This window comes from Sinocyclocheilus grahami, unplaced genomic scaffold (assembly GCF_001515645.1).
Source record: "Sinocyclocheilus grahami isolate Dianchi unplaced genomic scaffold, SAMN03320097.WGS_v1.1 scaffold18.1, whole genome shotgun sequence".
Classification (NCBI taxonomy): domain Eukaryota; kingdom Metazoa; phylum Chordata; class Actinopteri; order Cypriniformes; family Cyprinidae; genus Sinocyclocheilus; species Sinocyclocheilus grahami.
Window position 1 is genome coordinate 1,754,744 of NW_015505197.1, and position 64,208 is coordinate 1,818,951.

General features: G+C 36.7%; 3 protein-coding genes across 6 annotated transcripts in view; 2 read left to right on the forward strand and 1 right to left on the reverse strand.

Moving 5' to 3' along the window:
- Window positions 1-8,706: 8,706 nt before the first annotated feature.
- Window positions 8,707-30,571, reverse strand: LOC107553314 (tau-tubulin kinase 1-like). The gene is made up of 14 exons (XM_016235508.1): window positions 30,431-30,571; window positions 29,505-29,652; window positions 28,442-28,515; window positions 28,219-28,359; window positions 28,021-28,125; window positions 26,817-26,882; window positions 26,512-26,604; window positions 26,213-26,338; window positions 23,341-23,495; window positions 22,989-23,196; window positions 22,705-22,880; window positions 21,210-21,726; window positions 11,597-12,918; window positions 8,707-11,015 (listed from the first exon to the last, which is right to left on the reverse strand). Exons 1-14 carry the CDS (start codon window positions 30,536-30,538, stop codon window positions 10,580-10,582), a joined length of 3,675 nt encoding a protein of 1,224 aa, XP_016090994.1. The 5' UTR covers window positions 30,539-30,571; the 3' UTR covers window positions 8,707-10,579.
- Window positions 22,331-46,674, forward strand: LOC107553292 (nephrocystin-1-like). Of its 3 annotated transcripts, XM_016235484.1 has the most exons (17): window positions 22,331-22,342; window positions 23,734-23,741; window positions 38,877-38,957; window positions 39,165-39,173; window positions 39,397-39,430; window positions 39,542-39,626; window positions 39,835-39,932; window positions 40,730-40,858; window positions 41,491-41,565; window positions 41,911-42,021; window positions 42,604-42,686; window positions 42,784-42,860; window positions 43,881-43,983; window positions 44,455-44,567; window positions 44,763-44,836; window positions 45,255-45,299; window positions 45,416-46,674. In XM_016235484.1, the coding sequence occupies exons 3-17, from the start codon at window positions 38,908-38,910 to the stop codon at window positions 45,662-45,664; spliced, it is 1,335 nt and encodes a 444-aa protein (XP_016090970.1). In that variant the 5' UTR covers window positions 22,331-22,342; window positions 23,734-23,741; window positions 38,877-38,907; the 3' UTR covers window positions 45,665-46,674. The 3 variants fall into 3 exon arrangements, with proteins under 3 accessions (XP_016090970.1, XP_016090983.1, XP_016090977.1); XM_016235497.1 differs by lacking the exons at window positions 22,331-22,342; window positions 23,734-23,741 and adding an exon at window positions 38,377-38,499 and having other exon boundaries at window positions 38,680-39,174; XM_016235491.1 differs by lacking the exons at window positions 22,331-22,342; window positions 23,734-23,741; window positions 41,911-42,021 and adding an exon at window positions 38,377-38,499 and having other exon boundaries at window positions 38,680-38,957.
- A 14,237-nt stretch (window positions 46,675-60,911) lies between these two features.
- The window catches only part of LOC107553329 (myelin and lymphocyte protein-like), an 8,329-nt gene continuing 5,032 nt past the window's right edge, over window positions 60,912-64,208 (forward strand). The window contains exon 1 of one of the 2 annotated variants that reach the window (XM_016235537.1): window positions 60,912-61,016. In XM_016235537.1, coding sequence (XP_016091023.1) covers window positions 60,927-61,016 — 90 coding nt within the window. In that variant the 5' untranslated portion in view covers window positions 60,912-60,926. Of the gene's footprint in view, window positions 61,017-62,214; window positions 62,320-64,208 lie in introns of those variants that run through there. The other variant, XM_016235528.1, reaches the window with a different exon arrangement.

The following is a 64,208-nucleotide window of genomic DNA, read 5'->3' on the forward strand; positions in this document are numbered from 1 at the left end:
GTTGAACTGGATCATCGAAGGTCAGAAGCAAATAGAATGGGATTAAATACATAAAGGATATTTGTGTTGTTTAAAATTTAATTATTGCAGGTTTGCATCATATTCGGAGTTGCATTATTTTTATTCATTTTGAGGAATACTGAATCCGTGTTTTTTTTTTTGTGAGTGAGATGAATTAATGCATATTTATATTTATTTTAGAACTACAGTAACATCTGCTGATTTCTCTCAACATGGGGACAGGAGAGCTGTCAGTTAATAAATTGGGGGAAAAAAAGTAACTTGCGTTACTTATTTGAAAAAGTAACTCGGATATTCTCTTGTAAATTAAAAAGTAATGCGTTACTTTACTAGTTACTTGAAAAATGTAATCTGATTACGTAACTCGCGTTACTTGTAATGCGTTACCCCCAACACTGCTTACCTCCGGTGTTCCTCGTTGCTGTTCTCCGTCACGTTCGAGGATGACGTATTGATCTCCCCTGGACTCCTGGGGCCAGATGCGTAAACTTAGTCACCATGTTAAGACTGTGTCTTAAGAACTAGTTTGACCAACTAGCAGTTGCCAAGGGCAAATCAGTCTTACCTTTCCACTACAAATAAGACCAATCTACCTTTTCATAACTGAATTTAAAAAAGTTATTAAAGTCTTAAAGAAAAAAAATTAGATGACTAACTTTTTAAGACTAGTCTAAACAGTTTATGCAACCGGCCCCTGGGATTGAAAAGTGTCCATCGATGAAGACTTAAGAATCTAAAGCAGTAGGACATCTGGGGATTTCTCGCCTACTCTTTTTTTGAATAATGCGGTTTCTGACATACTAATCCGTTCACATACTCTTTTCCCCTACTATATAGCAAGGAAGTATGCCATTTCGGACGCAGCCAGTCTCTCTTCTTGACCCATACCCAAGGATCCCGTCAGCATCCAGAGAGCTGATATCACAATGATGAGATGGGATGGCGGCGATGAAGTTGTTTAACTGGAAGTGAAACGGCAACGTGACTCTCGGAATCACCAAAAGGGCGATTATACTGATCCGGTATTTCCCCAAACAGGTTCTCAAACTTCATCTTTGCTGATCAAATCTTCCGATGTGGCTCAAAAGAAGCAGTGAGGTCGATATGGACTTGAGTTTGTCCAATCATAAGTATACTTACACATTCACTGCTCTTATCATTAACCTCTCATATACTGACATGAAATACATATTCTTTTTCTCTTTCATCTCTTTTTCTCAAATACAAACACACACACAAATAAAGTATGTTGGCAATGTAATTTCACACACTTAAATCCACTGAAGAAAACAGTAGATATAATTCACAAATAGGCATGGACAGACACTTTGCACTGAAAGACTGTACATAAGTGTTTTCTTTTAGTAAATTAACATCTAACACCGAGAGTGTTGAAACCATAGTGGAGGCCTGACCTTCTGCAAGTCATTTGTATATCATATAACTTCCTGCTTAATAAATGACAGCAGTGTTGGACAGTACATAGTCAAACTGGGGACAAAGGCAGGTCTCTAAAGTACTTACAGTATATATATATATATATAAAATTGTATTTTGAACTAAAAGGCTGAATTATTACAATTTAAAATAACTGTCACATGATCCTTCAGAAATCATTGCAATACTTTTTTGATTTGTTGTTCTTGTATTATCAATGTTAAAAAACAGTTGCAGTAGCATGGTACCATTATTAGAAGATGATGCACCTGTATTTGAAAATCTGGAATATGAGGATGCAAAAAAAATCTAAATGCTGAGAAAAAAAATTGCCTTTAAAGTTGTCCAAATGAAGTTCTTAGCAATGCATATTACTAATCAAAACTTAAGGTTTGATATATTTATGATAGGAAATTTACAAAATATCTTCATGGAACATAACTTTTACTTAATATCCTAATGATTTTTGGCATAAAAGAAAAATCGATAATTTTGACCGATACATTGTTTTTTTTTTTTGCTATTGCTAAAAAATACACCCAAGTGACTTGAGACACAGTTTTGTGGTCCAGGGTCACAAACAGTCTGTCTGCTTACATTCAAGCCTTCTCTCTATAATTCGGTTTTTACCACAGAATCACTTGGTATAAAGTTTAGATAAGCAAAACTTGTTACAAAAACGTTTCTGAATGAGACGTCACATTCATTTTGTCAGAATGATATGGAGTATGATTTTAACTAATGTCACTGATTGGATAGCTGTGTTCAGTCTGTATAATAACTTACAGTATGACTCATCCAATCAAATAGAGTTAAGTCAGAGTTACTCATTTTATAATCATATTTGCTGTCAATAAAATAATTTGAAGAGAATGTGGGATATACTCTGTCGTCAATCATGGGAGCAGCCTTCCACAGCTCATTAACAGAGATCAGACTCAGGTAATGTGGAGCTGTCCAGGGTGCTGTCAAACAGAGCCCAGTTACTAAAGCTAGTGCTGTCCATGGTGCTGTGTGCAGGAATAAACACAAAGAGAGATTAATTATAGAGATGAACTAAATATGTATTAGGTTACATATGAGCAAAAAGACTGAATCTAGATTTCTTTAATCCTATGAAAGCAAGTAAATCAGTACACTAAGGCCTGGTTTCACAGACAGGGCTTAGACCAAGCCAGAATTAGGCCATAGTTCAATTAGGACATTTAAGTAATTTTTATGAACGTACTTAGAATAAAAAAAAAACATTACTGGTGTGCATCTTGAGATAAAACAAAGGCACTGATATATTTTAAGATCAGTCAGTGCAAGTTTCTTTCAGTTGAAACCGCTCACTTACATTTTAGTCTAGAATGGGTCGTTGCTTCCACATTCAGTAAATAGAGGCACTTTCTGTGAACATAAAATACTCAAATAGTATACACACAAATACCTACCACACAATGCCGGTGAAAAAATGTGAGTCTCCTCAGCTGTAGGGTTTTGAATAGGTCTAAGTAACTGTAACTGTGAACATGGTGATCCACATTTTAATTACAGTGGACAAAGCCTGTGATGGAAACAGGAAGAAAGGTGTTCTAAACCATTGCTGAAATTGAGTTCTTTGCAAATATTTAAATGGTGTAACGTGGCTGACGAGACGTGAGACACGTCGCGTTCCTCCTCTGCGTCACCCACAGTAAACAAAGAGCCAATAGACAACAAAGCATAATCCATCAGGTCCCTTAAACCACAGTTAAATTCCTCTCCAGGTAACCAAGATTTCGTGGGTTCATTGAGTCCAAAACGGAACAAGTCTTTAAACAATTTCATCATACAGTGGAACTTGATAAGATAGTACACAGAACCGGTGAACATACTCCTCAATAGAAAGGCCTCCTTGCCGAAGATGTAGTAGTTGGGTGACTGGGTCCATACCTGGCCAGAGTCCACTGGAAAAGCCGCTGGATCCTTGTTGGGCTGAGTATTCTGTAACGTGGCTGACGAGACGTGAGACATGTGGATCCATCTGCAGGCTTTATTAAAGAGACGTGGTAATCAGGCAGGGTCAAAACAATGGCAAACAGGTATATGGCGGGCAAAACACAAGAATAGTCCCAGAGCTAGCGTAGGTCACCGATCAGCAGACAGAATCACAAGGGCAAGATGAGAGGGAGAAATCCAGGAAACCAGGCAAAGATCAGATACCGCAGAAACAGGCAAGGCAAAACAAGGAAAACACGGAGACTCGGAAAGGGGTACAGGCTAAACAATACTCAGCAGAGAAATGTGGTTAGAGTGGGTGTTATATAGTGAGTGAGGTGATTAGAAACAGCTGTGTGCAATCAGGGCAGTGTGCAAATCGTGCAAAGAATGATGGGATATGTAGTCCGGGGTGCTATGCAACAGTTTGTGTTGTGTGAGAGTCAATGAAATGGAAAGGGTGACCTCTGGTGGTGAATAAACGGAAATCCATGGACTGAATTCGTGACAGATGGCAAACATAGATGGCAAATAAGATCCTGTTTACTTTTTTTTTACAGTTTGACTCTAGATGAAAAATCTGGTCTCTCGTTAAAAGTAGCATATTTTTGCAGAAATCTGTATGCTGTTTCTGCCTTTCCATTGGCTATTAGCCACCGCACAGATTCAGGAAACCACCTACAAATATATTAACCAATCGTTCTTTCTTCACAGAAGAAATATGTTTTAATGATTTTAAGCATTTTTAGTTATAACCAGCTCAGAAATTACAAACTTTTTATTACAAACTTGAAAGAAAATGGAGAATGAAGTGATGTTAATGACATCATTAAATGATTATGGTAAGATATATTTATATTAAAAGCTATTTTTAATAAAATTATACTCATTGTGTACAGTATAGAAGTAAAGTGTAAAATACAAAACATTAAATGCATATAGTTTAAAAAACAGAGAATTGATTATGTCATTCACAATGGGATTGACAGCTTGTTTAGAACAGAGCTAGAACAGAAATATATTATATAATCTGACGACGAAAGGTACAAAGGCTCTTGGAGGTCATTTACGACAAATTACATTATCTGGGAGAAGTGCTGAGGCTCATGGATGTACTGTCAGTACTACATGTGAGTTGTATTATTGTTGAATTTACTGACTGGTGTGTGAAAGGAACAAAAGAAAGAGAGAGAGAGAGAGAGAGAGAGAGAGAGAGAGAGAGAGAGAGAGAGAGAGAGAGAGAGATAGAGAGAGAGAGAGAGAGATCTTTCCAGCTGAGAAAAAACATGACATGACCTTATAAAAAGGCTCTGACTTTGAGAAAGATTCAGAACACTCATAGACAAACACATATTTTTTTCTTTAAAAACATGTTGTTCTCTTACCACCAAATGGCTGTAGCAAGAAGAAGAGGAGAAGTGACAGTAATAATCAGCATCCTCCAATCAGTGACCAGATAGGCAAAGCCGGCCAGCAGCATGTTGCCTAAACTCCAGGAAATACTGCCGAACACACCGATAAAAGTACGGTGTTTAGTGTCTACCACTCAATACCTGCAGAACAGATTAGATTTAAACAAACATAGGAAATGTTACAAAAACGTTTCACGAAACATTTACAAAATATTTTAAAAGTCTACAAACTCTTTCTACATGCTTTCCTATTTCCAGAAGAGAAAAGGTTAACACAATGTTCTTTAATAAAACATAATTTTAATACTTAATTTTATAAACCTGCAACCTTGTAATTCAGCTTTTCTCTTTTATTTATATAGCACTTTATACAATACAAATTGTTTCAAAGCAGCTTGCATACTTTATGAAATATGAGAACAATACAGATTGTTGCAAAGCATGCAAACTTCATGAAATTTGAGAATAATTCAAATTCAAGCTCTAAAACAAACAATATAGTGTCATTATAGACAGCATTCAGTGTTGATTCAGTTCAGTACGATAACTTTAAAGTTCTTCCATTATTTAATGAATTCAGTTAAAAGCAGCTCGACAAAATGCAACAGTGTCATCTTCCGGCTTAATTCAGTTTAAGTTTTGTTCTCATCCAATAGTGTCAGTGCAGTCAAATGACCATACTGCAATTTGCCATGTTAAGAGTGGACTCTTTTCATTTCGGACCTTAAAATGCTCAGACTGGATAAACAGCTCGATGTATTTGAGTCTTGGATAAAGGATAAAGGCCTTCAGAGAAGTTAGGCTTCAGAGAAGACTTACTTAGCACAACTGTTAATGATTCCCTTCAGTGCGAATCCGGTCAGGAAGCGGAAGGCAGCAAACATGATGTAGGTGCTTGAGAAAGGTGCTTGAGATGACACACAGGACACCAGCAACATGCTCCTACGACCATACCTGAACAACAACACACAGATGAGCACTGAGCACATCAATACTGCAGTGCATTCATGATATGTTTCACTGAACTCTGTTATACACTCAGAAAAAAGGCACAAAATGTCAAAAGCTGCTAATTTGTACACTTTTGGTACTGTTACGTCCATAGGGATGTATAAGTTTCTTTTTATTTATTTTATGATTTGACTAAGACTCCGTCCACACGAAGCGAGAGCTTTCCCTATCCGATCTTTTTTCCCCCTTGTCTCAAGAAATATCTGCATCCACACGAAACCGACACAAAACGATGTAGTATACATGCCAGACCAGTAGCCTATACACCTTTTTCTTCAACGCGGAAGTAAGCCTATGGGTGAGACTTCCGGTTCATTAGCCGCTATAGGTAAATAACGAGGAGAATAACAACGTGCAGTAAACGGTAAAACTGTTTGCACTACAAACCAGTGTGTTCATAATTAAGATAATACATTAAAATAATATGATAAGACACACCAACTTTCAATATCAAGCAGCAAAACAAACTGTTTTGTTCAGCTAGAAATAGCTGGACGGAGTGGACGCAGATGGGACCGGAAGCCAGACCCATAGAATTTACAAATGGCCGCGCCCATTTTTACGACAAGAAAAAGGTGGATATGGTGCTGTAATTCTGCCACAGAGATACACTAAAAACGGAGAAGAAGACTTGGACTATGCGCATAAACCTTGCGCGCGGTATACAAACAAACATGGAACAATACATTTATTAATCTGTGTTAATGTTAGTTAATAAGAAGACAATCGTTCAGTGTTTGTTCATGTTTTTGTTGCTGTTACGTGACGTAGCGGTGTCTGACTAGGGGTGAGACGTGGGCTGATGACGTCATCGTTGGCTTCGCTGTCCACAAGAAAACGGTGGTGTTTTCAGATGTATCCACTCTGGGACCCGGTTTAAAAAAATATCGGTTTCACTCTCCCAAAACGCCGGATCCGTGTGGACAAAACCAGTAGCCCCTCACTGCAGAACAAAGATCCAGGGGGCGTGGTTGGATCCAACCTCGCCCCTGGATCTTGTGTTCTGCAGTGAGGACCATCTTGACGAAACACCGATACCAGGGTCCCTCAAATTTTGCCCTGGAGGGCCAATGCGCTGCAGAGTTTAGCTCCAACCCTGATCAAACTCCACCTACCTGTGATTTTCTAATGAGCCTGAAAACACGGATTAGTATGCTCAGGTGTGTTTGATTAGGGTTAGAGCTAAACTCTGCAGGAAAGTGGATCTCGTGGGCCAGATTTGAGGATCCCTGGCCTATACTATACAAAATGTATGCGTATACAGCTAAACGCGTCTCTGTGTGGACGGGGCCTAACAATTGTGTTTCCTGTGTGTGTGTATACTGGGCTCCCCTCTCTTGCACCTCCTGCTCTTGCAGCAGCAGCAGCTTGACAGGCTCATGAGTGCCAACTGACTCCTGTCCAAGCTCGTTAGCTGGAGTACAAAGGAACCCACAGAACTGCAGTCCAGCGAGAGAGGCTGAGGTGTTCTGTGCGCACAACTACAGATTCGATTCGACGAAGGAGCGGCCGGTGGGCTTACAACAACCACATGTGACGACCCCGGGTTGGACTCCTCTTTGTCCACCGTAAGCCGATCCGGCGATCCACAGCGTGAAGTTGATGTATTTCCTCCACGACCAGCCCGGATCAGCTCCAGGCATGAGGAAGTGGATATCATCCTCTTTTGGAAGGCCAAACAAAGTAGTTTCGCTTTCACAACGAAACACACGGCAACAACAATACTTCAAAGAGAAACAAAGTTAAGCCTTCTTTCTTTGTGTGAACATTTGGGCGGCGTTATGCAAATCTTCCCACATCGTGACGTAGACGTGGGGGTGTGTTAGAACGAGCCGTTTTAGGTAGGCATGGACAAGTCTTAACTTTTATAAAGAATATCTCTTTGGATTTGAGACTTTAGTCATTGCAACTTCACAGATCTTCTTTATGCACCAAGAGTTTGTAACACTCCAAAGAGAAAGGAAAAATTTAAATCTCATCATATGACCCCTTTAAAATGACCTTTTGCAGTTAATGAGTGTTCTGACTGTTAAAAGAATTGGCCCAACTAATTTCTGCCCTTTATCCTGAAGCAGTATGACGGACACAAAGATCAAGTGTGATTTACATTGTGTTCTTAGCTTTGTTATTTTTGGCACCTGGCCCAAATTTAAAAAATACATGCAGTTTGTTGTATCCGTATCTACACATACAATACCGGGCAAATGTTTGCAGACTTTTTATATATATATATATATATATATATATATATATATATAAAGAGAAATAAAAAAGGATATATCTAATGTTACAAAAGATTTTTATTTCAAGTAAGTGCTGTTCTTTTTAAACTTTCTATTCATCTTCCACAAAAATATTAAGCAGCACAACTTTTTCAGCATTGATGGTTTCTTCAGCACCAAAAAATTATTTCTGAAGGATCATGAGAGATTGAACACAGGAGTAATGACGGCTGAAAATTCAGCTTTGCCATCACAGGAAAAAATTAAACATTTAAATATATTAAAATAAAGAACTGTTATTGTTTTTAGTGTTTCTGAAATAAATAGTCTTGGTAAGCATAAGAATGACTAAAATTAAAAAAAGAAAATTTTTTAAATCTCACCAACCCCAAACTTTTGAACTGCAGTACATTTCTAGAAGCTGCTATTGTATTCCCACAATTATTAATGACCTTTATGGTTGTATGGGTAACAGAAACATCCAGCTTTAACAAGTTATCCCTGAACTAGTCTGAAGGACACTAAGATCTAAGATGATGTTATTACATAGTGTTCAAGATTCTGTTATTGCCCCATTTTTATACAGATGATACTTAATTCCTTTCATTTTCACCACAGCCAGGACATGCAGATTCCCTATGCAGAACATCCACTGAGTTTTTCTGGCAAGAAAGACACAAACCATCATCCAAAACAGTGATGGAATTTGCATTTATTGAATGGCATCCTTGATCATTTTCAATAATGTTTAATTGTATAACTCAGAAAGGTTGCTCCGTAGTATAAGTTAGTTAATCAAGATTCATGAAGCATATTCATGCAAATTCTCTCTCAAAGCAACACACTGAAGAGAGATAACCAACCAGGAGGAGGTGTCCTTCCTTGAATCTTGTTGGTATTAAGAGCAGAGAGTCTTTGGGGTTCTCCGCAGATGGAACATTCTGGAAAATACCACAGAAAGTATTTTCCTGTGATTTCATCCAAACAACAGCATGCAATGGTTCTGCACTGGACATGGTCCAAATGAAGCACTCCCTTTAAGTTAAATCACAAATAACACTGGCTAGTGTGCACTAAGGACATTTTTCTTTTCCGTTGATTTGACAATCTTCATGGATGTTCGGGTTTTAATCCAAGCACAGGACAGAAAAAAACACCACCAATGACTAGAGCAGGCATGAAGAAACTCTATTTGATAGCACCTTAATCATCTGAAGTCCACATCAGATTACCAGCTTTTGAACACATGCTGTGGATACTCCGTAATAGCAGTACTGCATAAAAATAACATCCTAGAGTTCACTTACAAGCCGCAGACATGCTGCTTTAACACACATTATTGGTTCCTGCTGCTTCATTCTCCTTGGTGTGTCAGATTTTTGAGAAGCTTTCATGTTCTCTTCGACCTTCATTCAGCTTCCTCAAGCATTCTTTGAACTGTAAAGTTTGCATACAGATCAGAATGGTGTATTTTCAGCCTGAGACTGAGACAAATGCAATTAAGTTAATCCTATTTTATCCATTACTCTTTTTTGTAGACTACGTTGTTTTTTGGGACAAAAATATAAATTTGTTTTTCAAAAGTACTGCTTACATTATCTACAGTTATGCAAAAGACAATAAACCGAAGCGGACAAGCATTTCCAAATTTCCTGGGATCCGGTTACAAATAAATTTAGCAGATGAGTGTCACGGATGGATTAACCCAATCAGAGACAGTAGGTGGGGCCAAGATGATTGTATGATTGACATCAAACTGTAGCAGCAACGTTAGTCATTTTAGTTCTGTGTAGAGATTACATTTAGGTATTTAGAACCACAGAGTTTTGGAGCAAATGACTATTATTATTATTTTTTGAGATAAATACCAATTTTAGCACACACAAATTGACAGCAGAAATTGATAGAAAAAGTCTGTCCCAAACGCCAGCTAGTTGAGTAATCAGTACATTTGGGACTTTTGAAACCTATTCGGTTTTTGTAAGTTTCGATAAAGCTATTTTTTCCCAATTCTGATATTGTGATGTTGGTCCAAAATGTGTTTTGGAAGTGATATTCAATTCAAATAAATAGCATGTAGTGTAATGTATTTAAAAGCTTTAAAGTTGCAGTAGAATCCGATTCTAATGTGTACAATGAGATTGGTTGTATTATTGAACAAGATAGTGGCATTTGTGCCGTGAACAGGAGGGTAGAGTCTGTGGAAGCTTTGTTGTGATGGCAGCAATTATTTCCTTTGCAGGTTTAAGGCATATGAGGTGTGTTCATCTGTCCAACACACTTCATTAATGACAACTCTCTGTGTGTGTGTAAATGTCACGAGTTTCTCCTCATTAGAGGTATTTCGTAGCTGCTGCAGTCACTTGGCTGATAACGAACACGTTCATCCAGATTGTTTGGTTGAGTTTGTTGTGTTTAATGAGAAGTACAGTCCAACACTGATGATTCAGAGAGTGATTGTGATGATGATGATGATGCTGAGGATGAAGATCACCTGCAGGAATGAAGTCTTAATTATCTTGTTTTAGTCTTTGATTCCATTGAATCTTTCTTTGCCGTTTGCGATGAGGCTGATGGGAGAGTTTTGATCTTTTTGGGGGTGGAATCCTGAGGTTTGGATTTGGACTGCGACGGGCAAGGAGGTTTGGGCTTTCGTTGCATTTCATTGGCTGCAGGCTGTCGGCGAATGCGTTGAGGCGAAGGGCTGTCAGTGCGAGAGGTGGCGTTGCTCCGAGGAGAGGTGCTGATGCTCCGGGTGGAATTAAGAGCTGAGGTACGAGCAATGGTACATGTGGTGGTCCGACTTCCCTGTGAGTGGGATGGGCCTGAAGATGGAGGACGGGGTGGAAGTGTTTTAGAGGGACGGAGCTGAGGTTTAGGTGGCTGCTGATGGATATTTGTGTGCAGACTTGTAGACTTTTGAATCCTTGGATTGACAGAACTCTTGGTTCTGTTGGCGAGAGGAAAGAATGAGTCATATCAATCAGAGGTATTACAGGACAGTCTGTATGATTTTCTTTATATATTTTAGTAATGGTGCCAAGCAAAATATGAGGTAGACCAAAATTTTACAGCCAGAAAATTTTAAAATAAACACCAAAATGTTCACAAAACATATATGTCAGTTGAACAAAAAAAAATGTATATGGTTTAATTAAATACGTATTAGAGCATAAATAAGTAATTGAGCATGTTTCAGAGTGAACTGCAGCACTGTGTTAATTTCCATATGAGGGCCTCATGATCCGGCGTTTTCAGTTTCTCAAAACGGAGCCATTCACAGAAAATGCTGCACACTCTAGCTTTGCATGTCCTGTGAGTTCAACATGCATTTCTGTCTTACAGATATAACAAGAACAAGAATATTAATAATATAAAATAATAATGATTTATTATTATTATTATTATTATTATTATTATTATATTCAAACAGTCTGGCTTCCTAAAAAATAAATTCAGTGTGTCCAAACTTTTGACTGGAAGTGCAGATACAAATTAATAACATTTAAGTTGAAATTCTGCTCCACCCACCTGTATTGAATGAAAGACACAGATCTCTGGGTTTGTGGAAGGGTCGTGCCCCCTAGTTGGTCAGATGACCCCCTGATAGGTGTGACTGGACGAGGGATCCTGCTCCTAATTCTCCCATCTGCTCCTCTCTCTCCTTTCGCCGAGTCGTCTGATTGGTGGGTTTCATCTTCAGATGCAGTGGTTGAGAGTGTTGGGGAGTGCGAGGAGGCGGAGTGAGAACGAATCAGGTGGGTTTGTTTACGCTCCAGGACGAGACGAGCCAGCTGTTGTTGTCGGCTTTTGCGAGTTCGCTGCAACTGCTCTTGACTCATCTGCGAAGACTTGTCCGAGCCTGTTTCCTCCTCTGACATAAGCACAGGGATACGGCTCCGCCTCTGCGAGAGTGGCTTTCTATCAGGTGACTCCGCCCTCGGTGGAGACATATACTTCTCATCCTCCACCACTGCATCTCTGTTTTGTTCAGGTGTGACTAATGGACTTTGTTCCTGCTCCTGTTCCATTTGCTGCTCTACTTCTGGTGTGAACCCATCTGGTCTGGCTTCCATTTTGGCATCTTTGGAGACAACTTCTTCCTCAATAACTGTAGTCTCCGGCTGGTCATGTAACTCAACTAAAAACAAAGCCTCTGCCTTCCCTCTGTCACTCTTATTTACTTTTTCTTCAGCTTCACTCTCTTCCTTTTCCCCCTCATCCTCTTCTCTTTTTAATGTAATCCCCTCACTTTCCTTTTGCTCTCGATCACTGACCCTTTCCCTCTCCTCTTTCTTTCCACTCATCTCCTCACGCTCAGTAGATATCAGCTCATCCAGTCCAGGTGGACGGTGTCTGGCTGTCATGACATTGAGATGCGTCGTCTCAGCAATGTGGATGAAAGTGCGTTCCACCTTGGTGAACGGCGGTGAGGAAGAACCGCTGGTGATCACAGCTGCAGTTGTCATGACGATAGGCCTGGGCTCTGACTTAATGAAGGAGGAGAGAGTCCCGGGTTCAGATTCATCCGGCACGGGTCGCTCTCCCTGCGGTGTCAACACGGCGAGAGTTCCCTGCCCGTCTCCAGGTGAAACCTGCCCGTTACCGGCAGACACAAGCACCAGCGTGCGTGAGCCCTCTTCCTGTTCGTGGTCCCGGTGGGCCGGGGCGAGTAGAGTGGACACAGCACCCTCTGGGCTTCCCTCGCTACTCCGAGGGCTTCCGTCACTGCCTGAGCCTCCAGTCTTCGCACCCTCCTCTCTCAGATCGTCAAACATCAACACACCAGACACAAAGTCGACTCGCTTTAGACGCGCCTGAGAGGAAGATGGCGAAGGTTCAGCCACTGCAGCCTCGGGTAGCAATGCAAGAAAAAGAGAAAAGAAATTAGTGAAGTAATGATGAAAAAGTTGGAGAGGTTGTAATAAATTTGTTGTTAGGTTTTCAAGTTTTAAGGCTGCACAATAACACTTCAAACGATATTAATAAAAAACAAATTTAGACCACATTGTGAGAGAAAAGTCCACTCTTTAGTCATTTTTCAGATTATTTACTAATGATTTGGTTGTATACAAGCTTTGCAGGATTGTCTTTTTAGAATGACATACATGGTTGAAAAGGCACAAAAGTCAATTTTACAGTGTTATATTTTCTCTCTATTTTTTTTAATGATTTAGCCCATTTGTGATTTCAAGTGTAGACTCAAAGACAGTGCTCAGCCAACAGTATGTACAGCAGTGGACACACAGAGCGATGAGAAAGAGGAATGTGTCAGTACAGCAATCTGTCCAAAGACTTGCAATTTTACAAAAGCCTAAAATACATGCTTGTACATATTACAAGTCTACTATACAGTCCCTATGGTGTTTATTGCACTAGCTATTTCGTGAAATACTCTTGCTGTTGAAGGTTGACCCTGATTCACACATGTAATGCTTTTATGAGCAGGTCTGGGATCAGCTGATGAGTAACATTTTTCAGCAATAAAAAGTCCAGCGTATGATATAAATTTTGACTCATAAAATTCCTTAAAATTGATTCATAACAATACTGATCTGTGAGAAGCCACCTTCATGGTTTTAGGCTTTTCTCAATACATTATTAAAAACATAAAAGAATACATTTTTAAAAATTTCTACCCAAACAGATGTTACTAAACTCTGTTGTACACTCAAGGTTTGTCTGGGGAGGTCTGACAAGCTCAAATTTGACCAGGTTAGAGACAGAGAATGTGAGAGGTAAAGAATGTTGAATGGCATGAAGCTGAAAAGCTATTCGGCTTGAGTGAATATTGAATTTAGCATAAAATATGGTACTACATGGAACACCATATAGATTCAAAAGTAATGGACAACATTATTTACAATCTCTCAGTAAAGCAGAGAAGACATTTGTTAAACTTCCTCTAACCTTCCTCAAACTATCTGAACACATTACCTCACATTATGCAAACTGGCACTGTTTTAATCTTCACCAGCTTGGAAACACTACATTTCCTGGGAAATTATTTTCTTCATTAGAAATTTTCAAAATGTAAATATACCAATGAAAAGATATTTGTCTTTTTAAGATTTGAATGTGACAGAATGTGTATATACACTACTTTTCAAAATGTTGGGGTCAGTAAGATATATTTTTTTAAAGAAATCAATATTTTTATTCAGCAAGGATGTATTAAATTGATCAAAAGTTACAGTAAAGACATTTACAATGTCTTTAAAGACATTAATAATGTTATAAAAGGTTTCTATTTAAAACTTTGTTTTTCAACTTTCTATTCATAAAAAAAAAATCACAGGTCACGGTTTCCACAAAAATATTAAGCATGCTTAACTGTTTTCAAAATAATAATAATAATAAGAAGAAGAAGAAGAAGAAGAAGAAGAAGAAAACCCTTGAAGACCAAATCAGCATATCAGAATAATTTCTGAAGGATCGTGTGACACTGAAGACTGGAGTAATGGCTGCTAAAAATTCAGCTTTGCCATCACAGGAATAAATAACATTTTACAATTTATTCAAATAGAAAAAAGTTATTTTAAATTGTAATCGTATTTCACAATATGAGTCCATAGTGAGCATAAGAGAAAAAATATCAGACCCCAAAATTTTGTATGGTAGTGTATGTGATATGACCACAGCATTTAACAATCTTTGGAAGGCAGAAATCTATTTGCTTAGCATTATCCTGCATTAAAACAAAAATACAGCCAAACTGTAAAAAATTACAGTTACAGCCAAGCTTTTGTGTCTCTATGTACATATCTTCTCTGTTAGAAAGACATTTGGATCAGCTGTCTCACACAGTTCAGACTACAAACTCTTCTGAACATACACGTTACAGTACATACTGTAGGTTATTCCAGATAAACAGTGACTGGTGTGAATTGCATTAAAACACCCAAAGCAGCACAGATACCAGGAGCCAACTGCTATGAGTTCAAACCCAATATGAAATATTGTATTTTTGTATTCATATATGTTTTTCACCACTAAGAGTTTGTTGCAGTTGGCTCAGCGAGGCAAATTATAGTTTAAGAAGAAACTCTGCACTTTCAGCATGATTCGCATATGCACTGATATCCAGCCTTGAGTCATATAGCATTTTTACAGCATGAATTTCAGGTGAAAAATTAATACACCTTCAAACAATCAATCTTAATTTCCTCCCACGGATATGTATATATCTCAACTGAACTGAAGCTGGAGGACTTTACAATACAGATAAAGCAAAGATTTCAATGTGTTAATGCTACTTTATGTTTCATAGGATGTATCTAACACTGTCTCAACCCAGCACAACCAAACTGTCTGTCCATGAAAATGTGACACAATCAGCCAATCAGAGCCAGTATTGTAATTGAGTAAAACTAAAACATTTTTGGTAAATTGAAATGAAGCTGAAATAAAACACAATATAAATATTAGATGACAAACTTAAATTTAAACCCAAGTTAGAAATGTTACCTTGACAAATAAATGAAAAAAAGAGTTAAATTTAAAGTACTAAAATGATTAAAACTGGAATTAAAAATAAAGCCAAATTAAAACATTAAAATAAAAATAAAAATAAAAAACTCAAATTAAAACTGATAATATCAAATCAACGCTGATTCTAAACACTAATAATTACTATAATAGTATATAAATACTAAAATAACACAGATCAGAACATAGGATGTCTAATGTACAGTTATGTGAAGCATGATTTTGGACAAGAAATAAAAACTATGTAATCTAAAAAATGTTGTGGCTACTGTTGATTAGCACAAAAACGCATGTCAGATTATTGCATTATGCCTGGTTATTGCACAATGTGTAATATAATTTCTATGACAACGACACTGCACTTCTGCATTCAAAAGCTTATTTATGCATGATTTTAAACACTGAAGTAGCATGTGAAGTCTATGGCCAGGAACACAATACGGCAACATTCATTTGCTGAATGATAAGCTATAATCAAGTTCAAATATCTGCATATGTGTATCAAACCACTAATGCATGTGTGACAAAACCAAAGAAAGAGGCTCAGTCTTCCTTTTACATACCTATTGCCTTAAGCTCTATTGCACTTCAATATATAATCATTTATTTAATATATCTCTATTCCAGAACTTTAATCAATTTTCAACTCCCTATTAGACAAACGTCTTGACATCTAGGATGTTGTGTTTATGACGTTCTTGCCGTCAGATAAACACTGCTCACTGTTCACATGGAACCTAATATCATCAGAAAGCAATATGCATATGTTTTTGTAATACTGAAAGATAATAATTATGGTAGAGAAAATTATCTTTAAATATATTTTTATAGCTTATATGGAAGACAAAAGTGATACCACAATTAATTTACATGGCCAAAAGTATGTAAAGACACACTCACATTCATTTGTTAAGCATATATTTTTTTAAACCAAGGCCATTCACCTAAAAAATGTCTAAGGAGGCTGTATATGGCTGTATAGCTGATTTTCTGCACCTGTTAGTAAAGGATGTAGCTGAAACAGCCAAATTCATTAAATAGATATGTGTGTCTACATACTTTTAGTTATGCAGAGCATTTAATACAGGCCTAATACTCACACCTTGGACATGTGTACACACAACTTATTCTATCTGTCTTTGCTTACTGATTTTCTCTTCTATACAGCAACAATACTCTCCATGAAATGCCAGTGGAACCAAGCTAGTACCAATCAACTAGATTATATTACTGGTACAAACCCTGTGAGGATTCATACACTGTATATGGTTAATGACATGCTCTCTCTCGGCTACAAAAGATGCCTATAAGAATCTATATAAAGAGATACATCAGTTCACAATATCATGTTTGCTTAAGAAAGCCATATATCCTGCCTGGAGGTGTGCGTTGTGGTATTTGACAGGTTCTATATGTGCTGAGATCGTATTGATGCGAATAGACAAAAAATAGCTTAGCACGCACTCACTGTCCTTCTAGTGTCCTCTACTAACACTCAGCAGGCGAACACAGCCTTTTTAAGTATCTGGTTTAGGCCAAAATTCATTGTAATTCAATGACATTCAACCCTGAAAACATAATCACACTATCCAGCCTGCATCACAACACACAGAAGATGACAGTGTTGATGGGAATCTAAGAGGCCTAAGCAAAAAAACAAAACAAAAAAAACGATATTCTCGTCACTTGTTAGTCAAAGTGTCTGCCCCACCAGACACCAGCAGCTCTGCATAAAACACCCCTGATGGAGGAAAAATGTGTTTTTGTCTTAGTGTTTGTTTTTTTACAAAAAAAAATAATAATAATAATATGAAAATAAATAAATAAAATGTAATGTACAGTGTCTCTATGAGTAAATACATCATACAGCATTGTACAGAATTTCTTTGTTTTGAAGAATACAATATAATTTATCTTTCTCCAATCATCCCAAGTGCTTAAAGGGAAAATTCACCCAAAAATGACAATTGTCATCATGTCGTTCCAAACCTGTATGAATTTCTTTCTTCTGTGGAACATAAAAAAAGATATTTTGAAGTCAGTGTGGTCCAGAACAACACAGATTTTTAGACAAAAAAAGGACATTTTTCAAAATACCTTCTTTACTGTTCCACAAAAGTCATAAGGAATAAAATGACATGAGGGTGAATAAATGATGACAGATTTTTTAAGGTTAAGTATCCCTTTAATATCAAATATCGAATAAAAATGTTCACTTTAGCTGGAGGGCATCTCATATCTCGCTTACACACACACACACACACACACACATCTCACAATCACAGACCCAAGTTTATTGCCCATACTAAACTTTGTTCATCTATGGGCACAAAAGTGTGCACTCGTGCTCCTCTTCTATTAAACGGCATCACACATATGCGTCTGTGTACCCTGATGGTGGGAGAATCATGTCTTGTTCATAAGTTTGGCTAGCATTTGCTGAATGTGTAGGCGTGGGAGGTTTAGAACAGAATGCCGAGCTCTGGGGTTGCCTGGCAACAGGGGCATGTGTCTGCGATGGGCGTGGCGGTGGGCGGGGCTGCTTTCAGCCGAGCGGCTGCGCTGAATGGCCGCTCCCCCGAGGTCGTGGGGGAAGGGCTCCGTGTCCATGGTAGCAGAGGAAAACACGTACGACGCCAGTCTTCTCAAATGGGCGGGCCTCGGGAATGAGTGATGTGGGTGTGGCCTGTCCTCCTCCAACTGAAAAAGACCAATAAGAGCGGAGGAAAAGAGGAATCAGGCTGAGGAAAAAACTTAAACGCGAAGTATTGAAAAAAGCGTGTTTTTTTGTCTAAGATTGTGTGATACACACACAAAAACACACCAATAAAAAACAAAGAATAAACGAAACATTATATCAAATGGGTGGTACAAACACATTGATGTGCTGTAGTTCAGAGGACAAGACCAGCCCACATCTGTCTGACACTAAAGACAGGCTTGTTTTTGCTTATGTACGAATGAATGTATGTTCTATATGTTGTGAAGGAGCCAACGTGTGCACACAGACCCCTGTATGACCAATGAGCAAACTAAGCTTGGCTGTGAATTGAGTGTGATGTGCACAAACACACACACACACAAAACCACAAAACCCTAAACATGCAGCTCAACACAAATGCACAAGTTTACATAACACACATACTGTACATCAAGGGTGTATACAAACAAACACTCATATACAAACAACATATGTTAATTATCTTGCATTACAAGTTATCAGATGCTTAATTAAAGTCCACATGAAATCAAAATTGACTTTATTTACTTTACTAGCGCACATTGCTAGTCTTGATGTAAACAATTAATCCGTGCAAGTTAATCCGCTGAAAAAAATTGTTTGTCTTCGTAATCTTTAATCTTTAATCAAAATCTGAACATTTACTTCCGCTCTGGAATGGCATTCCTTTTCTGATGACGTCAGTTTGACGGCTTGGGCAGAATATCCTTAAACACACCCTTCTAACCGTTAGATTGCTATGAGTGAGAGACAGAGAGGAGGAGCGCAAACATAAAACCATGCCCTCTATTCAATATTCCGTTTCAGCTGGAAATACGTCACTACACTGAAATAAAGTCGGCAGCAACTTCCGGTTCACGCGGACTTTAAATGAGCCTTTCTTGTACTGATGTCTTTATGTAAAAAATATAATAGCAGCTTGGAACAAATTCTAGTAGTCATAAAATTAATCTTAAGGTTCAATTTGTTAAAATTAGTCAATGCATTAGATTTATGAACAACAATACTCTTACTCCATTTATTCACTAATACAACTTGAAATGTTAAAAATGTACACTACCATTCAAAAGTTTGAGGTCAGTATGATTTTTTAAAAATGCAGCATTTTATTACTTCTTGAGCAGCAAATCAGCATATTAGACTGATTTCTGAAGGCTCATGTGACACTGAAGACTGGAGTAATAGCTACTGAAAATTCAGCTTTGCCATCACAGGAATAAATTACCTTTTAAAATATATTACAGCAAACAGTTAGAAAACAGTTATTTAAAATTGTAATATTACCATTTTTACACATTTTTGATTAAATAAACAGCCTTAGTAAGCGTCTTTCTTTTCAAAATGTTAAACTGTAGCATAGAAAAAGTCATCTATGTGTTTGATCACATAGATGAAAAAAAAACACAAAAACAGTAATTCAGTCATCAACATATAACATCTTTGCAACAATTAAATCTATGCCAGTGTACAGACGTAAATTAGACACGGTGTTGCGTACTTAGAAGAAAGAAGTCTAAAGCCAACATGAAATCAGAATTGACCATATTTACTTTCTTAAAGGTGCCATAGAATGCATTGATACAATATTTTAAATTGTTCTCTGATATCTACATAGAAGGTATGTGGCTTAGGTAAGGGCAAACAATCTCCATAAACAGTTTTACATGTCCATTTACAACCCTAGGATTTGTCCCTAGAATGAAATGGCCTGTTTTTACCTTATTTGGAAGGGTCATGAATAATAATGTTGAGCTCTGCTCTGATTGGCTGTTTCACAGTGCGGCTCATTTCAGTAGCTCACACAGCAGGAAGGAAACACAGGGAAAATATACTCTCAATACTCAATTTCAATACTCTCTCTCACAGTTATATCGTTGGGTAACTATACTGTATATAAAATGCAGGTATCAGGGAGCCGCTATTAATATATTCGAATGCGCGATCGCTTTTTACTTTCACTTTCGAGATTTGCACTTGCTCTGTGTAAACTTCAGCGGCAGTACTTAACACACATTTTACAAGATCAGATGCTTGTCAGTAGAGCTCAGGATCTGTAAATCATTCGCCAGCATCCTCAGTCATCTCTCCTTACTCTGTTTATGTGGTAAGTGAAATCTTATGTCCTGTAACAGGCGCTAGCAAGCAGCTAACCATGTCCCTTTAGTGGCTCGCGTTATTTTATTAGAATGCGCGTTATTTGTTTTCCGTGCCTTTCTGAATACAGACACCAACCCATCCCTGCACATCACATCCCCTGCACAGCCTGGAACATAACATTTATTTCCATGATCTGCCATTTTCGCTATTATCCTCGCTTGTTTCTTCACAATACCTGCAGAACTTCTGATGATTCGGCTGGCGGCTGACATAGAACATGGGCGGGTGTATGCAAATGTTGGGGGCGTAACTATTAGTGATCCCGATTCCCGACTGTAACGTCACAGTCGGTGCTATGTTCTGATTCGCCTATTTTTCAGTGGTCTTTTGCATGCAGGAGATTTACATAAGAAGGAGGAAACAATGGTGTTTGAGGCTCACGGTATGTCATTTCCATGTACAGAACTGTTATTATTCAACTATGCCAAGGTAAATACAGTTTTCCATTCTATGGCACCTTTAATTGATGCTTCTGGTTTTATTGTAAACTATTCATCTGTGTTTGTTAGTTATAACATTATTTAAGCTTTTTATTCTAAAAAGACCTAAATAATCAGTAATAAATTATAATTTGCTCTTCCTTTTATCTAGTTTGCCTATTAAAATTCACACTGACTTTGATGATAACAATGCACTCACAGACCACTGGTGTGGTCATCTAAAGATCTAAAGATCATCTAAAGATCATCAAACATATTAAGAAATCAGGATAACCCATACACACACATGCCCACACATACACACTCAGGTGTGCCTTACCGGTCCTTCAGGTCCAAATGGCTCCGACTCCCTCCTTCTTGGGCAGGTATGAGGCAACGAGTGACAAGGTGAATGGGCGGGGCTCGGTCCCGCCCCCTCCTCCTCTGCTACAATCATCATCCCACGTTGCGTTTTGGGTCGTACCACAGCCTCAGCTCCGCCCATTCCATGCATATGTCCCTTCCTTCTCCTCTCCTCGTGGTCCTCAAGGGGGCGTAATTCCTCTGGTTCCTCATCCGTGGTGCCTGAGGTGGTGGGCTCTGCCCCAGGATGGAAGTCTTTCAACTCTGTTTCTTTGTCAATCATCACCCACTCCCTGCTGTCAAAGTCCTCCTCCTCTGCCAGCGGGACTGAGCGGATGAAGGCATTGCTGTGGGCTTCCTGGTCACCGTCTGCAGAGACATCATGGTGGCCACCGGCCAATCGTTCTCCCTGTCCAGCTTCTAAAGAGAGCATTTGAGCAGGCTGGGAAGAGTAGACGTGCCTGGATGGAGAACCCAGCATGTCCAAACGAGAGCTGCCACAAAACACACAAAGGCTAAGACACAGAATCAACTGGATAACAACAACTATTTAACTAGACTTAGACTTTAATTGACAGCAACATTACAGTTCAAAAGTATGGGGTTTAGTAAAAAATGGATACTTTTATTCAGCAAGGATGAATTAAATTTTAAATAGCATTAAATCAAAAGTGACAGTAAAAACATCTATAATGTAGCAAAAAAAATCTATTTCAAATAAATGCTGTTCTTTTGAACTTTCTCTTCATCAAAGAATCTTTAAAAAATTCACAAAAATATTAAACAGCACAGCTGTTTTCAACACTGACAATAAGAAGAAAATGTTTCTTGAGTACCAAATCTGCATATTAGAATTATTTCTGAAGAATCATGTGACAAATGTATTTATTAAATGTAATAATTAGTTTAGAAACTAATAAATATGGTCATTGTTTATTATATTAAATATTATATTTATAATACTTATAATTACTTCATAGCTTTATTAGAATTACTTTATTAATTTATAATTACTAATAATCATGTAGTCCTAATAGTCTAAGAGATAATTTAATAATTATTTAATTAATTAAAAATTAGATCATCAGAAATTTCAACAACAACAAAATGGTTATCTCAAGATCATGCAACATTATATCCAATAAAAACTGTTTTCGTCTTTAATTTTAATCTGTTCCTAATATAAAATGTTTCTTTAGCATGCCAATCCATTTTCATCATAAAAAAATGCCATATGCTATCATAATAAGAACAGTATGCACTTCACCTTTATTAAATTCACAGATGCCATCCAAAATGTCAGAGCAAAATATTGTTGTACAAAACAAAAACTTTACATCTTTTCTTATCAGTAAGTCACTTTTGCATGCTTTCCTCACTAACAAGACACATGCAGACAAATGACCTTTAGAAAAGCTAAATGTCAGCCAGAAGAACAGAGTGATACATTTTCAAGCACACACTCTCCTCACCGTTTATCTGCGGCATCGCCTCTATCCTCTGCAGCAGACAGGCGGTCAGATTCTGGGCTATTGACTCTCCGGTACCTTGGAGGGCGGGCCTGAGCTTCTGCTTCTCCACCCTTTGCTGGGGAAACGGACCTCCCTCCTCCTGCAGGCTCCTCCCCATCCTCTGCTGCTACTTGTGTCTGAGAAGAAAAGCAGTATTAAACACTCAACTGATCTAAAATCATGTTTCATACTAATTAGATTCAAATTAATGGGAATAATTTGGCATAATACATTAAAAATACTACCTTACTGATGCTGATCCTGAGTTTGTTACGGTTGAAGTCAGTTTCATCCCATCCTTCACCAGCAGGTGGGGCTGGAGGAGGTTCTCTTGGCCTGCTGGGTATCAAAGCAGGTGGAGCATTCTCTTGGTCACTCAGGTGTTCATCTTGCAGAACATCATCAGTGTTTTCCCTCGGTAATTCACCAGGTACCGGCGTCACATTCACCACCCTGAGAGAGACAATTCAGAGCCAAATCAGCATAAAATCAAAGTCTTTTTTAAATCACTCCAGAGTAACTTCAGAATCCAGAATCCCTTCCCACTGTGCAAAAGGTCTGATACTGTTGTAAGAGTGTGTGTGTACATATTCTTACCCCACGATGGCAGCAGTTTGCCGTGTGTTTTGTTGTGGTGGCGTGTGTGTGCTGGTGGGGAGGGCCGTATCTGTTCCAGATTTTTCCCAGTCATAAGGCTCATTTTCTGTAATAACCCTCTCTTTCATGCTGTTCTCAAATACTGTCATTAGCAACTAGACCAGAGGAAGGAAAAAGAAAGAAAGAAAATTAATTTTCCACTCAAAATTGTTGCACAAATACATTTGTATTAAATGTTTATATGCATGTTATGTATATTTATATATTACAGTATATTTTAAGTATATATTTTTTAAATATATACATTGCTGTTCAGCTCATTTTTAATATTATTTTCATGTTTTTGACAGTTTTTTATGCACAAGGTTGCATTTATTTGATTAAAAAAAACAGTAAAAACAGTAATATTGTGAATTAATGCAATTTAAAAGAATTAAGAAAAAATGTATATATTGTAGAATGTAATTTATTCCTGCTATAGCAAAGCTGAATTTTCACCAGCCATTACTCCAGTCTTCACAAATAAACATTTCTTATTATCAATGTTGAAAACAGTTGTAGCTTAATATGTCAGGGATAATCAATGGCTTGCCGTGCATTAAAGGATTTTAAATGCACGACATGGAGGCCAAGAACCACCTGACGCGAAGTGCATTTAAAATACTTTAATGCACGGCAAGCTGTTAATTATCCTGCTTTATTCCATGGTCATTTGCCAAGTTATAGACAAGTTAAAACTAGTATTGCTCTTTGCAGCGCAATATTTGACCAAATGGGTAAAAATTATGGTTATTTTTGTCAGTTACGGCTGGTTAGCTCTAGCATTCCGCTTCAAATCAGACACAGAGATTAAATAGCATGGTTAGATCACATTTATTTGAATGAAATATAGCATTTATTTAAATTAATTATCGAAGTTTGATCGAGAGAGAGAGAAAGATGACAGTTGTGTGTGTGAATTACCTGCGTCTGTGCATCTCTCTCTACAAACAATGAAGTTATGAGTTTAGTTACTTAAACAGAAATTGTACCTCCTTGTTGCTGAGGAATATAATGCAGTGATCCAGTATCTAAGCCATTTTATTAATAAAAGTCAGCGTTGACAAGTTTATATTTGCCTACTCCTGAATGTTTCTGTGTGCGCAGCGGGATCTCTGATCTCTCTCTCTCTCTCTGTGCGAGTGGTGTGTGTGTGTGCATTTGTGTGTGTCAATTAAAGCAGCGCATTAATAAAGAACGGTGATTAAACTGACTTGGAACTACCTGTGCATTAAACGGTTTTAATGCATACCTGCCAGCCGATCAGAATCAAGAATTCCAACAGACCATGGAATAATTTTGATTAAACCATGACACTTTTCAGGATTCTATGATGAATGAAAGTTTAAAAGAAATGCATTTATTTGAAGTAAAAAAAGAATAATTATTGGCAATATTATAAATGTCTTTAGTGTCACTTTTGATCAAGTTAAATCATTCTTGTTGAAAAACAAAAGTGGGAAGAAGTGAGTGTTTGGAGGTGTGTCTGAATAGTTTACCTGATAATCAGGTTTGGTGTGGTAATCTAAATCCAGCACATGGTCATAGAAGATATGAAACTCAGCAGGCATGTGTTTCAACAGCATCCTGTGCTCATAGCGCTCTTTAATCTGTCCTACCTGCTCCTGTTCATCAGATGCACATTACTTTTATGCACAAGGTTGCATTTATTTGATTAAAAAAAACAGTAAAAACAGTAATATTGTGAATTAATGCAATTTAAAAGAATTAAGAAAAAATGTATATATTGTAGAATGTAATTTATTCCTGCTATAGCAAAGCTGAATTTTCACCAGCCATTACTCCAGTCTTCACAAATAAACATTTCTTATTATCAATGTTGAAAACAGTTGTAGCTTAATATGTCAGGGATAATCAATGGCTTGCCGTGCATTAAAGGATTTTAAATGCACGACATGGAGGCCAAGAACCACCTGACGCGAAGTGCATTTAAAATACTTTAATGCACGGCAAGCTGTTAATTATCCTGCTTTATTCCATGGTCATTTGCCAAGTTATAGACAAGTTAAAACTAGTATTGCTCTTTGCAGCGCAATATTTGACCAAATGGGTAAAAATTATGGTTATTTTTGTCAGTTACGGCTGGTTAGCTCTAGCATTCCGCTTCAAATCAGACACAGAGATTAAATAGCATGGTTAGATCACATTTATTTGAATGAAATATAGCATTTATTTAAATTAATTATCGAAGTTTGATCGAGAGAGAGAGAAAGATGACAGTTGTGTGTGTGAATTACCTGCGTCTGTGCATCTCTCTCTACAAACAATGAAGTTATGAGTTTAGTTACTTAAACAGAAATTGTACCTCCTTGTTGCTGAGGAATATAATGCAGTGATCCAGTATCTAAGCCATTTTATTAATAAAAGTCAGCGTTGACAAGTTTATATTTGCCTACTCCTGAATGTTTCTGTGTGCGCAGCGGGATCTCTGATCTCTCTCTCTCTCTCTGTGCGAGTGGTGTGTGTGTGTGCATTTGTGTGTGTCAATTAAAGCAGCGCATTAATAAAGAACGGTGATTAAACTGACTTGGAACTACCTGTGCATTAAACGGTTTTAATGCATACCTGCCAGCCGATCAGAATCAAGAATTCCAACAGACCATGGAATAATTTTGATTAAACCATGACACTTTTCAGGATTCTATGATGAATGAAAGTTTAAAAGAAATGCATTTATTTGAAGTAAAAAAAGAATAATTATTGGCAATATTATAAATGTCTTTAGTGTCACTTTTGATCAAGTTAAATCATTCTTGTTGAAAAACAAAAGTGGGAAGAAGTGAGTGTTTGGAGGTGTGTCTGAATAGTTTACCTGATAATCAGGTTTGGTGTGGTAATCTAAATCCAGCACATGGTCATAGAAGATATGAAACTCAGCAGGCATGTGTTTCAACAGCATCCTGTGCTCATAGCGCTCTTTAATCTGTCCTACCTGCTCCTGTTCATCAGATGCACATTACAGACACGATTAACAGCAAAAACAACCCTGAAGGTCTTAAATATTTAAATCAAAAGCTCTTAAGACTGAGTACAACGAGGATTAATTCACTCAATACAGTTCCATTATGTTCATAATCACTGGTTAATGTGAGTGTGATACAAGTGTCTTACCTTATCTTTTATCTTACGCCATGGTAATTGTCCAACAGTAAACTCTACCAGCATATAAAACAATGACCACAAATCATCATGACGACCCATTTCCTGTTAAGAACAATACAAATTTTTAAAAACTGCACTCTTCTTTAAAAAAAACAAATGTTCTTAATGTGGTAACTCTGGCCAAGAATCACCCACTTAAGATTCATTAAAGCCAATAAATCAGATTCAAACAGGCAAATATAGTCAGCACTCACCAATTTTCGTGCGTAATATGCTTTAGACAGTCAGTGAATTGAAGCTGAGACTACACTTACCTTGTTTTTATGAGCGTTAATGGAAGCGTAGCGTACTGTCCCTCTGAACCCAGCCACTGTCCTGGGCTAAAGCAGAGCATTTAAGAGTCTCATAATAAGAACTCATATCACTTTCATTTTATACTTTAACACTTTGGTGGATTGGATTAAGTAAATGCATAATCGAAACAAAGCAAACATGGGAAGGAAATGTAAGGAAGGGTGGAGCGACAGGAATTCTTTGGGATTCCTAGACTGATTGAGCACAATTAATTGAACACACATACAGGAAGTCTCTTAAATAGAGGAGGATGTAGGATGTGGGTATGAGACAGTACAGCAGGGGTGTGGATATGTCCAAAGGGGGCGTGTTTCAGAATTGAGCATTTAGGGCACAACCATTAGAGAAGGCTAGGTAACTTCTAAGAGCCTTCAGAGGGTAAGGAAGGAATCTTTTCAAGATTTTGGAAAACTCACAATATGACTGTCACTATGGTATAGGGACAAACATCTTTGGGAGCATGCGATTCAACATGAGTGCCATAACAGAACTGCAAAACAAAACCGAGAAAAGTGAAACATAAAAATGAAGTCAAACACACAAATGATAGAAATTAATTAGTAAAAGGCAAATAAAAAAAATTAATAAATAGGTATGCATGATACTTCAATACCATATCGGTTGTTGGCCGTTATTAATTGGTTTCATTTCCCATGCTTGTTCCCATTTAGATTACCTTTTTCACTTCTGTACATAATACTCACTTAAAGTCTTTAAAAAAACAAATTGAATAACTATGTTAAATGTGATCTTTAGCAAATCTCAAAATGAAATCCATTTTCATATTTTATATTATAATGTGATCTCTAAATTTACTTAGCATATAAAACACACATACACACACACACTCACACACACACACACACACACATATATATATATATATATATATACATATATATATATATATACTTACTAACTTTTAAGTATTTATAAGAATTTTAATTCAGTGCATACCTAGAAATAACTCTTGAAATATAAAACATCACAAGTAAATATAAAAACTGCATATGCACGAAACAGAAATGTGGAAAATGCTGCTTATTGGGCTTTTTTGGGGGAGTTATTTCCATTAAAAGAAAAAAAATCAAACAGAAATAGTAATTGAGAGAATATATGAAGGAAGAAGACTGTATCAGAAAATAAAGCAAAAGTAATACTTACAGGCCGCACCTCCCCATTCGTATTAGTGTACTGTCGTGCCAAACCAAAGTCCAGCATGTAACACTTCCTACAGGTAGACGGCAATCGGCCCATGGCAAAATTAGACTAAGGATAGGAGAGAAACCAGTATCAGCTGACAGGAGCCAGGTAATTGGATTGGGAAAGAGAAGAGATCATATCATCAACAGTAAGACATACAGGTTTAATGTCTCTGTGCAGGAAGCCCACAGAGTGAATGGCTTCAATAGACTCCAGAATCTGTTTCCCCAACCGTAGAGTCGTGCTCATACTGAACGTCCCTCTAGGCTGACTCCTCCTGAGATCAGCGAGATTCCTTTCCTACAGAAAGAAAGAATCAACTGCAGTTTTTTTTTACACACACACAAACACGCATAAAAACAGAAGTATAAAAATACTGTACCTGCAGCTGCATGACCACGTAATTGAACTTGTCATTTCTTCCACATCCAATAAATTTGCAAACATGATTCTTTCCTGCACAAGAAATGAAAGCAGTAATGTCACAGATATTACTTAGAAGTCACACATATTACGGTTGACATTTTTCTTACTGCATGGACATGTGGATACACACACACACACACTCACACATACAAAATACATTCAGCAAGCAGGTAGTGACAGAGGCAGTGACATTTGGAATTCCAGCGTGTCCTTCATGAAGGTTATAAAAACATGAGAGAGCAAGAGAGCAGCAAAAAAGAGAGTTGTGGTAATCCCACTTTCCTTCAGTTCTTCACGCTCATTACCCTTACAGACTCCCAGTGGTATGTCTGAACTACAGCTGAGGCAAACTGCCTTGACAGGCATGAAAGTCACAGTGCGTCTCTGTGTGCGTGTCATATGAGCATATCCAAAAAACAAAACAAAACAAAAAAGATTATGACGGGCATATTAACAGATAAACTATCACATATCTTACACATACATCATCCTGCTTGCTGCCTCATTATGTCAAGACAAATATTTACAGTACACTACCATTCAAAAATGTCTAATATGCTGATTTTGGTGCTGATTTTTTTATTATTATTATCAATGTTGAAAACAGTTGTGCTGCTTAATATGTTTGTGGAAACCATGATTGCATTTTTTTCAGGATTCTTTAATGAATAGAAAGTTGAAAGGAACAGCATTTATTTGAAATATAATTTTTTTGTAACATTATAAATATTGTCACTTCAGATCAATTTAATGCATCCTTGTTGAATAAAAAATGTCTTACAAAATCTTACTGACCCAAACATTTGAATGGTAGTGTAACAGCATATATATATAAACATAATCCAAAATGATATTGTCAAGTGACATGAGAGTAAAAATTAGCTTTGGCAAGTACATAGAACAATCTCGAAAACTGGCCAGTAACTTTAGAAGCAACAATATTACCACATAATGTTTAAATCGAATTGTAAGAATGATAAACGACACAAAATATATTCACATCCTCTCCATCTCCTCACCTTGTAGTTTTTTTAGCACAGCAACCTCCATCTTTAGCACTTGTTTTGGCTGTTGGGCGGATTCCACCTTAAGAGCCACATTCTCCCGTGTCAACAGGTCACAGGCCTCATAGATCTCCCCGAATCCTCCACCCCCAATCTTCTTCAGCTGAACTCACAAACAATAGCAACACGCAATATATACATGCTAAAAATTGTTCCAAAGGTTCCAAAAGGGTGTTTTCGCAGCAATGACATAGAAGAACCATTTTGGGATCCTCAAAGAACCTTTCAGTGAACATTTCTTAATAATGAATCTTAATAAGGAATCAGCATAAACCTTTAAGAACGTACTGTACATCATAAATAAACATCATCTAATATCCGAGAAAGTCCCAAAGCTAAAAAGGACAAATATATCAGCTAAATTCACAGAAAAGCTTTTCTGAATTTGTTTGTCAGGCAATAAATTGTATGACAAAATTAGATTGGCTGAGTTACTTTAGCTGCTCTAATAACAGAGCGTATTTTTTAACATGAAAGATTTAATTAAATTCCATGCAGTTCAGTTCTAGTGGCATGAACTAAGCATATTGATTAGTCTTGGCTTAAACATGCTTTATCACATGAGTTATGAAAGTATTAAGTTTAAGTCAGTCACTAATGAGTCAGACTCTGTTTTAAGGATAGCCACAATCCCCATCAAAGATATCATTACAGTAAAACAGTCACAAATCATTTCTAAGGACATCTGCTTGAAGGAGAAATGCTGTGAACCAAACGTTTTGGCCACATTTTGGAGAGAAGCTAGACTGAGTTAATTTGAAAGCATCTGTTGTCATATGTGGGCCATTTTGTCCTGTGTGATGAGAGAGCAAAGGCAACAGACAATTTGGGCATCTTTATTCCACTAACACACTCTTACCTAAATATAGACACGCACTTACCACTTTCCAGCGCTCTTTTACCAAGCAGTTGGAGGGCAGGATGTCAACCTGCTCCCCCGCCCCGTTCATGTTTTCGTCGCCGTGGACACCTGGCCCTACGCACTGCATCGGCTGGCCAGCACTTTACCAAACCCTGCCATTTACCTGCAACACAGTGTGTGACACAGCTGCTAAACTTGTATGTTAAGATACTGAAGTGAGGTCAAAATACAATTATTTTCTTTATTAATTTTAATTTGAGTGAACATTTGAACAAAAAATATAATCGAAAAATAGCATGGATTTGAGAATGCTGTATTTATGTTCTCCCTGTTGTGTTACACTGAAATCATGAAGAATCTTAAATATTGTTTATATTCTTAAAAATAGGCATATGTAATTATTATTTAAATATTTGTATATGGGTTTTTTTTACTTTCTGAGTATTTTCAGGTTTAAATACAGTTTTACATTTTTAAGATTTTTAACGTAAACAATTATTTCTTAAAAATGTTTTGCTGGAAAATGTACATATTCTAAGAGCTCAAAAACAGGCACCCCCCTAAAATAATAATGAACATTCAGAAAACCAACTTGAATGAAAAAAAGGAAGTATTTAAGCTCTTCAAATAAGTATCCACAAACCCAACATAAGACAAGACAAGTGACAAACTGACAACAAAAACAGCATTGTGTCCATCAGATTGAAGAATACAATACCAGAAGGAATAGACATATGTTTCTCTGGAGGTCTTTATCCGGGGCTAAGCTGTTTTCCATAATCAATGATCCCATTTTCTGGTCATACATTACAAAGGCATCCACTGCAAAAATGTGGCCAAAATGACATAAATTTCATGCATTTCAACAGTCTTAAACCATTGTCACTTCAGATCAATTTAATGCATCCTTGTTGAATAAAAAATGTCTTACAAAATCTTACTGACCCAAACATTTGAATGGTAGTGTAACAGCATATATATATAAACATAATCCAAAATGATATTGTCAAGTGACATGAGAGTAAAAATTAGCTTTGGCAAGTACATAGAACAATCTCGAAAACTGGCCAGTAACTTTAGAAGCAACAATATTACCACATAATGTTTAAATCGAATTGTAAGAATGATAAACGACACAAAATATATTCACATCCTCTCCATCTCCTCACCTTGTAGTTTTTTTAGCACAGCAACCTCCATCTTTAGCACTTGTTTTGGCTGTTGGGCGGATTCCACCTTAAGAGCCACATTCTCCCGTGTCAACAGGTCACAGGCCTCATAGATCTCCCCGAATCCTCCACCCCCAATCTTCTTCAGCTGAACTCACAAACAATAGCAACACGCAATATATACATGCTAAAAATTGTTCCAAAGGTTCCAAAAGGGTGTTTTCGCAGCAATGACATAGAAGAACCATTTTGGGATCCTCAAAGAACCTTTCAGTGAACATTTCTTAATAATGAATCTTAATAAGGAATCAGCATAAACCTTTAAGAACGTACTGTACATCATAAATAAACATCATCTAATATCCGAGAAAGTCCCAAAGCTAAAAAGGACAAATATATCAGCTAAATTCACAGAAAAGCTTTTCTGAATTTGTTTGTCAGGCAATAAATTGTATGACAAAATTAGATTGGCTGAGTTACTTTAGCTGCTCTAATAACAGAGCGTATTTTTTAACATGAAAGATTTAATTAAATTCCATGCAGTTCAGTTCTAGTGGCATGAACTAAGCATATTGATTAGTCTTGGCTTAAACATGCTTTATCACATGAGTTATGAAAGTATTAAGTTTAAGTCAGTCACTAATGAGTCAGACTCTGTTTTAAGGATAGCCACAATCCCCATCAAAGATATCATTACAGTAAAACAGTCACAAATCATTTCTAAGGACATCTGCTTGAAGGAGAAATGCTGTGAACCAAACGTTTTGGCCACATTTTGGAGAGAAGCTAGACTGAGTTAATTTGAAAGCATCTGTTGTCATATGTGGGCCATTTTGTCCTGTGTGATGAGAGAGCAAAGGCAACAGACAATTTGGGCATCTTTATTCCACTAACACACTCTTACCTAAATATAGACACGCACTTACCACTTTCCAGCGCTCTTTTACCAAGCAGTTGGAGGGCAGGATGTCAACCTGCTCCCCCGCCCCGTTCATGTTTTCGTCGCCGTGGACACCTGGCCCTACGCACTGCATCGGCTGGCCAGCACTTTACCAAACCCTGCCATTTACCTGCAACACAGTGTGTGACACAGCTGCTAAACTTGTATGTTAAGATACTGAAGTGAGGTCAAAATACAATTATTTTCTTTATTAATTTTAATTTGAGTGAACATTTGAACAAAAAATATAATCGAAAAATAGCATGGATTTGAGAATGCTGTATTTATGTTCTCCCTGTTGTGTTACACTGAAATCATGAAGAATCTTAAATATTGTTTATATTCTTAAAAATAGGCATATGTAATTATTATTTAAATATTTGTATATGGGTTTTTTTTACTTTCTGAGTATTTTCAGGTTTAAATACAGTTTTACATTTTTAAGATTTTTAACGTAAACAATTATTTCTTAAAAATGTTTTGCTGGAAAATGTACATATTCTAAGAGCTCAAAAACAGGCACCCCCCTAAAATAATAATGAACATTCAGAAAACCAACTTGAATGAAAAAAAAGGAAGTATTTAAGCTCTTCAAATAAGTATCCACAAACCCAACATAAGACAAGACAAGTGACAAACTGACAACAAAAGCAGCATTGTGTCCATCAGATTGAAGAATACAATACCAGAAGGAATAGACATATGTTTCTCTGGAGGTCTTTATCCGGGGCTAAGCTGTTTTCCATAATCAATGATCCCATTTTCTGGTCATACATTACAAAGGCATCCACTGCAAAAAGGTGGCCAAAATGACATAAATTTCATGCATTTCAACAGTCTTAAACCATTGCTGAAAAGACTGTTTACAAAAACATAGAATTCTGAAAAGATTCCGATTCTATTCCTATTGCTTCTTTGAGATTCCTGTAATGTCTGCAGAGTATCAGGTATCCACAAGAGCCGGTCAGACACAGAGTCCTTGTCTATCAGAACTGGACTACACCCTTAAGCATGCTCACATAATCTTACAGTCACTTATTAACCTCAATAAAATGGAAACTAGGGCTGCACAATTAATCGAATTTCTAATCGCAATTACAATTACGGATGTCACAATTATGTAATCGTTCAAAGCGCCAATTAATCGTTCAAAGTCCACTTATGTTATTCTGTGTGCTTAAGATGTGTTATCTTAAGGGTTTTTCCATTGTTTTAATTTTAGTTTTAAATACATTAAATACATTATAATACTATAATGTATAATACTATAAATACTTTTTTTATTTAAAGAAGAAACCAATACAATGAATAGATGCCATTTGAGGCTTAATACTATAGAAAAGCAATAAAGGTTTTTCAGTTTGAGGGTTTTCTGCTTGTTTATTTTCATCTAAAAATATGGCATGCGGTTGCTTCAAACAATGATATAACATCATTCAATGTAAATTGTGATAATCGTAATTAATAATCGCAATTACATTTTCAAGGGATTGTTGTCATAATCGTGCAGCCCTACATAAGAGGTAATTTTTCGCATGAGTGTGTCTATATTTGCAGGCTCTGTGTGTGCTTAACTTAGATCCTTAAAAGACTTCAAACATTTCTTTCTGCTTACCGTTATAAAAGCGCAATCACTCTCATTTTCTAAAATGAATCTGCTCTCTAAGGAATGCAATGTGTTATAAATGGATCTAATTAATAAAACTGATTAAACACATTATAAGACTCTCGCCTTAACACTTCTGTCACCTTCATCGAGTTGATGCAGAGACACATAAGATATTTCAGGAGATTGCAGGGAATTCCTCCTCTCATTCTACACCCTAAAAACCGGGACAGCCTAAGGAAGGCATCTCAGCTTACATAAATATGCCATAAACCATCAGAGCTAATTTTCAGGTGAATATACATTTCCAATGTAAATTATAAAGTATAAAACATAAATTTTATTTTTAGAAAACGTGTTTTTACAGTATTGCATGCACTGTCTATTAATAAAAACTTTATTAGATCAAGCGCATGGACCAAAAAATAAACCTCAGTTGCATCGTGCAGCAGGCTTTTCACTTGTTTGCATCTTAAAATAGCACACTTTAACAAAATGATAGTGAGATTCTGATTGCATAAAGCATTTGCTGAGAGCAGCTTCATTATTCTGACTTAACTAAATGTCAGGAGCTCAGGACTGCATGAGCTCAGTCTCCTCACATCCTTTCTCCGCAGTGCCAAAAGGACCCCACCCAAACACGCTCTGCTCCAATGAGCAGCCCTGAAGACTAAGCCCCGCCCCCAAACCATCGTTTGATCACCGTCCATTGGGGCAATGCCTAACAATCAGCAGAACATTCCCCTGCTCGAGCATGGAGCGAAAAGCACTTTGGGATATGTCGTTCATCAATGAGACAATGGACATAAACGGCATTGGATATTGTCACGTCTGAAAAACTACAACTCCCCCTGATAGGCCACGTGAGCTGTTGACGTTCAGCTGCATTATGTGGCATGTAATGTAAATTATTCATGATTTTCCTTAACCATGAATAATATATATACAAATAGGTAAGTTTCTATTTTTGACTCAGGCCCAAGTGCCTTAATAGTTTGTCATGACCGAGACAGATTTTGCTTTCGCGTGCCTGGTTGGGCACCTGCACGCGCATCATTTATGGAAGCCTGCGGCTCGCGCCAGCGCAGCATCAATATTGACAAGGTGCCAACATACACGGGACAAGCGGATTGGCACGGCAGCGCTTTGTTTAAAAAAATCACTTAGCGAACAAAAACCAGTTTACTAACCTGTTCTTCTGTCGACGGAGTAAAATCTCAAAGTGAGAGTTTAAGGAGAGCCGCATAGTTCCGTTGGCGCGACCGCTGCGCCTTTTCCCCTTGTTGATGCTGCACCATTTCCAGCCTCCCCTGCTCCTCCGCTCCTGCACTGATTCAGCATCGCTCGGATACTCCCACTATGCACCGCGCACATGCGTGACAGATACGGCTGTTGCGTAGCAACCTGAAAGGCTTGAATCCCCCTCATCTGCTGATTTCAGCCATTGAGGAAATTAATAACACTAATTATAAACGAGACGAAAAAGAAATAGCCGTTGTTAAAGAATAAATAAATGTCATGGAATTAATTATGTTAGTTGATGTACAATCAGCGCTGGGTAGATTACTTACAAATTGTAGCCCTTTACTGATTCCAAATTGCATGACAAAAATTGTAATCAGTAGCGTAATCCATTTCCTTACACATTTAAGGTAATATAATCAGACTACTTTTTGATTACTTTTGACCTAACTCGTTGATCACATTGATTTAAATAGGATAATCTTGTACCATAGTGAAATAAAAACAAAGAAAATGTATTCCATTCATTGTTATAAACAGTGCATTAAACATTAAACAAGTGCATCTCAAACTGGGATTTCATGAAGGAACTGAGGGGGTTTGCAAGTTTAATGAAAAGCTAATAATTAAATCATAAAAATATAAAACTAAAATAAATCCATATAAAATAACAAGAATCAAAATAAAACACTTACTAAAAAAAGATGAAATATATTTGTTTACCTGCACGTCATGTGACCATTAGGGCCTAATTAACATCAGAGAAACGTGAACATGTAAATGTGTTACGTAATATTAACGTAAAGGGGTCATATGATGCGATTTCAAGTTTTCCTTTCTCTTTGGAGTGTTACAAGCTATTGGTGCATAAAGAAGATCTGTAAAGTTGCAAAGACTAAAGTCTCAAATCCAAAGAGATATTCTTTATAAAAGTTAAGAGTCAGCCACGCCTACCTAAAACGGCTTGTTCTAACACGCCCCCCACATATCTACGTCACTATGTGGGAAGATTTGCATAACGCCGCCCAAATGTGCACGCAAAGAAAGAAGGCGTGGTTTCAGGAACAGCAGTAGTGTTGATGCAGCCATGTCAGGGAGATGCTGTGTTTCAGTGCGAAAGCAAAAGCACTTAATTTGGCCTTCCGATAGTAGATGCAATTAGGAATCATTGTTCGAATGTTCGAATTTGTGCAACGCATTTTATGGACGACAGTTTTTTGAACCAAGAAGAGTACAAGGCTGGCTATGCACAAAGGCTATTTCTAAAAAATAAAAAAGGGTCAATTCCGACTTTGCTATGACAATCTGGCGCTTCTGTATCAGCGACTGTAAGTATGTTTTGTTATTAGTTTAAGTATTTGCTATTGACTGTTCAAATGCGGAGTTTTGCGCAGCGCAGAGTAGCACGTCGTGTGTGTGTGTGTGAGGGGAACAGGGTCACATCACAGAAGAGTGAACTGCCTGTCAGAAATCATAGCACGTCAGCTGTCTTAACTGTGGCTTGTGTACTGCATCATCACTGTGTCTGTCATGCAACTCTGTTGCCCTTTCAGGCTTGAACTGATGGTAAAACTAACAACATTATTAACTGTCTTGATATTTACTTTGAAAGCTTATGGTAAGGGGCTTTACATTTCCGACGCATGCGTGTGGTGTTCGGCCAATCACAATGCACTGGGTCAGCTGGCCAATCAGAGCAGACTGCACTTGTCAAAGGAGGGGGCTTTGTTGAAAATGACACGTTTGAGAGAGGCGGGGCATAGAGGACCTACAATAATGTACAGTATTTGAAAAATAATGTGTTTTTTGAACATTAAAGCATGTCAACATATTCTGTTACACCAAATACACAAAATAATGATCTTTAAAATAGCATCACATGACCCCTTTAATAAATGTCATAGGTCATGCTTTAACATCTAACTGATCTCAGCAAACACAAATGAATGAAACATAAGATCTACTATGGTAGCTTGGGTTACACTTCTGATGGCACCTGGCTTTATTTTCTAGCTTGACTATGCTGGTTATCTGTGGTCTTTAGCTGGTCCAATCTTATCTAGCAAGTGGACCGAGATCAAGCTGGTTAGAGCTGTCAGACTATCTTGGATCAACAACAAACAACATACCGTATTCCAAAACCAACCTGAATCTGCTATGACTCGTTTCATTTTTTTCTTTTTTTTTCTTGTTTATAAACTTTTGCTGATTTTAGAAACTTTAGCACTTTACGTTTATGCCTAATTATTTAGAAAAGTCTATCATTATTTTACCATATAAATTGCATCCAATATTGTTTCAATAGATTTTTGGGTGTGGTGGCATTACAAAAACACACAAAGGATGACAACATTCAATTTTTATCAGTCCTCCATCACAAAAACTGTCTCACTTTTGCAGTTCACCCCTACTAGCCATGTCTCTTATCTCTTTTCCTCAGACAAAGCAAAGGCTCAGACGTTACACAAATTTAATGATAAAACGCGCCCTTCCTAGCTCAACAAATTCAACTTTTACACTTCTACAGTACTTTAAATGAACCAATATTTCGTTATAGTCTTAAAAATCGGAAGACAAATAGCATTTAAAGCAATGGATTTCCTGTTGAACTTTCAGTGATGGGTTATAAGGTCTGTGGTTTCGTTCTACAACTTAAAAGGCGCATAGTCGTACCTGAAACGCGAGTTTTGTGGCAGCAAGGCCTGATATATAGTATTCCTGACTTCACAAACAACGAGGAGTCTATCAGCACCTCTCCAGCGCTCAGCAGGATCAAGCTTTCAACCTTGGATCAAAGACACGATCTGCAGGCTGGAGCAAAGCAATGCAACTTTCCCAAAGACTGTAAACACTCAGCAGAATGTTGTATTGAAAAGATTTTTTTCTTCAATGTTTGTTCAAGCCATAAATCATGTTACCACGTGTGAACTTTCACTGAACCCTTTACAATGTATTATGTTAGATCCTACTATTATTTTTGTGTAATTTTAATGCTAAATTCCATGTGCACAGGTAGATGAGCCGGCTCCAGTGGGGAATTATGATCAGTGTAAGAGGGAAGAAGAGAAACATTTGTTGACTTTATGTGAGCGTCTACAGTCTCTAGCTCTTCAGCTGCAGCCTCATGATGAGTATGTAACCTCATCCATTCAAACAAATCTTACAAATCAAATCCCAGAGCCTTAATCAAGCATTCAAACAAACTAAACAAACCGTTTTTAGACCTACTTTTATACATATGAAATCATTTATATTTGAATAATAATAACTTTTTTTTTTAAACAATACCAATTTTTTCCTTGGCCACATAGAATGGCCGGCTCATCTCAGACAGAACAGGAGAGCGAGGAGGAAAATACTGATGAACAAGATGAGAACTCTGAGGATGAAGATGCTGACGAAGAAGAACAGGATGATAACATGAAAGTCGTACACACGCATTAAACTGTGTTTAGATAATTAATGGAAGAATTACATCTGTAAATGTATTTTAACCGTGCGTCTTCAGATGGCTTCTCTGCAGGATAGTGAGAGAGAGAATGAGGATGAGCGGGAGAGTGAAGAAGAAGAAGTCTGACATAAAGTCCAAGTGATATTTCCTCTCTCTCCACTAGATAGCAGCATTGTTTTCACATTTTGTTGTTTTGTGCATGTCTGTGCTTTTATATTAATGAAAAAGCAGTGAATATAGCTCACAATTTCAGTCATTTCTGAAACTGAAATAAATTAAACAGTGTAAGTTAATATGCAGCCTTTGTTAAAGAAAATGATTTAATACTGTCTCTTTTTCAACTAGCAAAACATCTGTAAGGGAAACAGGTCAATAATTTAGCTCAAAGGGAATAATTTAAGATTTTAAAGGGAACTCCACCATTAATATGTAAGGGCATTAGGACAGAATCACTGTTTTCCGGCTGATCACTGAGACGGCCAGCGATTCAGTGAGCGAGCCGTATGACAGCAATTCTGCAATGGATATTTATATCCAAAATATAGTGAAAACACTATTAATTAGCACATGTAACAAGAAATTGGAACACAGTGCGGAAGGCTTTTGCTGAGGTATATTCTAATTAGATAATTACACCCTTAAAAATTTTAAAACACATATTAACATACACTTCTAACTAACACCCTCACATACTGAAGTGTGCTTATGTGCTGTGTCTGCAGATAGATGCTACTGATGTGCTTTCAGAAATGGGTGCCATCCCACCAGGCTTCAGACCCTCCACTCTCTCCAGACTCCTAGAGGAAGGTCACTATCTGTCCCTATAATTTTCAAAACCTATAGATGAAATGCCATTTTCATACTTTAAACAGCTTACTAACCTAGAACACAGTTTGTTTGTTTGATTTGTTTTACATTATATCTGGTAAGAATTCAGATTTTATAATGATATATTACAGTTGTATCATATGTATACTTTGTGTGTGTGTGTGTGTGTGTGTGTGTTTGTGTCAAGCAGGGAGATCTTATAGAGCAAGTCACTTCATTCAGCCCAAGCTTAGCCAATCACAACTCTCCTTTAAAGATCTTCATATGGAACCAGACACAGGCAAGGTACCGAATTGCAATGGACACACTAGCTACATTTACTAATATTTGAATAACAAAATTCATACATATAAAGTATATAAATATATATTTAAAATATAAACAATAAATGCAGAATTTATTTGAAAAATACAGTAAAAACAGTAATATTGTGAAGTATAATTACAATGAGTAATCACGATTAAAAAATGTTTAATGTTTTAAATTTTTCAGCAGCCATTACTCCAGTCTTCAGTGTCTCATGATCCTTCAGAAATCAGTGATACTTTTATTTAGCAAGGACGCATTCAATTGTTCAAAAGTAAAAGTAAAGACATTTGTCATGTTAAAAAAGATTTCTATTTCAAATAAATGTAGTTCTTTTGAACTTTCTATTCATCAAAGAATCCTGACAAAATATATAACAGTTTCCATAAAAATATTAAGCCGCAAAAATGTTTTCAACATTGATAATAAGAAACTATTATTAATAATTGAGCACCAATAGTAATAGAGCAGCAATTCTGCATATTAGAACGATTTCTGAAGAATCATGTGACACTGAATACTAGAGTAATGGCTGCTGAAAATTTAACATTGCCATCACAGAAATAAATTACATTTTAAAAGTTATTGAAATAGAAAATGGTTATTTTAAATTGTAATAATATTTCACAATTTCCCAGTTTTTAGTGTATCAAATAAATACAGCCTTGGTGAGCATAAGAGACTTCTATCAAAAACATTTTAAAAATCGTAATTATTCCAAACTTTTGACCTGCAACATATAAAAAGAAAGAATGTGTATGTGTGTATTTGTCAAGGTTCACGGACGCCCATCTAGAGTGAGTTTAACCCTGACCCTGTGGAGTTGTCGAATGATCCCACCCCCCGGGGTTGGGTTACAGGTGCTCAGCAGGCACGTTCGGCTCTGTGCATTTAATGGATCCCAGGTAACACACACACACACACACTGCTGCACCTACAACCAGAATGATTGCCCCTTTATGATCTTAAAAGAGAGAGATTTGCATACAGTAATCAGGGTGGAACCAACCTAAAACAAATAACAAAGCATCATGAGATTAACAACTGGGGTGCTTGAATTAATACAGTTGCAATCCAAAAGCATGAGTGTAAAATATTATGGCATATTTGAGTCTTGAGTGTTAAGGGTTTAATCATTACTTGGTATCTGTACATTATTTGTCTTTCACAACTCTGGATTTTTTTTTTTGCACACTGTGGATGTAAATTCTGTTTGATTACTTATTTTCAGTAATTTTAAATATTTGGGAGAGATCCAAGAAATGTTTCAGTGCATGTTTATGCATGATAAGTGTAGTATTATTGTGTAATGTCCAACATTCATTGTGCACAGTTCATCTTTACTTTGATGTTTCTGAATCACTTAAGTCATTGTAAATGGTAAAATAATTCTAACGCCCATTCAAAACCCATTTGTCTTCCCAACGTTTATTGTAAACTGGTGTTGTGTGACACAAATGCAGTGTACATTGTGGCATTGTTTCCCTCTCACTCATTGTTCCACCTGTTAAGTTTACTTTAATATTTTCCTTGTCAGGTTTTGAGTAACATTCACACAGTCAGAGTCACTTACATCTCCAAGATCCCAAAGACCTGGAGCTTTTCTCCACGGGTAAGACTAAGCTACACTTAAACACATGCAAACGCATGAACAAAATTCAAAGGCCACATAAAAAATCTGGGATTTGAAATCGAATGTAAACCTAGTAATAAAGAAAGTTTTAAGATTTTGAAATTTTGAAACAAAGAAATGAATAAAAAATATGTAAGATTCTGAACTATAGAAATGTCACAACTTGTTATGCTGATAATATAAGTTATTTAAAAAAATACAAAATTAAAAATACAAAATGTTCACCAATGTTCTCAGAGGTTTAGACCCCACTGTATATACTTTTATGTGATCTAACAGTTCATATTTTTAATCTGTATTTTCCCCTGTATGTGTGTATTTCAGATGACTGGGATGCTGCCCTGTCTACTAGATGGAGACTGTTTCCTGCGTTGTGATTCTGAATCTCCTGATCTTGGAATTCTGTTTGAATTGGGTGTGACCTACATAAGAAATGTGAGTAACTATTTCTTGCAAAAAATATTTCTTATCATTTAAACAATCATATGCCAGTACCACCCAACTCTGATCAAAGAGGACACAAGGCCTTCGTAACCTCAGAAAGACAAAAGATCACTTATCTACTACCCTCTCACATATTTACATAAATACATGCAATTATCTCTATTAAAGGAATAGTTCACCCAAAAAGGAAAATTATTTACTCACGCTGGAGTCGTTCCAAACCTGTAAGGATTACATTCTTCTGCGGAACACAAAAGAAGTTATTTTGAGTAACATTAGAAACAACATTGGAGTTCATTGACTTCCATTGTATTTCTCAAAATATCTACTTTTATGTTCCACAGAAGAAGTCATATAGTTTTGGAACAACAGTAAATGATTTAGTAAATGATGAGAGAATTTTATTTTTTTTGGGTGAACTATCCCTTTATTAACGGACTAAAGTGGCGTGACTATCTACAAGGTTTCCTTCCATATTTTGAAATTGCTATTGTAAATAAAATGATATCAGTATCCAGCAAAAATCTTCTTGCACACGGGTTCTTTGGTAAATATGTTTGTGCTCTCTTTCAGTCCACAGGGGAGAGAGGAGACCTCAGCTGTGGCTGGGCTTTCCTTAAATTATTTGATGAAAGTGGAGCCCCCATTGCTCTACGGTACAAACTAATTCACTTATTAGAATATGATAGATGCATATCAGTTATATTTTTTTCCTTATATACTTACTCACAAACTATATGCATGTGTGTGCAGGACACAAGAGCTCACTATCCATGGTGGCACACGATTTGAAAAAGACACTGATATGGATACTACATCTACCAAAAAAGGTAACATTCTCTTACAAACACACACACACACACAGCAGTGGCGTTCCGTCCATATAAGCTGTGAATGCACTGCATACCCAGGCCGTCTGAGAGAATGAGTTCATGGGCTAATTAATATAAACATGATTATAAGTCGGTCCCTTGTCATTTGAGATGGGACTTAAAGTTTAATAAAGTGTTGGGAATAAGCATGTAAAATTATTTATTTGAAAACAACGGTAATTTTCTGTAAATCTAAGTCTGTTGCGGTTGCTTCCGGGTGGATTATAGCGCGTTCTTCTCAGTGGTTTGCTGGTCTGTGGGTGATTTCATGCACGAGGTAAGCTGTCTGCAAAGGAACTGGGAATAAAAATAAATGAATTAATTAATAAATAAATAAATAAAATTTACAAAATCATTCAGTCGATGCAGAGACATATAGTGCGGGGGAATCCCCCATCTCCCCACCCTCTGAATATTACATATCATAAAGTAACTACGTTATTTGGCTGTTTTTACTCGGAAAAGCATCTGTTTTCTAGCATTCGAATAACTACCTGGAACTATAGAAGAAGGATTGGAGATGAATTTCATTTACAAATAAAGTAGGAATGTGCATACTTTTAAATCGACACCTGCCACGGTGTTTTCCTCTTTTGAGGGGGGAGGGGTGCTTAATCTTATCACTCAGCATACCCGGTTAAAAAAGTCACCGCTCACCACTGACACAGTCTGGTTCACTATCCTTGTAGATAGGCGTTATGGTTTTTATACTGTACAAACTGTATTTTCCATCACCCTACCAACCCTACACCTAAACCAACCTTACACCTAAAACTTTGTGCATTTTTACAATCTCAAAAAAACTCATTCTGTTTGATTTATAAGCTTTTGCATCCATGGGGACCTCAATTTAGGTCCCCACAGTGACACAAGTCCACATGAGTTGGTGTGTATTCAGCTTTAAGTCCCCACCAGTGTAAAAAAACCTGTACACACACACAAATATATACAAACTGATGTCTTCTGTTCTGTCCTTAGGATATCCTACTGGTGTGTTTCAGCAGGTTTTGCTGTCCAGGAGGATCACTAAACTTGTTGTTAAGCACAAATCAGTAAACACACGCAGCAGAGAGCTTCTGAAGTAAGAATGCCTACACACTAGACTAGAGTATACATTAATGTTTTGAAGTGTGGGTCAGTACGATTTTTTAAATGTTTTTGAAAAGTCCCTTATTCAGAAATCATTCTAATATGCTGATTTGATGCTCAAAAAATATTTCATGTTATTCTCAATGTTGAAAACAGTTGTGCTGCTTAATTTTTTGTGGTAACCAATAACCATGATTCATTTTTACAGGATTCTTTGATGAATAGAAGCTTCAAAGGAACAGCATTTATTTGAAATAGAAATCTTTTGTAACATTATAAATGCCTCTCATTTTGATCAATTTAATGCTCCCTTGGTGAATGTAAATATTAATTTATCTAAAAAGATCCCAAACTTTTGAACGGTTGCTCAGAGTTTTATTGTCAACTGTAGGGTTCCATAGGGTTTTTTGATAAATATTCATGAAAAAGCAAATATGGTCTTGTTACTAAATATTTTTTAAAGTCTTTTGCCAGACACTGTAGTAGGAAGATTGTCCACATTACATCTCCTGGCAACATACAGGCAAATACTTGCTGATGCTCTTTTATTGGACAGAATCACCATGTATAATGCAGGTAACACACACACATTCCATTGAATCTTCTTAGTTTTATCTTAGTGCTTGAAGGGTACCTAATGCGTATCTGAGGTTTACTATATACACTATATACAATTTCTTTGGTAAGAAACGGTCAGAAAAGAAAGCAAATGTAAATGTAAAACATAAATGGAACTGAGAATGTAATAGCTTGGCTCTGTGTTCTACCTAGATCTGATCTGCAGCTCGGTTCTAGCCTCCTTCCCTGATTTTCTAGATCAGGCAGACCTGATGGATGCATTTAGGGTGAGACTGGTCAAATAAACACACACTTTTACTTGCCGTGTTCTCATTAATAAACACTATTTATGTTTCTATACATAAAAATAAGTATAATTAATACCCTGTACCTGAACTCTACTTTTAACAGAAAATATTATATTATTATTACATTTGTATTATTATTATTTTGAATAATAATAATAATAAATATAATGTTATTATTATTTTTTTTATTTATTTAACTATAAAATCAATTATTGTTAAAAATATATTTTATTTATACATTTATTTACCAGTTGAGGGCAAAACCAAAGAGATTTAGTTTTTTGTCTAGTTAAATTAACTTCTGGGGACAAAAATCTGCATAACGTACTTGGGGGTATACTTGTTATAGATGGGGTGTATATTATCAAAAGTACTAAACTTGAACCTGATTTTACAGAAATCATGGACCGAATCAGAGAATAACCTGAGAAGATCTGAAAAGGTACAGTGTGTGTGTGTGTGTGTGTGTGTCTGTGAACATCACATGATTGCCACAGTACTATTTTCATTGATTTATTCATGCTGTTTACATGCAATGTGTGTTTCTGTGTATTTCAGAGGGATATTAACGTGTTAAAGCAGATGTTTGTAAGCGTTTTTATGGGCAGCGTGTATCTATTGTTATACTCTGTGGAGATGCCTGCTCCCTGCTGGGCAGATGAGGAAGTGGAATCTCAACGTGCTCGTTTTATCTACAGCCCTTCCCAAAAAACCTCAGTGCAAACTCTGCTGTCCTCTCAATGTTCACATCAAGCCTTTGACATGGCACAGGTCACCTATGACCTCATCAACAGTGCCCAGCTCTGAGTCTAGAGACTGACTAATCACATGGTCCTTCAAAAGTGTCCAAATAGCAAAATGTTTGATTGTATTTTTTAGTCTTTTTAAAATGTGTATTTAGATATTAAACATATAAATAAAACTGTGTAAACTCTCATACCCAGCCCAGAAAGCGTATTCACAGCTATGTTTATGGGGAAATCGTGCCATACTATACTTACAGTATTTGTGCGTGTGATTGTTTTCCTTTTCCATATATTTGTAAAGCATCCCATGACCGCCCGTCCCTTAAATAATGGTCTATTTTTAAGCACCACACCTCCTAAATACAACTCCTCCCTCTTTCTTTCTCATTTTTTTCTCACACAAACGCATAACTACATGGTTTAAGTACACACCTCTTTGTCTTTAACACAAGCCTCTTATTTGAACATATTCCACTCCTTTAAAACAAGTCGTACACTTAAAAACCTGTTCCCATTCTTTCGTGTCTGACACACCGCCTCGCCCAGCCATCCTGAGGTGTGGTGTCAGATGCTTATAAAGATGGAGATATGAATCAGCATTAATTGTTCTGAAGAAAAACCTACCATATATCTCTTATGGAAAGAGGTGTGATAACATGCCAACTGAATGTTTAATCTTCTTACACTGTATTATATACTGTAAGTTATCTAAAGAATCAGATATGCTGCTGAAAAATGCTACATTAGCAACTTTTAGTTACTCCTTGAGACCATCTGTATTGTTTTGTTGTGTTGGCATGCTTCTGATATGAAGACTAGAAAAACTTAAGTAACTTAATTATGCTGACTTATAAGATTTTTATTTATTTTTTTGGTCAAATTCTAAAGCTGCATCACATTGTTTTGTGAAGAAGGCAATCTGAGAAAGCACTGCAACGAGCTCTGAAAAAAAAAACACATTAAAGATGGCAGATGGGGCCATCATCTTGAAGAGAAATGTGTGATATTTGTTCAGTACTGCCAAGTATTGATAAAAAATGGTTCAGTGTAATTAAAACTTGAGTATTTTACCCAATATTTATGTGGACAATGTTTTTGTGTGGTTAGCTTAGCCACATGCTAATGCCTAACTATTTGTGCTTTAAAGGAATAGTTCACCCAAAAAAAGAAGTCATAATTTACTCACCCTCATGTAATTTTAGAATGATTTTCTTTTTTCTATGTAACAGCTAAAACAAAAATAGTTAAAACATTCTTCAAAATATCTTCTTTTTCTGTTTTTATGAGTAAATTATGATATAATTTTCATTTTGGGTAATCTAACTCTTCAAGATGCTTCTGACATTAAACACTAGAACAAAACAAACACCTGTTATATTTAGTCTAGTATATATCTATTATATTTTCACCATATTCCATACATAAGCTTCAATTTAAAAAGTGTTATGCAATATTATATTATATAATTAATTATGCTAAAACAGTCTGTGTGTGCTGAAAAAGTCATGTGACCAGGAAAATATTTTTCCCTACTGGTTTCTGTCTCCACACTCCCGGTGTTTATAGATAAATAATAGAGAACTGGTCTGACAACATTCCAGAATGAGTTTTTATCAGAATGAGTTTTTATTGCCAGGTATGTTTACACATACGATACTGTATCTCTATGAAAGGACCGTAAAGTGCACTCTATGGAAGGACCTGCATTGATGTTTCACAGCTGTTTTACCAGTCTTTTGAATTATGCATTGTTTGTGTTTTGTTTTGGGATTGAAGGAAATGTCTCAATGTAACTTTACGGTACTACTCTATATCTTGCAATTATGACTTGTTATTGGACTTTGTTTCATAATTGTAGTAATCTTGTGGTAGTGACTTCATATAACACAATTATATACAGTATATAAAAAAGTGACACTCATGGAGTAAGACACTAAAAAAACAGTGAAAAAGATGCTCCAATTGAAAAATAAAGTGCATCATCCTGTATGAATTCGGCCTGTATCAATTCAGTGCTTTCGTCTTCCACAGTAATGTCTTTAAATGTCTTAACCGATATCTTGGTCAGCATATTTTTATTAATTCAATTCAATATTTTAATCGACTGACTGTCCTATTGTTTACTCATCAGTGGTGGTGAACCGTGGCTACTAGAAGAAGCAAAAGAAAAACATATCATTCATAAAAATGTCATGTCATTGTTACCTTGGGTAACCAGATCAGAAGAGAAACAAACAGACATTGTTTGGAGCTGTGCAACACTACGAGTGTTCCCATGAGCAACCAGGTGAGTGTATGTGTGTCTTCATCAGACACAAGATCTGCCAGCCACTCAGACAAAGGTAAGTTTCTGTAAGAGCCAATCATGTCCAGCCTCTCAACCTGGGAAAAGAGAGAGAGAGTGTTTGTGAGTGTGTGTTTGCAGACATCTCTCTCCTGAGTCAGCTGATGTGGATTGCTATTAGATGGGATTGCAAAAGCCAGTGAAACCTTACATTTTATCAGTGACATTATATTTATAATATAACACATTATATTTACCACACACACACACACACACACACACACACACACAGGCCTGCTGCGGGATGGTTAACAGGCTCTGGTGTTAATTGAGCTCCCTGGATCTGATGGTTAAAGGTGAGGTAAGCGATTTCTGGTAGCCAATGTTGACATTTGAAATCACCAAAACAAACACGCCCCTACCCCAAAAGGATCTCGCCCCTATTTTGATAGCTCCACCCCACACATACGTAAGCAACCCAGGCGTACGAAACAAAGCAAAACCAATGTTACACCGTGTCTACACCGGACGCGAGTGGCCCGGCGCGACAAAATACTATAGAACTCATTATAATCAGTGATGCTGTCTACACCATAGATATACAGTGGGTACGGAAAGTATTCAGACCCCCTTAAATTTTTCACTCTTTGTTATATTGCAGCCATTTGCTAAAATCATTTAAGTAAATTTTTTTTTCCTCATTAATGTACACACAGCACCCCATATTGACAGAAAAACACAGAATTGTTGACATTTTTGCAGATTTATTAAAAAAGAAAAACTGAAATATCACATGGTCCTAAGTATTCAGACCCTTTGCTCAGTATTTAGTAGAAGCACCCTTTTGATCTAATACAGCCATGAGTCTTTTTGGGAAAGAGGCAACAAGTTTTTCACACCTGGATTTGGAGATCCTCTGCCATTCCTCCTTGCAGAGCCTCTCCAGTTCTGGCAGGTTGGATGGTAAACGTTGGTGGACAGCAATTTTTAGGTCTCTCCAGAGATGCTCAATTGGGTTTAAGTCAGGGCTCTGGCTGGGCCATTCAAGAACAGTCACAGAGTTGTTGTGAAGCCACTCCTTCATTATTTTAGCTGTGTGCTTAGGGTCATTGTCTTGTTGGAAGATAAACCTTCGGCCCAGTCTGAGGTCCTGAGCACTCTGGAGAAAGTTTTCGTCCAGGATAACCCTGTACTTGGCCGCATTCATCTTTCCCTCAATTCCAACCAGTCGTCCTGTCCCTGCAGCTGAAAAACACCCCCACAGCATGATGCTGCCACCACCATGCTTCACTGTTGGGACTGTATTAGACAGGAGATGAGCAGTGCCTGGTTTTCTCCACACATACCGCTTAGAATTAAGGCCAAAAAGTTCTATCTGGGTCTCATCAGACCAGAGAATCTTATTCAGGTGTTTTTTAGCAAACTCCATGCAGGCTTTCATGTGTCTTGCACTGAGGAGAGGCTTCCGTCGGGCCACTCTGCCATAAAGCCCCGACTGGTGGAGGGCTGCAGTGATGGTTGACTTAAATCTGCAAAAATGTCAACAATTCTGTGTTTTTCTGTCAATATGGGGTGCTGTGTGTACATTAATGAGGAAAAAAAATTAACTTCAATGATTTTAGCAAATGGCTGCAATATAACAAAGAGTGAAAAATTTAAGGGGGTCTGAATACTTTCCGTACCCACTGTATATACATATCTATGAATGGGAAGTAATCACTATCCAATATGGTGTAAAATTGGTGTGGACATCATACAAACCTTAATGGAGAGAATTCCAAAATGGAAATTTAATGCAGCCAACTGTGAGCTTTTTAAAGAATTGTGTACGGTGAAGATGTGTGAAATTGAAACCTCGGCGTCCGATCGCAGGCCTTCCGCTCCTGGAGTTCTCTCCAGAGCTGGAAAGCTGATCCGATATTTACACGGGTCCTATTTCTTGCCTTAAGCCTTCTTATGTTCCGCAGACATTTTGTTCCTCTTTTGTTTTTTTATCCGCCATCTTTCTGTCTCTCGGCTAATGTCCGTCCTGTGCTGTGCACTGAACGCTCTCCACATCATGAGTAGACACGCCCTTTACTGCTGATTGGCTACAAGTTTGTTTTGCTAGTCGGCCCGAATCAGTTTTCTAAAGCGTTTTTGAAAAATTGCTTACCCCACCTTTAAACATTCACATGAATTGTTTCCACAAATAGTTTCTATCTGGAACAAAAGCACTTGAAGGAAATGCATTTTGTTTGTTCTTTTTTTTTTTTTAACTCAACTCAACCAAATGCACACTGCTCCTAATGTGTTTTCCCTCTGAGCAACAGTGTGATATACAATTCTGCTCATGCATCTTGAGTTAACTTTCAAGTTAAAGTGCATTAAACAAATCTTTTTTAAGTATTGTTTTATGGGTTTTTAAGTGAAGGGAAAGACCAGTTAATGTTCAATGTTCAGTTATGTTTGACATTTAAAAGATTTTTTTGTTGTGCTGAGGATTTTGTGGTTACCATCGTGCTGAAGAGTGTTACTTCCTATTTGTGCAGTTCTAGCTGCAGAAAAAAATGACAAAACACTAAAACCATAAATTAAGTAAACATAATTGTTTAAAAGTACAATAAATTATTTTTTTGCAACCACTTAGCTTAACAAATAGAATAAAATGGCAAAAAGCCATTTTTCCAATGTAGAATATCCACTAAAAATAAAAAATCTAACCAATAATCAAATGCATTCAAATAACCAAATTAATTTTCTAGAATGAAATTTATGTCTAAACAAATGACTATTAATGGGGCACAAAAACAGGGTTTGTCTTTGCTAAACAGGACAGAAGGTTGTATCCTGAGTAGTGAAAATGGAAGGTTTTATGTTCAAACTTTGCATTTCGAGTATACTTTATACGATGGTTAACACCATCTCAAACTGAACTTAGAAACTCATCCACATATGCATACATGATTTACAAATACACAAAAATATGCAAATCTTCAAACTTTCATACAAACATTTACTGCAACACATATATTACAGATATAAATTATTCGGTGTGGTTTTATGCAAAAAATAAGCAATACACGAGCTGTACTAACACAAGTCAAGTCAGGTTTTAAAAAAAATATTTTCAACATTTTCCTGCATCGAGTCAAAACTACGTCTCACTTCCTGCAGTTAATGTTGTCATCAGTCTGGCTTTGCATTACGTCCTGTAGCACCTGGACAGCTCTCACGCTCACATTATGCTTAGATACTACTGTACTTTCAATTTGTAAAAATAATTTGTATACAGATTTTATTTATTTATTTTGAACAAGTTAAGCAAAATATACTTATAATATAGTCTTAATAGTTTCAATATACAAAAACATCTTTGTGGATTGTGGCTGTGTAAATGTAAATACAACAGAAGCAAACCAAGCAACCATGCTACAATTACAATCTTGTCTCTTTGCAGTTTAGAGTTAACCTAAAATATTTAAATTTTCTTGCTTGCCATTTGTCTTTGTCATTGTTAATAGCTGCCCTTCAGCCATCATAAGCTGAAGATATATGATATTACGTGTACATTTTAATATTTAAATATTTTTCTGTTATATTCAGTTTTTGTTTGTTTGTTTTTTGCCTGTAATATGTTGCACCTCCACCAGAATATGTCATTGTAAATGTATTGTTGAGGAAACACTTCATTTGTAAAGATTTCACTGTTGTAATTTGTTGTTGAAACATTCGGTTTTTAGAGATTTTACATTTGTAATGCATTGAGGAAACGTTTCTTTTCCTGAGATCTAATCTGACCAGTTCTACATAACACAAAAATAGTGGTCTGGGAAAAGAATATTTGTATAATGAGAGATGCAAATAATGCAGAAAACAAGATAGGGAGGGACGTTATAGATTAATTAATCCTGGTGGTCTAAAAGTTTGGATGAGAGACTGAAGAAAGCTAAGGGTTAAAAGAAGAGTGTAAAAAGAGTCTGGGACATCGGATACAATGAAGATTAAATGGTGTATGGCGAAACTGCTGCTTTTTTTGAGATTCCTGCTAATTTAATGACAGATGAGAGTCAGATGAGTCAAGGCAGTTATTTCCTAAATGTTTTGGATTAACTTTGCTATTCAAACTTTATTTTGTGACACACCTTGTGACAATTAGATATATTTTTTCTTGTACATGTAGCTACTATGAAACATTAGGAGACTTACGAGAAAAGGCATGTATTGTGTTTTTGACAGCAGTTTAAGAAGATAGCTAAGGATTTGTGTCATAACTAAACGTCAAGTGTCAGGAGCACTAAACCCTTGCAGTTGCAAGATACAAAACAAGCTGTGAATAGTGAGAAAGAAATTAATTATTGTGAAATGAATTACAATAAAATGCTTTATTACTGCAGGTTTCATTTATGAGTAAACTAGCTTATAGAGCCCATTGTGCTTTATTACACGGCTTCTCAATTTGGCAAACGGCAGGGAAAAACAATGTTAAATGCAAATAATAGACTGCTGCTTACCTTATAACTGAGCATAGTTATGATAGCAAAATAAACATCAGTGTCACCTATTAAAAGGGAGGAGAAAACCCTTCCCATGCCTTTAGCTGTTTACATCAGAAGTCATGTGTCCAAAAAAACTCTACGCTATTCTATGGTATTTTAGTGTAAATTATCTTCCATTTGGTAGAAGCTGAATTAGATAGATGAACAATTCTACACAAAACCATGGAACAACACAAACCAAGAAACATCAGAAACCAAGTAGTGGATAAAGGGAACCAGCTAGACATTGCTGCTGTGGTAAGACTCAATAATAATCATAGATGACATGTTCTCCAAAATACAAAATAAGAACAATTTACACCGATCATCCTGTTAAAAAGTTTACACCTCCACCCCCCCCCCCCCCCCCCCCCCCCCCTTACTCTGAAAGGAAAAGTTCACCCAAAAATGAAAATTTGATGAAAATGTACTCAGAATTAGTATTGCCAAACGTGCTTGTGCACACAAGGAATTTTTCTTGGTAATGAAGTAATCCTTGGTAATCCTTTCAGCAGTCCGGACTGTCTGTTGTAGTCTCCTGATGTCTAATTTGGCAGCTAAACCAAACCAGACAGTTAAAGATGAGAGTTACATACTCACCCCATCCAAGATGTAGATGAGTTTGTTTCTTCATTGGAATAGATTTGGAGAAATTTAACATTACAACATTTGCTCACCAATGGATCCTCTGCAGTCTAAACAGCTGATAAAAACATCACAATAATCCACAATACTACAGTCAATCAATTATGAGTAAGTGCAAAAACTATGTTTTTTTTAAAGAAACAAATTCCACCATTAACATTTAACTTTAAACTGTTGCTTCCGGATAAAATACAAGTCCTCTATCCATAATAGCGCTTGCTCTAGTGAAAAAGACATCTCAGGAGAGAAATCTGCGCAGATCAAGCACTGTTTACAAGTGAAAACAGTGCAAAACAGTTATACACAAATATGTATTATATTATATTATATTAGCGTATATATATTATATTATTAAAATGACAACAGGGGATGGACATTTTCAATGGAGGAAGTGATATTATCTATTATAGGCTCTTTATGTATGTATTATAGACTATTTTAGCCAGAAGCGACAGTTTAAAGTTAAAATGCCTTAATGATGAATTTGTTTATCGCTTATGCATTGTTCGATTGGGGTGTACACTCATGCTGTTTGGAAAAATGTGTATGCGTGTTTCATTTGACAAATTAAAAAGAAAATGTATTGATTTTATCGTTTCCCCATACATTTCAATGTGTCTTCAGAGACAACAGTGCAAGCATTGACAACAGTGCAATGCTTCATGCCATTTAGATAAAGGGAAAACATTTTTTATTTCAGCAAACGTCATTAGGGTTCAAAAAGACCCTGAACTACATTTAGGGTTATTATTACAAACATGCAGCGTTTCATTTCACACAATGTTAATTGATGGAGTGTGGATTATTGTGATGTTTTTGTGCTGTAATGCTAAATTCTCCAAATCTGTTCTGATGAAGAAGCAAACTTATCTACATCTTGGATGACCTGAGGGTGAGCAAAGTTTAGCATATTTTCAGTTTTACTATGAACTATTCTTTTAACGTAGTCACAGTGTGTCACCTGGAATTTTTTCTCCAAACTTTCTAGTTGCCACATTACAGTAAAACATGTTGTGTTAGGATCAGATATAAGTGGCCAGATTACTCAAGGCCTAAACATATGATAATAATGGACGTGATTTAACAGAAGCATATGCATAAGGCTTGATTACATTTAATTTGTTTGCAGGTGATGGCATTTATTGTCACATTACTGTACTGGATTCATGCAATCCTCTCTGCTCACCGATGGAAGTCCTCTTGAACTTTTGAAGTCCAAATTAAACACTCATTAAACAGAACATCAATGCCAAATCCCAGATGAACCAAATACCAGACTACAGATCAGCTGAGATTGTTTTTATGAAGCTATGCAGATGTACAGAACAGATTTTTGCTTATTGTTCCATTTCTGCTGTTTGAAACATTCATTCGTTCTTCTACAGAATATTACTCTTTTTTATGCTTTAAAATGTAAATAATTTATTCAAGCAGCATATTAAATATGAAATTACTTGTTTCCATTTGTCTTTGTCATTGTTAATAGCTGCCCTTCAGCCATCATAAGCTGAAGATATATGATATTACGTGTACATTTTAATATTTATATATTTTTCTGTTATATTCAGTTTTTGTTTGTTTGTTTTTTGCCTGTAATATGTTGCACCTCCACCAGAATATGTCATTGTAAATGCATTGTTGAGGAAACACTTCATTTGTAAAGATTTCACTGTTGTAATTTGTTGTTGAAACATTCGGTTTTTAGAGATTTTACATTTGTAATGCATTGAGGAAACGTTTCTTTTCCTGAGATATAATCTGACCAGTTCTACATAACACAAAAATAGTGGTCTGGGAAAAGAATATTTGTATAATGAGAGATGCAAATAATGCAGAAAACAAGATAGGGAGGGACGTTATAGATTAATTAATCCTGGTGGTCTAAAAGTTTGGATGAGAGACTGAAGAAAGCTAAGGGTTAAAAGAAGAGTGTAAAAAGAGTCTGGGACATCGGATACAATGAAGATTAAATGGTGTATGGCGAAACTGCTGCTTTTTTTTGAGATTCCTGCTAATTTAATGACAGATGAGAGTCAGATGAGTCAAGGCAGTTATTTCCTAAATGTTTTGGATTAACTTTGCTATTCAAACTTTATTTTGTGACACACCTTGTGACAATTAGATATATTTTTTCTTGTACATGTAGCTACTATGAAACATTAGGAGACTTACGAGAAAAGGCATGTATTGTGTTTTTGACAGCAGCTTAAGAAGATAGCTAAGATTGTTTTTATGAAGCTATGCAGATGTACAGAACAGATTTTTGCTTATTGTTCCATTTCTGCTGTTTGAAACATTAATTCGTTCTTCTGCAGAATATTACTCTTTTTTATGCTTTAAAATTTAAATAATTTATTCAAGCAGCATATTAAATATGAAATTACTTGTTTCCAGTTGACTGTACAGTGGTGTAATGTCGTTGTTGGATGCTGTTTTTAAAGACTTACCAGATGACTTGACCAGATGAAATATATATTAAATATATATATATATATATACTAATCAGACACACATTTATTCATTATATTTAATTAATAATCCAGCAAACCCCCTCACCCAACACCAGGCTCGGTGCCTAAATGTCTGTGAACGACCTCCAGGCCCCTGGTTACCATGGCAACCAGGACATCTCAGCTAGACCAGATAGAAAACTCTCCCGACCACCACAGAGTCAGAATAACATCTTTTGGAGTTCATCACTCTTCAAACCCGGGATCAAACGTGATCGCGACTCCAACACCACCGAACCTCCAAACCATCAACATTTTCATCTGTGACTGCATCCAGATGCTCGTTCAGCAGCCAAGGCAATGCAAGTATCGTATATTTAACTAAACGAAACAGAGGTTTAGTATAAGCTGTAGACCCCGTTCTAAAACAGTGGTTTCACTCATTTTCCATAACTCCATTCTCTGGTTTCTCTAATGGTTTCATTCATCCACTTCCAACCTCCCCATGAATGAGTGATTGTATGTTTGTTCGTTTAGTTTAGTTATGTGTTAGTGTTTAGTTAATAAAATTTTGTGCACAAATTACATGAGTTTCTGGTTCTGTCACCACTTGTGAATAGCGTCTCTTTTACGATCCGATCTATAGCTACATGCTATAATAATAATAAGAATAATAATTCAATTTATAATAATTTATATAGCGTATATATCTGGGCACTCAAAGGACTTTACAGAGAAGGGGGGAATCTCCTCAAGCACCACCAGTGTGCAGCATCCATCTGGATGATGCGACGGCAGCCATATTGCGCCAGAACGCCCACCACACACCAGCTTTTTGGTGGAGAGAAGACAGAGTGATGAAGCCAATCAGCAGATATGGGGATGGTTAGGAGGCCATGATGGTCAAAGGCCAATGGGTGAATTGCATTAATACTGTAAGAAAGTTATTTCTGTGGCCACAAAAATATCCTTAGATTTGATATAAAATTATACTGAATGTTTGCTGGACGAACAGATTACTTGATTGTAATATTAATTCTGCTACAGTGTACTGGCAGCTGAGGTAAATAATTGTAATTAATTATAGTTCATTGTAATTTTTTATATACATTTCCCTTTTGAGTTAATTTGCTATATACAGCTATATTCAGACCCCCTTAAATTTTTCACTCTTTGTTATATTGCAGCCATTTGCTAAAATCATTTAAGTTCATTTTTTTTCCTCATTAATGTACACACAGCACCCCATATTGGAATAATTTTGTAAATACAGAAAAACTGTAAACACATTTACAGAACAAACTGTAAATTTTACAGTATAAACCTGTAATTTACAAACAAGAACATTTGAATGTAAACCAGTAAATTCAACAACGCACACTGCTACTAAAATCTGTTTTACACCTTTAACATATACTGACAACCACCATAATAATACAGGTGGTAAAAGAGACAGCAATATGAAGAAATCAGTAGCTTTTCCACAAGCTGAAGTATACTAATATACAGAAGTGAGTCATTCATGCATTGTCATGGTAACACGCATGACAATTAAATAATGCAATAAATATTCATTAAAGAACAGAAGATGTAACATAAAACCCAAATGCACATAACTGATAATAAAAACTATTAAGAAACATGATTATTTAAGCAAAATACTTTCAAATGTGGAGTGTCACGCAATGAATTCTGGGAATATCAGATTACAGTTTTTGACTAAATTATACACTGATTTGTTATTTTTTACTTCTAAAAACTGTACAATTAACAGCAATTACTGTAAAGTTACATGAAATGTCTGGTTAGATCTTTTACAGTTTCCCCCCGTATATAGTATTGGAGTATATAGTATAGTATATTAACATTTTTTTGTTACCTACTTTTTTAACGTAGTGTTTTTACAATGTGTTACAGTTGTTTTACATTACACTCATTTTCAGTGTACTTTTAGGAACTGATAACAGATTAAGTGGAAAAAGTCTGAAAATCTATAAACTATATCAGTAAAACTGATTATCTCAACAGCAAACCAACCAACCAACCTCAAACCAGTCAAGAGGATATTAGAAATATATCCTTACCTTAACTAGCCAACTAACCGGCAGAATATCAGGAACACACCTCCTACTTTAACCAGCCACACACATAGTAAGCAAACAACAATGGGATTTTTGAGGAGGTGTTTATATGAAAGGAAGAGAGATATGTTTGCAGTGCTTCTCTATGGTCAAATACTTCCAGAGCATTCTGCAAAAGATAGGTAGAGAGAATTAGATCTTCTTTTCTAAACTAGATTTTATCTAAAGATTTTGAAGTGAGATTCTGGTCTAATCTGAATCTGATGTCCATAAATGAACTGTAGCTTTGTTTGAGCTGTAAAAAACAAACAAAAACATTGTACAAAGTGTGTATCTAATCTAAGCCTTTAAAAAATATAATAATTTGATATATATTACTGAGAATCTTGGTCCATATTATTTGATTGAATATATCATCAACATTTATGTCAGAAACTGACAGTGCTCGACAATAAGGAATGATAATCAAAAGACATAGGCTATATTTTACAAGGGTCATGTTCCTATAAGTACTACTATATACTATACTATAGTACTACTGATTAATGGACCTCACCCATATTTTATATGTGTTTATTTAAAGTTATGATGTCAACATTGTTCAAAACTATGCCCTTGAAGAGAAAAGGGACACTCCTTGTCCCTATCGACTGTTATATAGCTACATACAATCAACCTTTTTCACACTTCCGCATTCGAAAAGCAGAAGCTTCGAATAATTGTGTAAAATAACTTCTGCTGTAACCTGTATGAATGGCAATGCCCATAGCAATTGTGATGTACTGATGCACAATTCATCACAGATGTTTCATCAAAACATAGGCCTATTTATAATCATTAATCGGGTATGATGGGGATTTTTTTTAATGTTATTCCAATGCATATTTCATGATTTAAACGTGAGGGCACAAGCCATACTGATTAAAGGGCTAGTTCAAAAATGAAAATTACCCCATGATTTACTCACCCTCAAGCCATCCTAGGTGTATATGACATTCTTCTTTCAGACAAATCAAATCTGAGTTATTTTAAATAATGTCCAGGCTAATCCATGCTTTATAATGGGAGTGGATGGTAGCCCAAAATTTGAAGTCCAAAGAATTGCACCCATCCATTATAAAAGAAGTCCACACAGCTCCAGGGGGTTAATAAAGGCCTTCTGAAGGGGAGCGATGCATTTGTATAATGCATTTGATGCATTTGGAAGCTAGAAATGATGGGTGCGTCTCAATCAGCTCCCTAGTTCAGTAGTCAGGGCACTGATCAGGGAGTCAGCCATTTTAAGGGCTGACTCAATCGCGAAATCCTTCCAGTGCATGTTCACATTTCTAAAGCGCGAAACATAAACCACATGAGCCAACTCGATAAATTGACCCTGCGTTCCATGCGGAAGGGCTCATCCCTACGTCCTAATCCTTTCAAAGGGTTTACCCTCTGGTGTGAGAGCTTCGAAGGGATGAAGGGTGTAGAAGTCCAAAAAACTATGTTAATAAATAACAATTTGTCCCTCGATATCTCTTTGCCGCCTTGAATCTTCATCGCACATTTTGTACGCTGCGGTTGACCCCACGTTTTACGTTAAATATAATGTATATTTGTATATGTAGTGTAATGTAATATGTATTTGTTGCCAGTTTTGAGCACTTCGGTTTGGAACAACCCTTCAATATGGCGGCCATGACTGTTTTCACTCCAAAGTGCCCTTTGGAGGGCGATACACTATACTTGAGTTTTGAGCATTTCGGTTTGGAACAACCCTTCAATATGGCGGCCATGACTGTTTTCACTCCGAAGTGCCCTTTGGAGGGCGATATATCCCGTTTGGAAAGCACCGCTATACTTGAATTTTGAGCACTTCGGTTTGGAACAACCCCTCAATATGGCGGCCATGACTGTTTTCACTCCAAAGTGCCCTTCGGAGGGCGATATATCCCGTTTGGAAAGCACCGCTATACTTGAATTTTGAGCACTTCGGTTTGGAACAACCCCTCAATATGGCGGCCATGACTGTTTTCACTCCAAAGTGCCCTTCGGAGGGCGATATATCCCGTTTGGAACGCACTGATAATGGCACGTGATAGAAGATTTGAAAAGACAACCCGTTTTTTTGTATATTTCAACATAAACACGCATTGCTAGACAGGTAATGAACACATCTAGTTAACATTTATAATTAATATTAATAATGGACTTTTGGGCTACTATCCACTCCCATTATAAAGCATGGATTAGCCTGGACATTATTTAATATAACTCCGATTGTATTCGTCTGAAAGAAGAATGTCATATACACCTAGGATGGCTTGAGGGTAAGTAAATCATAGGGTAATTTTCATTTTTGGGTGAACTATCCCTTGAAGTCAGACAAGCTTTTTTATTAAAGAAACTACAATTAAAGACTACAAATTCAACAATAATAATGTTAGCATTGCTTTCAAGCACTTACTTTACTTTCCGATACAATCACCATGTATTATATACAATTGGGGTTGTTCAAATAAATTTATATTTTTCAGCCTAGAGTCGATTATTCAAAAATAACTGGTTTTACCATCTTAAACATGTCATATCCTCTGGGTTTGAGCGCAGTGACTGGATAGCATTATACTGTCGACAAGATTGGAGATTAATCATAATAAACATGGTGCAATAATAAAAAACAATAACATTAAAACATTTATTAAAATGGTGTATATATTCCAAGTTTTCCTCCAGCAGTAATGTGAGCAGCTGCAGGCAGATTCTCATTTATCTCAAACTGGGGAAAAAAACAAACAAACAAAAAAGCTAAAACCAGCCTAAGGTTGGCTGGTCTTAGCTGGTTTAAGCTGAAAGTAGCTGGTTTAGTTGGTCTCTCGCCCTGGCTAGGCTGGGCCAGCCTGACCAGCTAAAGAAGTGGTCAAATCCCCTCTAAAACCAGCCTGCTGACCCGCTCTGACCAGGCTGGATGATCAGCTAAAACCAGATAACCTGTGAAAAAGGCCTATTACACTGTATCACAGCCCTATTGTTTTTGACCCCACTTTATTCACTCGGCAAACATCTTCCCCTCCACAAACACTTGGTCAGTCGAGTGTGTCTGTATTTGCAAACACCTGGGATGACTGACCTGTTCAATATTACTCAATCTGTCCTGTGGCCACAAGTGCATGCACCCACATTAACAAGCCTGCATCCCTCAAACTCACATCCCGCTAAGCCCCGCTGCTCCCCTCACGGAGGGTGTGTCCACACGGATGTATCAGTAATGGAAGAGCAGGTTTTTCAAGTCTCCAGAGGACATTGAAAAGACGCGCCCGTGGCTCCGTTACTCCACTCATTCCTAGAGGATAGCGGGAGTGTGACCATGGCAGCAGCCACGCAGCAGATGTCCAGTCTGCCCAGCGGACTCCGGATCTGTACCACCGTGCCGGACATCCTCTACCTGCCCGAGCTGGTGCGTGAACGGAAAATTTAACGCGCAAAAATGACCATGATTTAACATAGTTTTATTCGGTTTTTGTAAAGATTATTTGGGACCACTTAAACTGACGCCTTCAGAATATGTGTCATTTTCTTAGCTTCCATATTTTTTTTCTACCTTTTTAATTCTTGGTCATTTTTTATATTTATATTTAAATAAAAAATATTAATATTAAATATACGGCAGTTTGTTTTTTTTTGGTATTACTATGTTAGCGTTTGAAGAAAAACTGATAATAGCAGAAAAGCGAAACAGGCGAAAATAACAAAAATTCACATTTTTTCACCTTCACGGCTTCTTTAAACTGTATTGACAAAAATGGTAAACATAGGCTACTGTTATTTTACTGAAATAGTTCGGTTTTTGGAGTAAATATTTTTACAGTTTCAGGACAAATTTGATAAACTACATTATATGTTTTCAAAACGTACATGCATTGGTGGTTACTCCTCATTTATTTATATTAGGCTAAATAGGAGAGTGGAACGGTTGGAAAGAAAAGGGGTATAATGCTTTACTCAATATTTTGAATTATTTTAATCTATTATAAATGAAGTAAGGAATAATTGACGACGGGCCGTTGAATTACGCGGAGTGGCCGTTACACCTCGGGTGTGCATTATTTTTCTAATAATTAAACGGCCCGGAGTCAATTATTCCGTTTATACTACGGTTACCACACCTCAAGATATCAGATTATATATTTAAAGGGATTCGTCCGATTTTTGTACTTAAATCGCTATTGTGAGTAGGATTATTTCTTCCGCATCTCATCCAACGCCTCTTTTGCTAGTTCCACGACCTAATTTTAAAGCTGGTAATGGAGGCTTGAGCCGTTGATAGCATTCTAATGCAGTTATTAATGAAGTTATTAGAAAGAGAGCGAGAGAGACAGAGACACACAGATAAAGAGAGAGAGAGCTTGTGTGAATTAGGCTACCTCTGTGCGTCCATCAACAGTGTTCTGCTGCAGCGTCTCTAAACAGCGCTGTTATTACCTCGCTAGTGAGAAATGTCATGTGTAGTCTTTAAGTTGCTACACTAGGCAGCGCTGACAACACCTTTTTGTGACCGTAGTGTGCGTGTGCGAGCACGTGAGGTTTTTCAAGTCTCCAGAGGACATTGAAAAGACGCGCCCGTGGCTCCGTTACTCCACTCATTCCTAGAGGATAGCGGGAGTGTGACCATGGCAGCAGCCACGCAGCAGATGTCCAGTCTGCCCAGCGGACTCCGGATCTGTACCACCGTGCCGGACATCCTCTACCTGCCCGAGCTGGTGCGTGAACGGAAAATTTAACGCGCAAAAATGACCATGATTTAACATAGTTTTATTCGGTTTTTGTAAAGATTATTTGGGACCACTTAAACTGACGCCTTCAGAATATGTGTCATTTTCTTAGCTTCCATATTTTTTTTCTACCTTTTTAATTCTTGGTCATTTTTTATATTTATATTTAAATAAAAAATATTAATATTAAATATACGGCAGTTTGTTTTTTTTTGGTATTACTATGTTAGCGTTTGAAGAAAAACTGATAATAGCAGAAAAGCGAAACAGGCGAAAATAACAAAAATTCACATTTTTTCACCTTCACGGCTTCTTTAAACTGTATTGACAAAAATGGTAAACATAGGCTACTGTTATTTTACTGAAATAGTTCGGTTTTTGGAGTAAATATTTTTACAGTTTCAGGACAAATTTGATAAACTACATTATATGTTTTCAAAACGTACATGCATTGGTGGTTACTCCTCATTTATTTATATTAGGCTAAATAGGAGAGTGGAACGGTTGGAAAGAAAAGGGGTATAATGCTTTACTCAATATTTTGAATTATTTTAATCTATTATAAATGAAGTAAGGAATAATTGACGACGGGCCGTTGAATTACGCGGAGTGGCCGTTACACCTCGGGTGTGCATTATTTTTCTAATAATTAAACGGCCCGGAGTCAATTATTCCGTTTATACTACGGTTACCACACCTCAAGATATCAGATTATATATTTAAAGGGATTCGTCCGATTTTTGTACTTAAATCGCTATTGTGAGTAGGATTATTTCTTCCGCATCTCATCCAACGCCTCTTTTGCTAGTTCCACGACCTAATTTTAAAGCTGGTAATGGAGGCTTGAGCCGTTGATAGCATTCTAATGCAGTTATTAATGAAGTTATTAGAAAGAGAGCGAGAGAGACAGAGACACACAGATAAAGAGAGAGAGAGCTTGTGTGAATTAGGCTACCTCTGTGCGTCCATCAACAGTGTTCTGCTGCAGCGTCTCTAAACAGCGCTGTTATTACCTCGCTAGTGAGAAATGTCATGTGTAGTCTTTAAGTTGCTACACTAGGCAGCGCTGACAACACCTTTTTGTGACCGTAGTGTGCGTGTGCGAGCACGTGTGATTGCAGTAATTCCCGTGTGCTGTGTGGATACCACCTCTTTCTTCAACGCGGAAGTAAGCCTATGGGTGAGACTTCCGGTTCATTAGCTGCTATAGGTAAATAACGAGGAGAATAACAACGTGCAGTAAACGGTAAAACTGTTTGCACTACAAACCAGTGTGTTCATAATTTCAGATAATACATTAAAATAATATGATAAGACACACCAACTTTCAATATCAAGCAGCAAAACGAACTGTTTTGTTCAGCTAAAAATAGCTGGACGGAGTGGACTGGCGATACCACTTATTTTGTTTTCGATATGATACCGATATTTTTCAAGGCAGTATCGTCGATATCGATACCGATACGATCCTTCTGAACTAAACTTTTAAATTATGAAATTTATTAAATGATTAAATTACTAAGAGTAAAATGGGTAATGATGACCACTTAACTTTGTTTAAAACACATTTTAACATTCAATACGCTTTAATTGTAATTTATTAGGTTATATTGTTTACACATGGTTCAAATGTGTTTTTTGTTTACACATGATTCAAATTTACAAATACTACAGTTGAACTATGGTCATTTTAGTAAAACCATGGTTCATTATCATAAGGGACTGCCAGTGACCGGCTGTTGCATCCATAAAATGCAACCTTTTTGTTCTGACAGTGTATGATTTCTATTAACATTACAGAATAGAACATGATCAATATTATCTTTCAACGTTCAATTTAAATAAATGTAATTGTACAAACTATGTAGGCTACGATT

Excerpts from the sequence above, each read along its gene's own strand:
- LOC107553292 (XM_016235484.1), top strand. The coding sequence starts at position 38,908 with ATGAGGATGAGCGGGAGAGTGAAGAAGAAGAAGTCTGACATAAAGTCC. Across the intron at positions 40,859-41,490 it reads GTGCATTTAATGGATCCCAG|GTTTTGAGTAACATTCACAC; the intron begins GTAACACACACA and ends TTTCCTTGTCAG. Across the intron at positions 45,300-45,415 it reads ACCTGAGAAGATCTGAAAAG|AGGGATATTAACGTGTTAAA; the intron begins GTACAGTGTGTG and ends TGTGTATTTCAG.
- LOC107553314 (XM_016235508.1), bottom strand. The coding sequence starts at position 30,538 with ATGCAGTGCGTAGGGCCAGGTGTCCACGGCGACGAAAACATGAACGGG. Across the intron at positions 28,516-29,504 it reads TGTGCTAAAAAAACTACAAG|GAAAGAATCATGTTTGCAAA; the intron begins GTGAGGAGATGG and ends TTTCTTGTGCAG. Across the intron at positions 23,496-26,212 it reads ACACCAAACCTGATTATCAG|TTGCTAATGACAGTATTTGA; the intron begins GTAAACTATTCA and ends CCTCTGGTCTAG.